This window comes from Rhincodon typus, chromosome 12, assembly GCF_021869965.1.
Source record: "Rhincodon typus isolate 14 chromosome 12, sRhiTyp1.1, whole genome shotgun sequence".
Classification (NCBI taxonomy): Eukaryota; Metazoa; Chordata; class Chondrichthyes; order Orectolobiformes; family Rhincodontidae; genus Rhincodon; species Rhincodon typus.
In genome coordinates, this window is record NC_063343.1 from 25,765,812 (window position 1) to 25,837,900 (window position 72,089).

At 38.4% G+C, this 72,089-nt stretch overlaps 1 protein-coding gene across 1 annotated transcript; it reads right to left on the reverse strand.

The window, feature by feature from the left end:
• Positions 1-3,950: 3,950 nt before the first annotated feature.
• Positions 3,951-58,172, reverse strand: neurl1b (neuralized E3 ubiquitin protein ligase 1B). Its single transcript, XM_020510128.2, has 5 exons — positions 57,634-58,172; positions 37,366-37,926; positions 20,008-20,715; positions 14,280-14,405; positions 3,951-7,062 (listed from the first exon to the last, which is right to left on the reverse strand). Exons 1-5 carry the CDS (start codon positions 57,662-57,664, stop codon positions 6,818-6,820), a joined length of 1,671 nt encoding a protein of 556 aa, XP_020365717.1. The 5' UTR covers positions 57,665-58,172; the 3' UTR covers positions 3,951-6,817.
• Positions 58,173-72,089: the final 13,917 nt, after the last annotated feature.

Consider the following 72,089-nt stretch of genomic DNA (forward strand, 5'->3'; position numbering starts at 1 on the left):
TAACACGACAAAGATAACACTTACTATAACAATACATCAATTAGGGGTGATCTGTTTGCTGCCCCATCCCCCACCAAAACAAAGGCACTAGCTCATTACCTATGATTTCTGACTGTATCACTCAATATTTTAAATCTAATTCATCAGTTATCCAAAGGAAGAGTTTCAAGTAAAATCTTACAAACCAGGTTTCCCTCAATTTTGTTTTAAACCATGTTTATGAAAAAGCAATGAATTAAAATGTGTAGCTTTTCTAAGTATTAATTTATTGAGGGGTAAAAAAAAGCTTCCAGTAATAGTAAGTTTTATAGGCAAGGAAGATTCCAGGTGGATCCCTGAAATGTACTGACAGGACAGCAATAGCAATGCTAGAATTAATCTCAGTATTCAAAGTAAGGAGCTAAACTGGAGACCTGATGCCCAAACCTAATTGCTCTCTGGAATACACAAATGTATAGATTTGGGGAGAAATCAGGATTGGGATTGTTGTAATACATTAATGATCGTACGGCCTGGAACTCATTAGGCTCATAGTCTGTGACAGACTTTTGAGTGATGTACTGGTGGACGGTGTTAATAATGGAACAGTAAACTAGCACAAGTCAATAATTTCACTAATAAAAGAAATTGCAGTCAAGGGCAAGGGTGGCCACAGGCTTTTACAGGTGAAATCTACAGGAAAGCAAATGTTAAATGCAAGAGGCTTAAATAATAGGCTAAAATTTTACTACTTCCTGCAGAAAAATGGCATTTGGGAGATTCTTGCAAATTTGGACCATTCTTAGCGCCTACTCATATAGAATCCCCACAGTGTGGGAGTAGGCCATTCAGCCCATCAAGTCCACATCATCCCACCCAGATCCACCCTACCCCTGTGAACCCTGCATTTCCCATGGCCAATTCACCAAATCTGCACATCTTTGGACTGTGGAAGGAAACCAGAGCATACAGAGGAAACCCATAGAGACAATGTGCAAACTCAACACAGACAGTCACCCAAGGGTAGATTCGAACCCAGGTCCCTGCTGCAGTGAGGTAGTAGTACCACTGAGTAACCATCCCGCCCTACTGGTATGGATAGAGGATTGGCTGACTAGCAGAAGGCAGAGAATGGGGATAAAGGGGTCTTTTTCACAATAGTAGTTGGTGACTAGTGGAGTTCCTCAGAGGTCAGTGTGGGGATCACAATTATTTATATCATACATTAACGATCTGGATAAAGGAACTGAGGGGTAATGTTGCTAAGTTTGCAGATGGCACAGAGATAGGTGGAGGGACATGTATTGCTGAAGAGGTAGGGAGGCTGCAGAAGGACTTGGACAAGCTAGGAGAGTGGGTAAGAAGTGGCAGATGGAATACAATGTGGGAGGTTATGGACTTTGGTACCAAGAACAGAGGTATAGACTATTTTCTAAATGGAGAACGGCTTTCAGATATCTGAAGCATAAAAGGACTAAGGAGTCCTGGTTCAGGATTCTCTTAAGATTAACATGCAGTTCCAGCTGACAGTTAAGAAGGCAAATGCAATGTTGGCATTCATTTCAAGAGGGCTAGAACACAAAGCAGAGCTGTACTGCTGAGGTTGTATAAGGCTGTGGTCAGAGTGGATTTGGAATATTATAAGCAGTCTTGGGCCCCGTGTCTAAGGAAGGAAGTACTGAGAGAACTTGATAGAGTGGACATGGAGAAGATGTTTCCACTTGCGGGAGAGACTAGGACCTGACGGCACAGCCTCAGAGTGAAGGGGTGACCCTTTAGAACTGAGATGAGGAGGAATTTCTTCAGCCAGAGGGTGGTGAATCTGTAGAATTTATTGCCACAGAAGACTGGAAGCCAAGTAATTGAGTGTATTTAAGACTGGATTCTTGATTAGTAAGGGGATCGAAGGTTACAGGGAGAAGGCAGGTGAGTGGGTTGAGAAACATAACAACCATGATTCAATGGCAGAGCAGACTCGATAGGCTGAAAGGCCTAATTTTGCTTCTATGTCTTATGATCTTATGGACACAGCCACTACAATTTTGCCAAGGAGGAGTGAAGCAATAAATTTGCCCTTGGGTCACAAAGTGTTCTCCTCCCACTGACATTGGGATTTTACCTGCACCAGGAGAGGCCAATGCCTCACACCAGGCTTCCAAGTAAAACCTGACAAGATTTGTTGCCGGGCTGGTGGTTGGGTTGAGGGAGTTGGTGCCTTTGATGGACATCCAATGACAAATGGCGGGCACACCTTAAGGTGCGGCCATTCCTTTCCAATGACACATGTCTCCCCAAGCCCCTCATTGGGGTCTGATCCTACTTCTGATGCTAAAGGCCTTCCTCTCATTCTTCTGTTTTCAGAGCTGTGTTCCACCATTAATGGGACATGAAATCTGCCATCCCTGCTGTTAGCTGGCAGCTCTCTGAGACAGGACCTGGTTTTGGGGAATAATGAAGGATCCTGCCTTGGACTTTCAATTGCAATGGGGTGAGCCCAACAAGTCTCACCATTTTATGGTGAACCACCACCAGAATTACATTCAGTCCATAATATAGATCAATCCTTCAGTACAGTAATGTTGGAGTGCTACTTTTCAGATGACTTATTAAACCAATGTCCAATCTTTCCTTTCAGATGAATGAAAAACACCCCAGGGCACTATTGGAAGAAGAGCAAGGGATTTCTTCTGGTACCCTGGCCAATATTTATTCCTTAGCCAATACCATCAAAGACATGGTATCTGGTTTTATCCCATTGTCTGCAAAACCTTTCACTACACAAATTAACATATTTCCTACATTACAACTATTACTACATTTCAAAAGACTTCATAGGATGCCCAAACTGATTCACAGTTTGAGGTTATGACAGGGCTATTCAAAAACATTTTCTGTCCTTAATTCTTTAAAATCTGGTAAAAACAATGAACACGTTCTTCATATTGGTATTGAGTCACTGCAATATTCCCTGTCTCTTTGCTTTCTGTACACTAAACCCAAAATACTGGGGCAAGGTTTTATCTCATTTCTCAGAGTGCCAACACCTCAATGTGATACATCTCATTATCTACCTCTCTGGTACATGCTTTTAGGCAGATGCTTTCTACACACTGTTTAAAGACCTCCCCATGCATTGAGGTAAAGTTTGATTTATTTTTGATATATTGATATTATATTTGGTCTAACTCACCAAGCCCTCTTTGACAACATCTTCCAAACCCATAACCTCTACCACCTAGAAGGACTTAGTTAACACAATCAGCTGCAAATTTCTCTCTAAATCACATTCCTTTCTGATTTGGAACTATATCGCTGTTCCTTCACTGTCATTAGATCACAAACCTGGAACTTCCTTCCTAACGGTTTGTGTACAAACACTCAATGGACTGTAGTCGTTCAAGAAGGCAGCTCACCATGACCTCTCCATGGCAATTACTGGGGAGGCTCACAACCTATGAACATCCTATATTAAAGGAAGGTCTCCTTCGTTTATTTCTAAGCAGTGACAAGCTAAAACTATGAGAATATGGGGCAGGACTTTGTGCCCTCTGCTATGACAGGTTTGGTAGCAATGGATAATTTCATTCTATCCTCTCAGCTTCACTCTAGTTACATCTATACATGGGCCATTCTGCCCCATTGTCGCCATTCTGCCCCATTGTCGCATTACTGCATCATGGAGAGGCAATGGCCTAGTGGTATTATCGCTGGATTGTTAATCCAGAGACCCAGATAATGTTCTGGGGACCTGGGTTCAAATTCTGCCATGGCAGATATGGAATTTGAATTCAATGAATATCTGGAATTCCAAATCTAAAGATGACCATGAACCCATTGTCGATTGTCGGGAAAAACCCATCTGGTTCACTAATACCCTTTAGGGAAGGAAACTGCCATCCTTACCTGGTCTGGCCTACTTGTGGCTCCAGACCCACAGCAATGTGGTTGACTCTTAACTGCCCTCTGGGCAATTAGGGATGGGCAATAAATGCTGCCTAGCTAGCGACACTTCACAACCCGTGAATGAATAAAGAAAAAAAAATTGCTGATATTAACCAAGCAGCTAGTGGTAGTGTTGTGAGGGAGTGGGAGATGGGATTGCTGTGTTAGGAGTATGACAAATAAGCCCAGGCACGTTTGTTTGACTGCAGACTCACCATTATTCACTTCATTCAAAGGTGCCCAATGGCTGATTGGGATATGTGACATCAGTAAGTAGGGAGCCTCTTCCCTGCATTTGATGCTGACTCCCCCAATCCCAAACTATCCCCACAAGCCCATCACTTGCCATCACTCACATCTACTCAGAGGTCCAGCGACAATCCTTGGGTGGTTGTACTAGACAGCAGAGTTCAATAGGATTGCTGGAATCTGATTGGCCAGTAGCTCTTGGCAAGCAGGCCATCCACCCCTGTGGTCTTTGATCTCAGGGAAAAGCCTGGCCCTGCTCTGTTAAGTGCCAGACTGGATGGTTTTCCTGAAAAGAGAAGACAGAGAAATCCTAGCCATTCTCCAGTCTGCAGATGAAAACCTCGTCGCTTCCACAAGATTTTGTCTGTAGAAACCTTTAACAGGTCAAGGGCAGAATCAGGTGCTCTACAAATTCAATAGTCTATGGACACATATAAATAAGCCGAGACTATAATGGAAAGATATATTGAACTTGAACGGTCAAAAAGATAATTACAAAGTTGAGAGTAATATTGGATGGATAAAGGGTGTTGGGATGGAACAGAAGAAATAAAAATTGAGTAGAAAACAAAAGCAAATGAAGAGTAAAAGACAATTAAATTATATAGTGAAATCTTAATTTGAGTTTGATAAACTATTCAAAGATTTATTGGACACTTGTTCATATCTCCTTAAAAGAATGTGTTACCAAATCTTGTTATGAACTATTTAAAGAGACGTTCTGCCAGTTCTGATTGTCAATCCTGTTAGGCCTTGGTGAAAGGTACACTCAAACCTTTAATTTCAAATTTGCATCTCATTTCCTCTTTTGTAACTCATCTATTAATCTTTTCAGTCACAGTGCAAGTACACGCACACAGACACTCAAATCCTGGACAACAAAAAACATTTAAGTGCAAAAAAAATTATAATGTTTACACTATATATTGCGAGCAAAGTTTGTACAAAGTGTCTGTTGACATTTGTAGTATGAGCCATCATCTTCAATATTGAAACAATACTCTAACGAAACTATATACTATTTTTGTACAAAGTCAGCAAATTAGGCAAGATATTAAATATATTTGTGTTAGATACCATTTTCACTCCATTATCAAAAGGAAAATATTTTTTGTGGTTGTCACGTGAGTCCTATAAAACTACTTTGCCATTAGTCAGTGAATCTATAATAGTGGCAGTCAAAGTTCACGGGGAATCAGAAAGTGCATCACCTTCCTATGTAAGGCACCTGTAGCATTGAATCACCACAGAAAAATATCCAGCATAAAACTTCTACTTGTTAAAGCCATTTTAAAGTTGCAATATCTCTTTGATGGCATGTTAGCCAAGACTCTGAAACATATGAATCAATTAAAAATTTGATTACTGGAGCCAACCTTCTCTTGGGCCTTCCTCTCCTCATCCTCACTCTTTTCTGTTTTTTCAAATTCATGGAATGGACTACTATGTCCTGACTCATGGATTACAGGGAAGCAGATCTCAATCAAAAATGACAAGTTGAGACTCTTAAGCTGTTTTTACAGAGGAGTATGACCAAAACGGCTGGTAATGAACCAAAAACTTGTGAGATGACCCAATCAGCAGATGAACAAAAAAGGACCAATTTTTAAACAAGTAATAAAACAAGATTTTTTTTGAATAAAAGGTCCTGTTTACAGTCACTGTTATGCGTTTACATTTTATTGTTATTGAATTTGTGCCAAAAAGGGATACTACAACTTCCAGTCACTATATTGAACCCGTCAAGCTCCCCAATTCCTTCAGCAAAGTCACTGCTTGATGTTTTAGAAAACTTAAACAAAATAGCTCTCAATTTGGGGATCCTTCACCAGCTATCAATTTTGGCATGCACGTCGCATCCACAACACAACAGCAATTAGACATGAACTAATCTGTTAGAAATATGTACATTATCTTCAGATTAAATTTAAAATGTACTTTAAAGGCAACTATGATGTCTTAATTGAATGTGGCAATTGAGATCTCTCTAAATAACTTCACAGGCTGTTGTGCATGAAGCAGATGCAATAATATCAGTCTTTGTGGAGAATATGTGGAGAGAATTCCATTACTGACCCCTGCAGACCAATAGATAACTGCCTGTGGAAAATAACCTGCCAATAGTAAGTCATTAGAAATATTGTCATAGATGTGATCTTGAGATATCCTTACAGAATATCTTTCTTTCTCAAATTATTTGGTCTTTGTTGATGACTAGTATTTTTCTTGAAGCAATGACAGAACAGCAAAAGAAATCAGAAGAATATTGCTCTTCAACTGAACAGCTTAATTTTAGCTAGATTAATTAACCTGTATTCAGCCTGGCTACGAGATGGTCTCCAAATTTCTCTGCTTGAGAAATACTTGTTAATTATCAAGTGGCTCTGTTTCTACAGGTGGAACTGTGTGCAGCCATCCCAGTTTCCTGCCAGCAAATATCTGCAGACAGCAGGAACAGAGACAGAAAGGGGGAAGACAAATAAAGAGATAGTGAAACTAAGTTAAATGACAAAGAATACAGCCACACTTTGTGTATATAACTGAAATTAAAGTGAGCAATAGAAGCTTTCCATATCCATAAAAACTCTACTTTTTTTTAAAAACTATAGTGTGGATTGAGAAACAGTCCTTATAGGAGCCAAATATCTCATGGACGGTATATCTTAATGACATCCTTTATAACTCGCCTACAGATGGGACAGCAGGCATTGATCTGCTTCTTCAACTTAAGACCACAGTCGTAGCAGAGACACATATGTCCACAGGTGTAAATAACAGTATCAACTTCACTGTCGAAGCATACGGCACATTCTCCATTTTTGCTACTTGGTGGTTCAGGCGGAGAGAAACTTGGGGAGAACTGAGGGCTCAGGGGAGAGCTGGGTGCAGTCACTGTGGAAAACAGGAAAAGCATCAATTGACATCCCAAAACAGACAACAAAACAACACTGAATAGCATGTATCCTTAGTATATGGTGTACATTGCCGACCAAAAAGGCAGTTTGCAAAAGTTGAACAGACAAAAGAAATTACACTCTCATTGATATTACAAATAAAAGAAAGATTTAACTTGAAAGTCTTCTATTTTATAAATTGTAACATCTATTACATTTCTAAATGGCAAAAATATTGTGAATTAATACTGCAAACAAATGGTCATATTGGTCACGCTGTTTCAAACCTGTGTAATTTCTTAATATAAAAATTCATGTATATGTGACCATTAAGTGAGTTAAATTGTTTTATTCTGTTGAATTTAAATGTTGTAAAATTCTGAAATGTGCACCTGACTTAAGATATTTCGTGACTGTCACCTCATCTTATGATTATGGTTATGACTCTTGTTCCTTTTTTTGTTTCTGGGCTGTGCATGGTTCCATTTTGAGAATGCTCATACACATTTTTTTGACAACACTGTGTAGTGCTGCCAAATATCATTCCTTATCCAAGAATGATGCAAATATTTATGAAAAATAATGTACACTATTGGTTACTAAGAATTAAAGGAAGAAATCAACAAAAGCTAGTTAATCCAAGAACCTACCTTGTATGTTTAAGTCAACATACAGCACCCATTCATAATGCATTTTCTTACATTACAGTAATAGGTTGAAGTAAGCGTTTTACAGTGTGCATTTTTTAATTGCCTATAACTAATTATTGTGAGCTAACTTCTAGTACTGTAGAATTCAGTTAGTGGGGTTAACGGGACTAAAGCACAAAGAAGATTGAAAAAAAATAAGACCGAATAATTTGTAACTTATCACAGAGTGGCTACAGCACAGAAGGCAGACATTCATTGCATAATTACTGTGCTGGGTTTCTGAAGGAGCAATTTACCCTGGTTTACTTCTCTGCACGTTCTTACAATTCACTTCAGATAATACTCCAATTTCCTCTTAGATGCCTTGGTTTAATTTACCTCGTCTAACCTCTCAAGCATTGGCATTCCAGATCCCAATCACATTCTGCATGACACAGCATGTTTTCTCATGTCACCATTGCTTCTCTTGCCAATTACCTTAAATCTGTTCCCTCTTATTTTTGATTTTTTCACCAATAGGAATAGTTTTTTTTGAATACTCTCCTCAGACCTCTCATAGCTTTGTAAATCTCCATCAACTCTCCTCTAAACTTTCTCCTTCCAAGAAAAGCAATCCCACCTTACCATGTAGAACTGATGCTTAATGTAATGCTTGGAACATGCAGATCGTCTATATTTTAATTTGTATATGATTACTAAAAGTTGTCCTAAAACCTCCTGTAGCTATTACATAAGGTAAACTAAACATCTTCTTTGAGAATGTGAATTGTAGAAGGATAGTAAGAAATTGTTGGGATTGTTTAGCAACAAAAAAAGGAGATTTCTGCATGGCAGCGGTGAACATGATTGAGGTACCAAATGAATACTTTACATTCACTTTTACCTAGGAGGAAAAACGCTGCCAAAGTTATTGTGGTGGAAGTGTTATTTCAGATACTGGATGGTCTACAAATTGTTAAAGAGGACATACTAGAAAGGCTAATTATATTTAAAGTTAATGACTCAATGCTACTGAATGGGATTCATCCATGAAATCTAAGGAAAGTTACAGGCATCTCTTCCAATACTGTGCCAGGGAACAGGAGAATTGCAAATCAGGGACAAAAATTAACAGTAACTTGGAAAACTGTAGATTTGTTAAGGGAAATCAGCACAAATTTGTTAAAGAGAAACCACATGCCCCTAATTTGATTGCATTTTCTGATGCTATATCAATGAGGGCTGATGAAGTTAATGTAGCTGATGTGAATATGGGCTACCAAAAGATGTTTAATAAAATGCCATACAATAGGCTTTCAACATTGAAAGTAATGGAATAAAAAGGGATAGTTGCTGCATGGATACAGAATTGGAATGATTATTTCTTGGTTGTAGGAAGGTATACACCACACTGCTATTCCCGAGGTGGTGTCTGTACTAGGACTATTACAATTTCTTGATATATATTAATTGCCTGGATGTGCAGGACACAATTCAAAATTTGCAGATGACAATATTTGGAAGTATAGTGAGCAGTAAGTGAATACTGCTAGTCTTCAAAAGGACAATGCAAACCACAGTAGGGATTACCTTCTTGTAATAATTAAACAATATGTATCTATGTTAATTCAGTAAAATAGAGATTTCTTAAAATAAGTAGGAATAAAGGCTGAGATGACAACAAACAAAACTCATTGCAGACTGTCCTTTAGATGGCACTCATGCATCTCCCCTTCATCATTGAATGAACTCCTTTTAACCTGCTATCGTTCAGGAAATTCACTTTGGCGTTATTATAATCTGTTATAAAATTCCCATGACATCGAGCATGTCCTTTGGCCTTGGTGTCTATTTCTGTCTAAATAACAAGCCATCAATGAGCATTTTAAATGACACCCTAACATACAGCAGGATTCTCTAGTAGTACAAATATAGGTTTCCTTTCTTTGCTTAATCAGGACAGAAGAATCATGCTTCTGCACAATTTTAATTTTGTTGGCAATGTCAATTGCTGATAATAATTGTTGTTAAAATCAGCAGCTGCTTTTTTAAGTATTTTCAGTTACAAATGGGAGATTTCCTGTGACTTGTGGTTCTTTTTCTGCTAACCTGCACTTGGGCACTTTTGTTAAAGCCGGTTTACAGTAGAAGCAGACAGACATGTGCAAGATTTACAATTTATGTTATGGTTTCACCACATAAAACATATAGAACTTTGGTCAGAAACATAAGATTTTGTTGGCTGAGTGTTTTGCAATGTGCATGAGAATTTTGAAAGGGAATCAATCAGACATATAAAAAGAGGTGTAATTGAATGTAACATGTACTGTTGTACTAACAATTTATTATTTAGATTCTGAAACTGAGTGAATTAAGTCAATGTTACGAACAGAACTTGTTTCCTTATTGTCCATTATCAAAGTATTTTGTATATGGGTCTATGCTTTCTTCCCCTCAGAGTGATTTATCCCAATTTAAATAAATTGAGCAACATATTTCTGTGAGTTTAAAAATAACGAAGGTTATTTATTATCCAACAATTTCCCTGGATGTTTAAAGATGCAAATTAACTGTCAAACACAAAACCACTCACACAAAGTTTACATACACACGAAAAGGAAAAAAAAATACAATTACAACTTGGGTTTATTTGTGTCTCTTTCATAGCAAGCCTGTAGTTTTTAGATGAGCTAATACTTTGGTTGGAGGACAGGACTTGAAAAGCTGTGAGTTCTCAGTAAGAAAGTTATTTTCCTCAGGTGAATTTGAGGTTAACCAGTTTAGGGAGAATCTTATTCCTGAGTTCATGGTATTACTGTTTATTTACTGTGGTTGCTTTGTTGACTGCAGCTGATTCGATGGCTTTCAGATTGTATCTCTGCTTCCACAACAACTTCTTTCCATCCTCAAAGCAGGCAACAAATGTGGCTGTCACATCCATATGATCATGTTACAAGGTCAGCAACCCTTTTCAAATAAGCGGTATATTAGGATGATAAACATCCTGTCTTATGGCATTTCACACCTTGAGAGTTTCAAGCAGCCAAGGACTTTGTTAGATTTCTTTATTCATTCATTAGCTGGACCACATTTATTTCCCATCCTTAGCTGCTCTTGGGAATGTGCTGGTGAACTGCCTTCTTGAGCCACTGCAATGCATTCGGTCTAGGTAGATGCATAATGCTATTAGGTAGGGGGTTCCAGGATTTTGACTAAGTGGCACTGAAGGAGCAACGCTATGTTTCCAAGTCAGAATGGTGAGTGGCTTGGATGGGAACTACAGTTGGTGGTATCCCATGTATCTGCTGCCCGTGTCCTTCGAGATGGTAGTGGTCATGGGATTGGAAGGTACCTTCTAAGGAACCTTGGTGAATTTAATGTACCTTGTAGATGGTACACATGCTGCAACTGAGCGTTGGTGATGAGAAGTTTGAAAGTGTGGATGTGGTGCTAATCAAGTGGGCCACTCAGATGATGTCAAGTAATTTCTAATTACTCCAGTTTTCCTAGTGCTCTTTGATACCACACTCTGTCAAATGTGGCCTTGATGTCAAAAACAGACATTCTCACCTCAACGCTGGATTTCAGATCTCTCGTCCATGTTTGAACTAAGGCAGTCATAAGGTCACAAATTGAGTGGCTCTGGTGATTTCCAAAATGAGCATCAAAGAGCAGATTATTGTCAAGCATGAGCTGCCTGATAGCACTGTTGACAACACCTTCCATTATTTTTCTGATGATCCAGAGTGGACTAAGGGGGCAGTAATTAGTCGTATCGTGTTTGCATAACTGGGCAATTTTCCACATTGTTGGGTAGAAACCAGTGTAGCTATACTGGAGCAACTTAGCTAGGCGTGGAGCAATTTCTGAAACTTAAGTCTTCAGGACTGTTACAGAAATGTTGTCAGACCCATACTCTTTGCAATATCCAATGTCTCCAACTGTTTCTTGATATTATTTGCAGTGAATCGAATTGACTAAAGACTAGCATCTGTGATGCTGAGGTTTTCCAGAGGAGGGTCATAATGCAGGCCATCACAATATCATGAAAGGTGAAAGGGATCCACTACACAGCTAGCTAATACCTATTGAATTTCAACATATCTTTGTCAATTAAGAAACAGAAAGTCAAGTCGCTCAGAATGTTATACTTCCTTTTTGTTGCTGATCCATCCTTAAACAGTAGGAAATGTGCAGTTCACAGGTGACTGATAAGTTCTTTCACTCAGGTCCATACTTAACAGGTACAGGCAACAGAATCTACTGTCTACTGCTTAAATGCAAAAAGTGAAAGTGTAGCCATCTTGAGAGCTTTTGTGTTCACATTTCAAAATAAAGTGTAAAAATTTGCAACATCTTCATATCCATACTGGGGTGATGTCAGTTACATAATAAGTAGGTGCATTAGAATCAAACCCATTTGGCCAAAAAATGGAAAATCTGAAAACATTTTTATACTGCTTTGGCCAAATGCAATTTTTTGCAGGCAATATAAAGGATTGAACCTCAGTTTGGGTCGGACATGCCACTCTACTTGTTAACTGCGGCCAGTTATGAGATGAAACTGAACCTTTTGTGCTGATTCAAAGTGGTATAGCACATACATCAATCATGTGTATGACATGTGCAATGACATTTTGAGTTTAATGCTTGGTGTGAGCAAAGTATCAGGTGTGTAAATGCCCCATGTTGAAGCTCATTCTAATTAGCGTAAGAACAAAAACATTTGTCAACAAGATCCTCTCAATGAGGTAAGAATATTACAGTACAATTGGAGGTCAGCTTTGGATCTTGAGAGGACCTGTTGTCTCCAATTTTCGAGTGTTGGCTATCCTGTTCAATATCAATATGCAACAGTAATACACGTTACTGTTCTTCAGTTAATACTTAATAGTATTTCATACACGTGTACAGGTTGTGAGGTACTTATCTAATGACATTTCATCAAAACTGAGAAAATTTGAGAGGCAATAGATTTTGAGCAAGTGAAAGAGGAAGTGAGAAAAGGAGAAAAAAGGTCAGTGGTAAGGCAGAGGTCAGGAGGGATTATAAGAAAAATGTTTTGTGGTGCAAGTCAAAGGTAAAGAGACAAGAATGGTGCATCCATAGATTGGAGCCGGCATAGCTAGACAGAATGCAAGATTCCTAACCCATTTTTTGAGGGGTGTTTACATTCTGGGGACATTTTCTGCAATGCCAGGTAATCAAGGGCGCAGCGACCCTATTTCTATTTTACCACTGTCTTTTCTGCAGGAATACTGGTGTGGGTTGTTAGAAAGCTCCTATCATAAAAGCCAAATCCAGGATATTGGATGCAGGCCCAGTTCTGAATGCAGATCTACAGCACGTGCCCATGGTACCTCATTGTGCATAGATGCAGCTACCCACTGCCAGCAGTGAAAATCATGTGAGTCTGTACATCTCAGGTAGAACTTGCATCTCTTGAAAACAAGGCATGTAATTCTACCTCCCTTTGGAAAAATACAATGTTGTTCCTTGCATTTGTTCCCTCATTATTAATTCACCAATCAGTGGAAACAACCTCTTAGTTATCTTATCATCCTGGGAACCTCTGTCAGATCACCACTTTAAAGTGTTAATGATAAAAACACTACCTTGTCATAATGTGGAGATGCTGGGGTTGGAAGTCACTTCATCTGACGAAGGAACAGCGCTATGAAAGCTTGTGATTTTAAATAAACCTATTGGACTATAACCTGGAGTCGTGACACTTCTGATACTAACTTCTCAATGTAATTTAGAAGATAAACTCCCACTCCTGAGGCAGGTACTTTATTCACAGTCACTTCTGCGAGGTGGCCATCAGCTTCACTTCAGCACTAGCTATTGATGGTGTGGATAAGATTAGAAGGCTGCTTGAAATTGTAGGTAAACAGTCACACTCTCCAAAGCGTAGTGGTTTAGAAGTTTGCCAAGTCACAAATTAATTAACTAAGTTATTGTGTTCATCATAATGATAGGATTTCCGTACTGGGATATGGGGCATATTTTCACAGTTCATTTTACCAACCACCAACCAACCTGAACTTCCCTCCACTCAATTCCAATAATGTGTTTAACCTTAACCCTGAAAGAGTTCCTTCTAGTTCAAAGTGTGATTTTTTCCTTTTCTTCCAGCAACGATCTTTCTGTTATTTGAGTGTTGCAGCTCAAGCGTATAGAATGACATATGGTGCTATGGAACTGTGCTCGTTAGGAAATGAATTGAGACCAACCAAAATTATTTTGAATAGGACCTTACAACTGGTGCATAATAAGGTTTCTTCCATCTGTCAGGGCTGAAATTGAAACCTGTCCAAGTATGAAATAACACACACATGTTCAATCTGTTCCCAATACGACATAATTAATTCAAACAGCTACAGCAAAATCTCATGTTTCTCAATCACAGAAAACTTGGCTTAAGTAAAGCAAAATGATGAAGAGTCAACAGACATGAAACATTAACTCTGTTTTCTTCTCACAGATGCTGCCAGACCTGCTGAATTTCTCCAGCAATTTCTGTTTTTGCTTCAGAAAACTTGGCTTAGTGTTTTCATGCAAACAGTCTAATGTATTTCCTTACCAAGTGATGATTCAGATGCAGAGGAGGATCTATTAACGCTGAATGCCATGTCAGAGTCACTGTCATAATGGGAACCACCCGGAGAACCTGAAGGAGATACATCTACAGGACTGGACTGAGACGTACCTGCAGATGGAATATTAAAGCCTGTTAACTCCACAGAGCACACTCCATTTCAGTGCACATTATTGTTGTTGTTTTCAACATGCACAAGAGCATTGCCATGATATAAACTCCAATGCCAATGCACATATTAAGTGTTTATTTTCCTGTATTGTGACATAATTGTAACGTAATTTCATAAAGCAGAGGTAAACAGAAATTTATATTGATCCTAAAGCAATTCAAACTATATTTAGTACTCATTGCTAACATAAGCTGAGGGTATGAAAATATATCCATTCTATTTATCCTTAATTATTGATCATAAATGTATTGGAAATAAAGGTTTACTTTGAAATTGGTGGGAAGGCAAGTGGTGAGGATGACACAGAGTCTGCAGTGGGATACAAACAGTTTGAGTGGGCAAAAACTTGGCAGATGGAATATAATGTGAGAAAATGTGAGGTTATGAGCTTTGGCAGGAAGAATAGATGAGCTGATTATTATTTAAATGAAGAAAGACTTCAGAAAGCTATGAAACAGAGATTTGGGAGTCCTCATCCATGAAACACAAAACGCTACCATCCAAGTTCAGCAAATAATAGGGAAGGCAAATGCAATGTTGGTCTTCATTTCAAAGGAATGGAGTATAATTTTAGGGAGGTCTTGCTAAAACTATACAATGTACTAGTCAGATCACAGCTGGAATACTATGGAAAGATATACTGGCATTGGAGGCTGTCCAGCGAAGATTCACCACACTGACACTGGGTATGGAGGGATTGTCTTATGAGAAGAGATTGAGTAGATTGGGCCTGTACTCGTTGGAGTTTAGAAGAATGAGAAGTAACCTTATCAAAACATAACATTCTTAGGGAACTTGACAGAGTGAATGTGAAAAGGTTGTTTTCCCTTGTGGGAGAGTCTAGGACCAGAAGGCATAATCGAATAATAAAGGGTTGCACATTTAAAACAGAGGTGAGTAGGAATTTCTTCTTTCAGGTGGTTGTGAATCTGTGGAATTCCATACTGCAGAGGGCTGTTGAGGCTGGGTGATTAAGCATATTCAAGGATGAGATAGACAGACTTTTGAACTGTAAGGGAATCAATGTTTACGGGGAAGTGACAGTAAAGTTGAGGATTTTCAGATAAGCTACAATCTCATTAATGGCTGAGTAGACTTATTGGGCTGAATGGCTTTTGCTGCTGAGTCTTAGGTCACCAATCCAAGACCAAATACAGAATGGCCAGATGAAGACTGAGATGCTCTTTACTATGTTCAAGTGAATATGCCTTCACATTAATCTCAGGGAAAAACCCCAATGTATCAGTTAACATCTATCCTAAACCCCCTCAAATCATATTTTGTATCTATCATTAAACAGAAGTGAAATCTGTGACAGCACTAAAAGGCAAACTCTATAACATTATATTCCTTTTGTTTGTCACACATATATTTGGTTTTAGCATCCGCTATTTAATTAACTTGATCAATAGGTCTTTCATTATACAAACTGACTTAATTTTTTTCAACTATATAATTCTTCACTTCCACAAGTCTGGCAATGTTGGAGGTCCCCTTATTATGATTACATTAAAACCGATGTCCTGTCTCTCTGTTTCCTTATGGAAGGATGTAGAGCCTATTTATTAAATTATTTACAAGAAACGTTTGTGGCTTCACAAGTGTCGAATCTCTTTAATCTGTCATTAGTATCAACCATGTTTTTGTGGCAGCACTTCCACGTTTGAATCATAAAGTTGAGTTTAAGTTACAGTTCAGTGACTTCAGCACAGAATTTAGGCTGTACCTCCACTGTAATACTGAAGGAGTACTACACTGTTGAAGGAGACATATTTTGGATGAAACATTAAACTGAGGTCCCTCCTACCCTCTTAGGTGGACTGGAAAGATTCCATTAGACTATTTTGAACAGTAGGAAAGATCTCCCCAGTACAGTAGTCAATATTTGTTTTTCAATGAACACTGAAAACGTGCATAGAAAATTGAAGCTTAGATCTTCAGTTAATTTTAAATTACATTTTCAAATTGCTGGATTGGAAAACCATGATATTTTGAACAATTTTTTCCAAGTCTCGTTCATAGAAGACTGATATCTTAAATGACACTAATTAATATTGAAGTGCACTGTATGCTTTTGTGTATAACTCAGATAACTTATTGGAAATTCACTACCAAAATGTCTTTAGTAATTTATGCTGTTGCTGAGAATTTCTTCAATATCAATTGACTTTACAGCAATGGACACAGAGACAGAATGTTCTTCAAAATAATTTACAGTACAATTTTAAGTTTCAAAGGACTGGTCTCAAGTCATCTAAAACCTGATGAGTTGTCTAACCACTAATTTCCAACTTTCCTCTGTTTGTTGGAAGAGCAGATAGGTAAATAAAATGGTCTGTGTACAAAGCAACAGAAAACAGATAAAGAGAAAACTTCAAGGTGACCTAACTGATGTTTCCAAGATCAGAAAAGGAAAATGGTTATACTCAGAGTGGTAAGTAGCTCATGGTTTGAAAAACTGATAATCAAAATAGAGAAATGGCATTTTGTGTAAAGTACAATATTCATGAAATAATTTATCAAGCAAGGCCATTGAAGGAAATAGTATAAAATACATCAAGGAGCAATTGTGTACTTTTCTACAGAGAGGAAAAAAACAGAATTTGCATGCAATGAGATCAACCTGGATTTAATTAGTTACTCCTATTCTTGAAACCTTTGGGGGTAGAAAATGATGGTGACATAGAGAAAATGAGCTAAAATCATGAAGAATAAAAAAAATTCTACAGAAATAATATAAGTAAGAAGATATACAAGGCAGGAGTAGACCCAATAAGAGTTTGTAGTAAAGCATGAAGCTTGTAGTTGAATGCGAGATAATGACAGAGATTGAATAAGTAGTCTGCCTCAGTGAAGATTATTATTCAAAAAGATAGTCATAAGAAGTTATCAAAGCTCACAGTAAGTAAATTACCAGGATCTGCTGGTTTACATTGAAGGATTTTGAGGGAAACTCTGGGTGAAATAGAGAAGGCTAATGATAGTTTTTCAAAATTCTTATGCAAAATAGTGTCAGAGGAATGGAAGATAACCGAAGCCAGCTAACTTTACTCCAGTTCTTGGTAAATTACTGAAGTTTATCACATATCAAAATTACTAAATTTCTCAAAGGCAGGTAATGCTTGATCAACCATAAAGAATTCCTGGAATAGATAACAGAGGGCACTTAGGAGTAATGAATGCGATCAATGAAGAATGTCAAAAAAAAACGATTCAGTACAATAAAAAATTTATGGAAAAATAATGGCACATTAAATGATTGAGGAATGTGGCTGATGAGATAGAAAGATGATTGAATGGCAGAAAATAAGCCTGCTCTAACATTCATTAAGATCACAGTTGCTTTTCCATCTCAACTCCAGCTTCCCTGTCTATCCTCATATCCCCCGAATCCGTTAACAATCCAAAACCTCAATCTTGAATATACCCAATGAATGAGCATCCATGGATCCCCAAGGTTGAGAATTTCAATTGTACAAAGCCCTTTAGGGTGAAGAAATTTCTCCTTATCTCAGTCCTAAATGGTGAGGCCATCAGCTGAAATGTCAATATCAAATACTGAGCAAACCTGCATGACAAGGACCAAATGAGAGGCATGTGGAACTGAAATTTCATGCTTGCCCTCTGATTCCTGACAACTGCCTTGGGAGTGGAAACATGGTAGGTAGTGACCCAACATGCTCTTAAAGTGCCGCTGGATTTGCTATTTAAATTCCTTCTCCAAATACAATTTTCCCTTGGGTTGCTATTTTTGTCAAGGTGGGCAGGTTTCTGAAGGTTGTGGTAAATCTGTCTGTAACCTGGGAAGCATACCATGGTATCAGGATTCCTTTGACAAGGAAGATTAACAACTCTTGAAAACTTCAAATGTTGTAATTAAATGTCGTTATTAAGGTATGCTATTATTGTAGGGATTGATCATTGGGCTCAATCATAACAAGATACTATTAAATTGATGTAAAAGGTTCAGATACCCTAATTTCTACAATGGCTAAAGTCATCTTCTGCATGTTACAGTATGGAGAACCAGTTAAGACTGTATGTTGGAGGCCCATTGGTTTGATTTTTACATTGATTCTATGACTTGATATTTGTTGAGCCTTTGAAGCACTTTTACAGTATCCACTACGAATAGAGTCAATGCACCATGTAATCAGAGTGCCAAGTCTTTTAAATCCTCATGGATAAGAAACAAATCATTCAAATTTTTCTTTGAAAAAATTTGACAAACACGACCAATGGGAAAAATAAACAAACTTTAATTGACACAACTTTGCTCAAATAAACTAATATGAATTTTAAAAGAGATTTCAAGGAAAGATAATAAGTTTATAAGCTTAAAACTGTCAATGAAACAAAACCAGCAGTCCCCTTTGCAGCTGTACAAACAGCAACCTGCAGAGCTGAATCCGTTAGTGTATCTTGGAGCTTAGCTAAGCATTGGCAATGTTGTGCTGTGGACAACAGAGGAGTGGTTCCCTGACCCACACAAAGTACCCCTGGACCACACCACTCCCAACTTACTTCTCCCTTGCAGCACCTGTAATGACTCAAACTTTCTTCTCCAGCAATAGCTATATGCAACTGGGCCATTCCCTTGGGCCCCCAGCTTCCTCTGGCTTTAAACTTGATTATCAATCACACTTGCATCTTTTGACATCTCTCCCACATACTGATGAGGCACCAACCATCAATTAGTTCAATTAAAATGGAACAGATGAGCTGCTTGAAGAAACAAGCCTACTGAAGGATATGGGGGATGGGACAAAACTAGGCAACGCATGTGCAGAATAGAACCAACACAAATCTAAAAAGCCAAATTTCCTGTTACTATGCAAGAATATTTGATAACTAATCTAAGTGATTCAGCGATTCTGATATTAAAACTGTGTGTTTATTCCACTGTTGTGCAGAGTCAAACTTCCTACATTTTGTTGATTACTTTCCCAAAAAATTTGGTGATCGAAGTCACAGCCATTACAACATCTGAAAAAAATTAAGTATACTAACACACACAAAATATATGCTGTACTGAAACAAAACATGTTGGTTGGCTTATTGAAATTTCTATATGGAATCCAATAAGAGCTGATTAAAGAGTCTTTAAGAATACTAATTCCAAACAATGGGTTACTCTTCTATGCAACTCATTTCAATATAGCCAGACAGTATGTTGTGAAATACAGTTTGAAAAGGACAGTACTTAGGAATGTTTCTCTGCTTTTGTCTTAATGGTATTGATTCTTGCAGTAACTGCTCAGGAGGAAGGTTTGTGTATGTGTACTATCTGTTAATCATTGAACTGATCAGCACTATTTCCTTGTCTAACAATCACACAATGGTACTTTCAAAAAAGGATCACTGAACAACAACGAGTAGAAGCCCAGGCAAAGTTTCCTATCCTTATCTGTTGGGTTTTTTCTCACGTTTATAGTTTAGAATACTTTAACAAATTCAACATATGTTTTATTCACCATTTTGTAACTATAATTCTAATAAGCATGACACGTGGGACAAATAAGCAAGTACCAGTTTACTTACCCAGAATCCTGAGCTGATTGACCACTCCATGTAAGCTGAAGAATACCCACAGTGACTGAGTGGTGTCCACAAAGACCAGCATCCCTATGTTTATTCCGTTAACACGATGATGGAGCTCACCATTTGGCAGAATAGTGAAACTGAAAATATCACCGCTGTTGGGCACTGAGAAACCTCTGTACACCACCCAATACTCCTTACGATCAAGCAGACAGTCTGGATCCGCTGGGAGCTCATTTGTTCGCAGAGTACTGGGGTCGCATGATGTCACACCGAAGAGCAGAGCACCATAATATGGCAACCCTAAATGCCCCACCTCCACATACAAGGTCTCCCCAGTATGTAAAGGTCGATCAGAGAACACCAGGGTCCTAGTACTCTCCTTCCAGTTTGTGCATGCGCCCATCCTGTCCTGAGAAAGAGTGACGTCAGGCCCTCGTATATGGTGAAAGTGAAGGTCAGTGTCGAGGAAGGACGGTAGGCCCCGTGAGCGAAGCTGTCTGTTGGTACAACACGGTAAATTATGATTGTCTGCTGCAAGGCTTTGAACTTCACCTACATTTAGGTTTGTGATTTTTGCTACTACAACACTGTTCTCCAGTTCATTATTATTGAAGTTGGCATTGTCATGACTCGTCTGAGGAAGGCAACTATTCAGTCGTGCTGTGTTGAGCCGTGCTGAAGTTATGGTTTCTGCAAACATACTCTCTGTAATAGACACAGAGGGAAAATATTACTGCTGTTACATCTTTGATCAGGAAACATTTCTTACCACAGATATTATGATACCAGACATGTATGACATTCATAAATATAAAGAAATGGTGAATTTGACCAGAATTCACTAACTCTAATCAGAATTACTAATGCATACATATTGTAACTGTGGATCTGTTTTTCTACATTTCATTCTGTCTGATTACTTTCCTGTTTCCCCTCACTTTGAAACAAATAAAGAAATATGTTCGTCAATACCTAGCACTTTAGTTTCATTAGCTCAGAATCTATTCGCTCCGTGGAAAATGTTGTTAACTTTTTTATTTCCTGTTTTGATGGTATTTTTCCAAATTGAAATTTCTCTTCCCTGTTTTAAAATCAATATGTAGAACTTGAAACAGCTGGAAGCCTATACAAATCTGTAGAACAACAACCGGGCACTGTGTTGCTGCCTTTTGTGCACCTGCTTGCCCTCACACAGCTATATTGTTTGTTAATCAAGGTGAACAATGAAATGGGAAATCAAGGCGTTAGTGCTGTGCATTTTTATGAAACAAAACATAATACACAGCTCCTTCAATTGATCCTCCCAACTCACAATATTGAAAGCAAGCCCCCAAACTTCATGCAAAGGCAACTTCCAATTATTACACGAGATTGCTGCCAAGCTTTTTACAGCAATTGTGTAGAAGCTGAGAGCACTTGCCCGCTGAGAACTGGATACAAGTCATTCATTGCATGACCTTCAATAACTGACACAAAAGAGTCTATCAAGTAAACTAGTCTATAATCAAATTCAGAGGTTAAAATCTGACATTCATGTCATGTTAGAACTACAGAGAGTCATAGAGCACAGAAACAGACCCTTCAGTCCAACTGGTCCATGCTGACCAAGTTTCCCAAACTAAACTAGACCCTTTCGCGTGTGTTTGGCCCATATCCCTCTAAACCTTTCCTATTCACGTACCTGTCTTTTAAATGTTGTAACTGTACCACTTCCTCTGGCAGTTCATTCCACATACGAACCACCTACTGCGTGAAAAGGTTGCCCCTCAGGTCCCTTTTAATTCTTTCTCCTTAAAATTATGCCCTCTAGTTATGAACTCCCCAACTCTGTGGAAGCAATCTTTGCTATTCACCTTATCTACGCCCCTCATGATTTTATAAACCTCTATAAGGTCACCCTTCAACCTCCTACCCTCCAGTGAAAAAGTTCCAGCTCATCCAGCCTCTTTTTATAACTCAAAACTTCCAGTCCCGGCAACATCCTGGTAAATCTTTTCTGCACCCTCTCCAATTTAATAATATCCTTCCTTTCAAAGGTGAGTAGTCCTGTTTGGTAGCTTCAGCAGGTTGACACATTTTTAGGTATACCTGGTGTTGCTCTTCGAGATTAAGGTGAAAGAGACAAATATGAAGGAGTACAGGCTGGGTTCAAAACTCCAAAAGGACATGAGACATGAATGATACTTGGCATTGTTTAGATTGGAGGATCCAGGAGAAAACTGCATGATTTATGTGCCATCGATTTTGGTTGGAAGTCCTCAGCATCATACTGAAAATCAACCAGTGAAAAAGTCTGTTCTTATGTGTGGGAGCTTTACCAGCAAGTGACACTAAAACTAATCATTAACTTTAACAGAAACTTGGCCCTACAATTATTCCAATGGTTCCGTGAGGATTGTTGAGCAAAAACATATTCCTACATCCTCGATTATTAAGGTTTTTCTTTGATTAGTGCTGCAGCCCACATTACTGAGTTACCATCATTAACAGTCAATTGTAGGGTGGTGTTCTCGAAAGGCTACTTAAGAACAGTAATTGAACCAAGAGTTTTTATGAGGAAACACTCATTAGTTTCACCATTACCATAATTTTAGTTGTCCATGAAACCTGATTTGACAGGTGTGGGTGGACTACAAAATCATGGTGTTTTTGAAGCACTATACTGACTAAAATGTTTAAGTTTTGTTGCAGCAACCATACAGAATATACTGCAACACGTTTGTTGTTAGAATTAGAATTTATGGCCCCAGTTGAGCTACCTGTATCAAGTCATCAATCCAAACTGACTTGAATTGATGAAGCTGCCTATGGAGCACACAACTTCATAGGTAGGCTTTTAGTCATTTAGTATACAAGGGCCATCACTGTTGTTCATCTACTGAGTGCTATATATGGCATTCCAGCAGACACTAAATCCATGCGGATTAAGCTCAATCCGACATCTATTTTCATTAACTAGAAACAATTGGGTGCTAAATTTGATAGCTTCTGAACACAGATGGGGAGATCATGGATATATTTGTCAAAATGATGCAGGCAACATGCCAACTTCATACTGCCTGCTGTGAGCAGCCAGCACTAGCAAGACTGTGCAGGTTTGCCTGCCTCAACAGGCCCCAAAATTCTGAAAGGTTAATATGAGGTAAGGCTAGCCAGCATCAGGTAAAGCCTGAATCTCTTAAAGAGAGGACGCATTATGGCTGGACCAGGTGCTGGAAGTTGTTGCATTGCTGCTTCTGACCTAACACAATACAGGACAAGAATAGGTGCCTGGTTTTCACAGTGGTGAAGGGAAAAAGAGATCCTGAATCCACGTGGGAATGAAGAACTATGCAGACACACAATCAGAAGGTAGAAGGAGCAAACAGCCATGCAGGCAAATGCTAGGAGTCCAACCCCGAGGATCTCGAAGCAGAAATGCAAGAAATTCAAAACAAGCTCAGACAGGTTGTTAAGGTCAGAGTATAGGTAGGGACTGGATCTTTGCTCCAGAGTTAGGAGCAGAAAGTTGGGAACAGTTCTAATTGCTAATCTGACTTGGCAGAGGAGTGGCAGGAGGTGCACGAGATGGTTTTAGGCCCGTCACACCCCCAGAAAGAATGCGGAGATAGTCATAGGGGCTATGTAAAACGCCCACCCCATCCACAATAGAAAAATCAAAAAAACAGCTCACTAAGCCCTTACTCTTATCACCCCCTCACACAGTTGCTATGTCCCATTCATGCCTTCTCATGCTCCTCTACCCACCCCACATGACTATGTATAACACCTATACCAACAGTCCCAATGCACGTCAAACCATCACACCCACCCGCTACCAGACTCACAGTAATGTAGTTGACTTTTAACTTCCCTCTGGGCAATTGGGAATGGGCACTCAATGCTGGCATAGCCAGTGACGACCTCAACAAGAAGAATTAAAAAAAACTCTATAATGATAACCTCATATTATGTCAATAACGACAACTGAAAGTGTTAGCAGCAGGCTGTTGCCTTTTTTCAATTTAAAAGAGTTTGGGAATTTAAATGTCTTGGCAGCTTGACAGCTCCAGTGAGTTTAACCCATTTTTACACATATTCATGCCTATTTTTAACAATCTCAAAGGCCACCTCAACTCTGCTAAAGGGCAAATGACTTCAGGGAGACCAAAAGACCTGCTCCCTCACCTCTCAAAAAGGAAGCCCTACCTCTCCAAAGGCTTCTGGCAACTTTAGACGTTTTTCTCAAATGCCTAAAGCTCCTGAGTCATGGTTTCACGTCCCACTACTGAAGAATTCAACTGTTTGACAATGTGCAGCTCTACATCAGCGAAAATTGTGGGTGCTGGGTTTGTGATATACAACAGAGAGTTTAGAATTATAGCATGAAAACAGGGAAGTGGAGCTTAGACCATGGTCTTACTGAATGATGCAGCAGGCTTCAACAGTCGAATAGCCTACTCCTAGGGGTACTATTTTCCTATGACTCAGGGTTCCAGTATCATTTTGGCTAAGTCAGGGACCCCTTCAATTTCCATGAAAATCCAGCCATATATCTTTAAATGTTTTACAGTACCAACAACACTAGACTCAGCCACTGTGCAGTTAACCAGCCTCCATCATTTAACTTCAAATAATCTCTACCAATCAGATTCAAAGCTAACATTCATATGCCCCATCATATCCTCACATAATTAGCATTGCTGCCAGTCTCATACCCACTGTTTGTGCACATTGCTAGTTATTCAACAACGACATCGCTTGCATACTTCTTTCTTTCCCACAGGGCAGGGTTGCACATGGCTGGAAGCAGGGGAAGCAAACTGGAGGGCAAGACATGCCTTTAAATGCTGATGCATAGAGAAATAGAGGCTGTCCATTCCTGAGGCATCCAGTGGGGAGGCCATGATGAGCAGAGATGCTACAATTGACCAAATCCTCACATCCAATTTTTCATTCCACATTATCCCTCCATTTATTCCACAAAGACTTATAATTTTCATGCCGCAGATGGTGTAGTCATGATCTTCTCAGTCTATACAACTTCCCAGATCACAAGCTTACTCTTGTGCTTATCTCCTTTCAATGCCTAAGAAGGGCAATCAGACATAGCAGTGCAGGAACACAGTGATGAAGTATTTTTTAGTAAACTCATGGGATGGGTATCCATTACCTGTCCTTAGTTGCCCTTCAACAGATGGTGGTAAGCTCCCTTCTTGAACTGTTACAGTCCATGAGCTGTAAATAGACCCACCATGTCATTGGAGAAAGAAATTCAAGGATCTTGACCCAGCAATAATGAAGGAACAATGATATATTTCCAATTCATGAAGTTGAGCAGGTTGAAGAAGAATTCGCAGGTGGTAATGTTCCCATGTATCTGCTGCCCTTGTCCTTCTCGATGGAAGTGCTTGTGGTTTGAAAGGTGCTGTCTAAGGAACTCTGGTGAATTTCTGCACCAATCAAGAAGGCTGGTTTGTCCTGGATGGTGTCAAGCTACTTGAGTGCTGTTGAAGCTGCACCCATCCAGGCAAGTGGGGAATATTCCATCATACTCCTGACTTATGACTTGTAGATGGTGAACAAGCTTTAGGAAGTCAAAGTGAGTTATTCACTGCAGTACTTCTAGCCTTTGACTTGCTCTTGGAGCCCCTGTATTAATATGGCTGGTCCAGTTCAGTTTCTGGTCAATGGTAAAATCTCAAATCTTAGTGGTGGAGGATTCAGTGATTATAATACCATTGAATATCAAAGGGCGATTGTTAGATTATATCTTATATGGTCATTCCCTGGCATTTGTGCAGTGCAAACGTTACTTTCCAACTATTCAACCAAAACTTGGATTCTGTCCAGGTCTTGCTGTATTTGGACATGGACTGCTTGAGGAGCTGGGGAGTCACAAATTGCTCTGAACATTGTGCAATCATTGACGAACATCTCCACTTCTGACTTTATAACGAAGTGAAGGTCATTGATATCCCGCAGAGATGTCCTGGAGCTGAGATGACTGATTTCCAAGAATTGCAACCACCTTCCATTATGCTAGAGCTGACTTATCTTGCAAGCTGTGACCTGCAGTTTCCTGTGTTGACCAAATAAGGGAGGTGTCATTGTGGTCTTCTAGACACACTGGCACCATAATTACCTTATATAGAGCATGGTATATGACTGCAACTTTGCATAAACATTTACAATGAAAGTTGCTACTCTTCAGCGCCATCCCGTCTCCACTGATGCCCTCACTATTATGAGTCCTTGATGGACTTCGCCAATGCAGATGCCACTGATGCCACTATGTACTGCACTGGCCCAAACTTGACTTCGCTGCCATGAGTCGGTTTTGGGCCTATCTCACCAATGCAGCTGCTATAGTGTCTCAAATTGGGCCCAAACTCACTTCTGCCACTGCTTCCATGAATCTGCGCTGGACGCAGATGCCGCTAGGAACCCAAACGCGCCTCCACCACAGCAGCCATGAGTCAGCACTAGGATCACCTCATCGAAGCAGAAACCACTGGGAACATAAAGACACCACCACAAGTCCGAACTAGGCCCAGTCGAGTAAGCGCTGGCCTCAGTCAGCACCGCTGATGCCATCACCATAACCAAACTCTTCAACTTCCTTCATTCTATTAGAGACCAAAACTCCACCTCCCTCAGCTTTTAACAGCTGAGTATTTGTAGCACAAACTGGAGGCTGGAAGAACACAGCAGGCCAGGCAGCATCTGGAGGAAAGGAGAAGTTAACGTTTCGGGCATTACCCTTCTTCAGGACTGGATGTGGGGGTAGGAGAAGTTGCAGATAAAGATGTGGTGGGGGGAATGGAGGGTAGCAGAATGGTGGTGATAGGTGGACAATGGTAGTAGGTACAACCTGGTTGGTCAATGGGAGGGATGAATCCTGTTGGTAACTGGAAGGGTCAGTAGGTGGAATGGAAGGGATTGTGTACCTTAGATTCCAGCATCTGCAGTTTTCTTGTCTCCAACCGAGTATTTGTTGCACTCTGGGGTAGAGACATACAAAGACACAATTGTCTGAATGAAGAAATTTCTCCTCTCCTCAGTCCTAAATGATTGTCCTTTTATGGCGAAACTAGTTATTAATATAGCCAAGCCCATTTGTGCTCATGACATCACACGAGTCAGAGCCTGCTAATCTGAAAACGAGTCTCATACTCTTACTGTTTCCTGTCCTTTAATCATGCCTCTGTCCATTGTGATACATAAACAAACCCCAACACGAAGAGCCCTTATGCTGCACACCAAACTTATCAAACATCTACTACAAATTTAAATATGCTACCTCCACCAGTTCCCATACCTGCTTCTTCCAACCTCAAATATAATTTCCCTTCTTATTAATTCATGTTGAAGCTGCCTAATTATATGATTGTTTTAGACTGCTATTACCACTTCCTTACTAATGGATTCCAGCAGTTTACAGATGATTGATTTCAAGCTGACTAGCGTGTGGTTTCCCCTTTTTCTTTCTTCCTATTTTCTACAATACTGGTTACATTTGCTCCCTTTCAATCCACTGGGACTGTTCCAGAATTCAGTAAGTATTGGAAATTGACAACCTGCAAGCCTAGTGAAATTGCATGCTCACTCTTCTTCCTTCTCTCCAAAAATATATTTAGCTTTCAAAAAAAAAGTGTCAGCATTCTTCCTTACACAACTATGCAAAGTAAACCGCGGCACATTGCAAACATACCCATCTCTAACCAGGAAGGAGCTAAATGCATAAAAGTGCAATGTTATGGTCACCTTCACAACTATAGATAATGGGGTCCTCCCCCTGCTTAGAGGTTGCAGTGTGGTTGCAATAGGTGACAGATATCAGTCAAGATATCCTTGTTGAAGCAGTCATGCAGCACTTTTTGTTCCATGCTGACATCTGGGTGCAGGAAGTGCTTCCTGAACATGCCTCTAATAGAGCCCTTCTCATCAGAAAGCACCAAATACTATCAGAATCATAGTAACAATCAACAGACCAACCAGCAACTAATAAGAAACTGGATAGGTAATCGTTTTAAATAGTATGAACACTGAATTCCTCTGCTACTGAATGAGTGCTCAGCCAAATATTATTAAAATAAAAAATGAAAGAACTGCGAATGCTGGAAATCACAACCAAAAACAGAAATTGCTGGAAAAGCTCAACAGGTCTGGGAGCATCTGTGGAGAGAAATCAGAGTTAACATTTCGGGTCCAGTGACCCTTCCTCAGAACCCTCAGATTCAAAACATTAACTGTGATTTCTCTCCACAATGCTCCCAGACCTGTTGAGCTTTACCAGCAATTTCTGTTTTTGTTATAAAGAGACACCATCAGCTTAAGTGTTGAGCTTCAAAGTGACAACATTGCTTCAAATGAGTATACAATAATGTGATCTGCCTACTCTGTATATTTGCAGCAGATATTTACTGTGTGCCTGTGACTCATATAGAAATGGTTGTGTGGGCCTCTGACACCACTCCTGATATCAAAAGGCACAAAAATGCACTTCTACATGAGTCCTCTGCCAAAGGCAGGTCCTGCCAACAATGCCAGGACCTCCAACATGAGACATGAAAGGAGCCTAAACCTAATTTCACTCCAGCTGAAATGAAGATTGACTCTGTACTTTTGGTAGCAATTTGATCCGAACTGAAAGTCCAGCCAAAGCAGCCAATTAGGCCTCCAAGGAGTGTGAGTTACTGTGGCAATGTACTTCGACATGCATGTTGCAGCCTGGATTGCAATGGTAGAAGCTCTGATTTCCTTCTATCACATGGCTGACCAGGAATCTCTTCCACTCTTACTGCCTATCATTGGTGCACATTAGAATGATTTACAATTGATATTCATTTGGTCACATTATGAACACATCATTCTTATCATCAAGTCTTGGAACAGTGCTTGAACGTGCAGCTCTGGATCTGAGGCAGGGACACTACTGACGACAGCACAGGTACCCCTCCTTACTACACTACTGACCTGATGGTGTCTGAAAGTTACTACTGCATTCATCAAATCATCAGCGCTGCGCTTGGAATTTTATTTACTCTTAATTTCTTACTGATTTTCTGATTTCATTTTATAAAATATGAATAGTCACAGATGCATTCAGCTACTGGTGGAAAGCCCATTAAAACACAGAATCAAAGAGTCACAAATGCCACAGCTAATTATCATTTTAATTTGTCCCCAAGGAGTTACATGCTGATATCCGGACGTGCAAATACATTGAGAATGATGTGCTATTTTGATTCCAGATGTTTCCTCCACATCATGAGGTGGGAAAAGGGAGGACTTTTTCCTGTATTCCTTAACTGCAGTGTTTTTCCTCTTGTTTTGAACAGTGCAAAATATGTACCGGTCATAGGCATTTGTAAAGGGATGTTTTTGCATTAAATAAAGCACCCCCCCGCCCACCCCTGCCCAGTCTTTCAACCTATATTGTGGCTCATAACGTTTCATTTAAGAATTATAGCACATCATGTAACAGATATAGTTTTTACGATATGTGTATTGTTAGGCTGGCTATAGTTAGAAACAGGGCAATCTATAATACTACCAGACACCATCAAACACTGCATTTTCAAATGATCTGAAAAAGATTGATAGGTCTTCTGACATTTCGGCAAAGACAGGCAGTACTTGCATATTTCAACTTTAGGTCCTGTTTTTCACATGGCAATGGATAGGGAATGGAATGGAATGTGAGAAGTAGTGAGTGGTTTTTGTTGGATGCAAGACTCTGCAGCTTCTGTATCTAATCACTGATCAGGCCTGAATGGATTCTGCTGGGAAATTTGTCAGGTCGAGAATACTGTGATTAAGGCATAAAGATTACAGGCTGTTTGGACACACTTTGAGTCCAAATGCCCTAATGGTAATGCAGAGCGGTGGCAGAGAAGGAAAGAAAAAGAAAAAGACACCACACTCCGGATCTCTGGGACGTCCTTCCTCATTGCCCAGAGATCCTCAGGTTGAGAATCAGCACGTTGAGTCACAAGGACCCACAGCAGAAATCAGCAATCCTGAGTAGGCAACATCCTCAAATGGAAGAATGCCCTCAAACCGTGACAGGCTGTGGTAGCCAATTAAACATGGATCTTTCCTGATGCATTTTACCTTTACTTTTTTTCCATTGAGTTAATGTTGATGATAACCACTCATATCATTCAATCAAACTAGGGACCCCATCCCCACAATCAGCAATTTACAACTTTGCAATGTTCTACTTCTGTATTTGCCAGTGTCTCGCTTACGTATAAAACCATTATCTTTATTCACTTTGTTATGCTTTAAAGATGAAGTGGCACTTAATTTATGTAGGAGAGTGTGTGCCTACTGTGTTACCTACTGTGTCTAATAATCACACAGCAAATACAGGTAATTGTCAAGCAGAATTTGATCCATATTTAAATTGTACGCTTGAAAATAAGAGTAATTTTTATAAAACAAGCTCTTCATTAAATATTCTTAGAAGAATGGTGTTTCATAAAGTCATCACCTCCAGGATATTCCAATATGTTAAATGACCCCTAGTTTTCAGGCATATTATTCATATGATTGTAACTATTGCAAACTTCTCTTGGAATTTACATACTGAAATCATTCCATTTATAGATTGCAACTTGTACAGAAGTTTAAGAGGAAATCTAAGCTGAGCTGTAAAATGTCTGGTGTGGGGTGAGTAGTGAGATAAACATCAATTTTGATGCCTATGTCTGTTAATGCTCCAACTACATGTGAGAAGGTGAAATTGAAAAAGATTTTTGGGTAAAAGGGAACAAGTCACAACAGTTAAACTGTTGTAATACACTATCTTCTACATCTTCCATAAACTGCTGCAAAATAATTACCACCTAATTTGTTGTTAGTTAACAAAGTACACTTTCAGACAGCAATTATAAAAAGTGATATCATTTGTTATGATTATATTTGAAATATGTTCTACTTCCAGCAATCAATACTTTGGTAAATTACCTGAATTTGGATCAATATTTTGGGAAAAGCTTCATTCTCTTATGTAATCCTTCCTTATAAATTAAATTCAAATTCAGTGGTTTCAATGTTTAGCAGCCATCAGCAATAGTCCCAACTGTTGTTTTTATTTGGCAGGCTCAAAACCATCCATGATTGTACCACACACATTATCCATTAAACAATTTTTCCGGGCAAGGACTGATAAATTTGGATACAGATTTCAGCAGAGGCAGTGTAGCATGATGAAATATACTATCTGTTTAAAATCCTACGTATGGCAGTAAATCACAACTTATTCCAGATAAATGTCATTAGCTATCTTACAAATAGGGACTATGCTTTAAAGTAGCCTCCAATCACCAATATATACAAGGTCAATTAAGTACAAGGGCACAGTAATTGGGATGTAAAGTCAGTTGACTCTTTACACTTTGAAGCTATTATTATGGAATAAATTCGAAGAGGAAAGGAGACATGGAGACATGCCAATCATAAGTGTAGTGTTCCTACTTCTGGGCCAGAAAACCTGTCTTCAAGTTCCAACTGCTCCAGCGGTGTGTCAGAACATGTCTGAACTGGTTGATGAGAAAGTATCAACACGCCAATCATTAAGAGTCCACCTATTTACTAATCTGTTGATAGTTCATAGGAAATGTCAGCTGTCTTCACTGTCATTAAAGATATTAGTATCTACTAGATACTTCTTGTTGACTGGGACTGAAGTAAGGGTACCTCAACATGTATCACTCCATGATAACAATAAAGAATAACCTGGAGTGCATCCATGGCAAAACAATGACAACTGTAACATTGAAGGGTTGCTATGGAGCTGTCCAGTCCTGGTAAAGCATGGAAAGGATTCAATTTCCAGAGTTCACCAGTTCCCAAGTACCCATCAGAGAAGTTGAAAGTTGAAACTTCTCAGTTTGCTAGTTCAAAAGGGAGTAAGATCCTACTCAAATTTCTGTGCCAGTGAGAATAATTTATTTTTAATTGAATGTTAAATGTATTAAGGGACGAATCGTTCAACTTCAATGCGGACTGTAAGACAAACAGAAGCAAATTAGCTGATTTACATTAAGTTGAATAATTTCTTTCAACTACTTCAAAGGGAATGGAAACAGAGTGGGATGTATCATGGGTGACAAATCCACATCTGACCAGCTTACACCTCTGCAGAAATTGAATATTCTAGGTTATTTAAAAAAAATCATTCAGTGGATTTGATCTTCACTGGTTGAGCCAGCATTTATTGCTTATCGCCAGTTGCCCTTGAGAATGTGATGGTAAGTTGCCTTCTTGATCTGCTGTAGTCCATTTAGTGCAGGAAGAACCACAATGCTGTCAGGGGGGGAGTTTCAGGATTTTGACCCAGTAACACTGAAGGAGCAACAAAATATATCCAAGTCATGTTGGTAAGTGGCTTTAAGAGTAATTTGCAGGTAGTGATGTTCCCATATGTTTACTATCCTTGTTCTTCTAGATAGTAGTGGTTGTGGGTTTGGAAGGAACCTTGGTGAATTTATGCAGTGCATCTTGTGGATGGTACACACGTATCAGTGACGGAGGAGTGCATGTTTGTGGATACAATGCCAATCAAATGGGCTGTTTTCTCCCGGATGACGTGGAGCTGTACTCGTGCAGGAAACTGGGGAGTATTCCATCACACTCTTGGTTTGTGTGTTTTAGATGGTGGACAAGCTTTGGGGAGTCAGGTGATTGATAACATGATAATTTTCTACAAATCTGACAAAATGTTATTTCTCTAGACTTTCCTTCCTTTCAAATGCATTATTAGGACAGAATCCAAGTAATGCTACAGTGTATGTCCTTGTGTTTATTTGATATAGAGTGATTGACAACTGCTGACAGAAGTGGGTCATTTCTGCTGGCTGATCAGTTACGTTTTGATTCAGCAAAAGTCCTTCAATTTAAAATATATCATTTTATGTCACTTACATTAATGCCTTGCAGACCAAATTGTATGCAAATAAGTTGGCATACAACAGCTTTTTACTTCCAACATAGTTTAAAACAAAATTAACATTTATGTTCTGTGCTCAGTGCAAACATCCTGACTCTTTACTCAAACTTTCATAAAAAGACAATAAGAAAACACATAAGGTACAGAAATTTTAGTCACTACTCTGCACAATTGATATCCTTAATATTATCAACACAACATTTCTTTAAAAAAATGTGATTTAAAGAGATGCGAAATTTGGTATTTGACAGAGATATAAAGCAGGCAATAATGATTGTTTTTCTTCCTAAGTATTTGTATATTGTTCAAAAAACAAAGAACTGCGGATGCTGGAAATCCCAATTCCATCACAACCAAAACAGAAATTACTGGAGCAAGTAAGCAGGTCTGGCAGCATCTGTGGAGAGAAACTGGAGTCAATGTTTTGGATTCAGTTCTGAAGAAGGGTCACTGGACCCATAACATTGACTCTGCTTTCTCTCCACAGAGGCTGTCAAATGTGCTGAGCTTCTCCTTGTATATGGTTAATGATTTTTACTCGTTAGAAAATGTACAGCATTTTGGGAAAAAAGATTGTGCCTGTATCCTACTGTTTGAAACAAAGTGTGTTTTTGGAGTGTAATTTGGTGGCTGCTTTATCAGCAACTGAAAGATTACTTCATTTACTGATGACATTGGAGTAGAAGAGATTCATAACGGCTTAAGAAATTAATTTGACCTCACATTAACCTTTGTTTTTTCCTTATGTGCTGGTAGGATTTGAATTTAATCTTACAGGGTGTAACAATGAAAAATATGAGCAGGCGCAGAAAGGAGAATTTTTATCCCACTAATTAAAGGGTTACAAATTATGAGGGAATAGAAAAACTACCAGTTAAATTTAAAGCTGCTGTAGAGGATACCTAGCAAAACTATACTTAAATACCTGGTTGTATTGAAGAGCAACATTTTCTTTATTTTGCAAATAACTATTTCATATTACAATTATCTTTGAAGCCATTGTAAAGCAGAACTGTTGAGATCCATACTTGCATGATTTGAAGGACGATGCCAAAATTGGAGGAATATTTTTCTCAGCAATATACCTCAAAGAAGTGATATTGACTTTTGGGTCATTTTTGGGCAGGTTTAGTTTAAGATATTCCTATTCCAAACACGTCATCTCACCATTGCTACATTGGTTCCAGGAAAAATTCATGTTGCAGTAAAATGTGATAAGTGATGCAGTTGTGATATTTTCATAATAAATTATTTTGAAATATATACAATATTTGACAGGCCACACAGCTTCATTGTTCTGATATCGCTGCACCCCTCAGTTTACACCAATTTTATGGGAATAATGTTGATTATTTAAACTGGCATCGCTAATGGCTGAATTGATAACAGTGGCCGGATTTTCCAATGGCTGGATAGTCACTGCTGCAACATTGATGGGAGTTGCAAAATGGAACCCTGAAGAGACCCCGACAGAGCAGACTCAGAGGAAACTGTCCGGGAAATTGAAATTGGTACCCTCCAAAAGCATCGATTTAAATCAGAGTTAACAGTTGCCCAGGGAAAGTAAGAAGATTAAAAACCTAATCTGGCTTGTGGTTGGCTATTAAACAGGCACCCCAACTGCACCTTCCCGCAGACTCTTTTCCACTCCTCAGTCCCTGATCCAACTGTTATTTTCCCTGTTCACTGCTGGATCTGCCACCTTTACATCAGTTGCAAAATTTCCAGCTGTGTGCAATCCCTTTACACATGCATCCTCCAATCAGGATGGCCTCAGGGCTCTCCACTTCTTCCTGGAAAGAAAGTCTGAACCGTCCCCAACCACCACCACCCTCCTCTGCCGGGCCGATGGGTCCTCAGTTTGAACAATTTCTCCTTTAACTCCTCTCACTTTCTTCAAGTCAAAGGGCTGGCCAAGGGTATCCAAATGGGCCCGAGTTATGCCTGTTTCTTTTTATGGTGTATATGGAACATCCCTAGCTCCTGTCTTAATCTGCACCCCCCCGCCAACCCACAACATTGATGATATCATTAGTGCTGCCTCCATCCTTCATCCAGAATTGGAAAAAAATGATCAATTTCGCTTCCAATTTCCAATGTGCCCTCCCTTCCCTTCCTCAACATCCCTGTTTCCATTTCTGGGATAGGCTGGCCACCAATATCCACCACAAACTTCATGACTCCCACAGTTACCTTGACTATACATCTTCACACCCTGCTTCCTGTTAAGACTATTTCATTCTCCCAGATTCTCCATCTCTATCACATCTGTTCTGACAATGCCACCTTCCTCAGGGGGGGCCTCCGAAAAGTCCACCTTTTCCTCAACAGGGTCCTTAACGATGTCTGACACATCTCTCACACTTCTGCCCTCACCGCTTCCCTTCCCTCCCACAATAAATAGGTTTCCCTTGGTCCTCATTTACCATCCCACCAGTCTCCACATCAGACAGATTGTAAGCATCATTTCCATCCCCGCAAACCGGATGCCACAACCAAACACATATTCCCCTCCCTTCCTTTAGCAGCATTCTGCAGAGTCCATTCCCTATTGGACACTCAGGTACACTCCTCGAAGCTTGAAGAACAACATCTAATTTTCCTCCTGGGGACCCTACAGCCTCTAGGGCTCAGCATCGAGTTCAATAACTTCAGAGCCTGATTGTATCCTTCCATGTTTTTTACTCACCCCACACTCGGCCGTGTTATGACACAGGTCGCTTTTAGCACAGTCACCCATTCCCACGTACTCTTAGGCCCACTATCATATTATACTGGGTAGTTTTCAGTCCAACTAACCCATTTTCCCACACTTAGCTCTTATTATCTCTTATTCAGCTTTTCTTCTGTGCTGGCCTGCTATCCATGATCTCCAGTTTACTTAAAACTTTCATATATTTTTCTCTCTGGACTCCATCTCCACCTATCCACTCATCTCGCCCCTTCCCCCTCCCCTACTTTGGCTTCAGCATAAATGCCAGATTTTCCTAGCTACTATCAGTTCTGAAGAAGGGTCACTGGCCTCAAAACGTTAACTCTGTTTATTTCCCACAGACACTGCCAAACCTGCTGAGTTTCTTCAGCAGTTTCTGCTTTTGTACTCATCTCCTGGACTTAACTTATGTACTTACCCTTTGACAGGACCTGGCAAAGTATCTGTCTGTGCTGCTGGACAAATAGATCATAGAATACGGCAACTACACCCATGAAAAAGGAGCCGCAATTTGATTACAAGCCACCAAACCCCTGATTTTCCTGCACATAAACAGCCCTGTTAAATTTAAGGTATGCTCCAAAAATCTGAAGGAGTCATAATCAGAATTTCTGGCTAGAAAAGAAGAGTCTTAAAGGAAAAAAGTGGGAGTGGAGTGGCAATGCAACTGTCAATCTGCTACTCCTTGGAAAATCCAGACCAATTGTGATTTGTAAAAGTCCGTCAACTAAATACATAATCTTAAATCACTTACAGTAATGTCTTGCAGAGTATATTGCATGCAAGTCAGTTGGGCAGACAATGACTTGATGCTTCCAATACCAGTTTCACCTTAGATTAACATTTAGGAATTGTGGTGAAAACAATTATGCTCCCAACACAGTTTCATTTGAATGTAACAATTACGTGCTATGCTCAAAGCAAAACATGCTGCTTATTTACGCAAACTTTTATATGATTTTAATAAGAAAGTACATAATATATGGAAATTTTAGACTACTTCCCCACTCATTGGGAACAAGGCAAGGCTACTAACCTGAAACTTATAAAAATTTAAAAATAATTGTTTCAATTGGTATGTGCTCAATGGCAGGACTAAAGCATGACAGAGGTTGCAAATACAGGGATGTGGCTTGAAATTCAGAGTTAAAGGCAAAGGAAAAGAAAACCTCAGAATGCTGTTCTAACTCTCAACATGTTTTACTGAATAAAATATCTGGTGTGATTCCTATGAGCTGAGACACCATATGATCTCAGATCCTTACAGAGACTCCAGACAAAAGCTCAAATAATGAAGTCCTAAACTTTGATCAGCTATTGCTGACTTTCCCAAAATCATATTGAATTGGATGGCTGAGAATGTTACACCATCACTGCCAATGGACCCTTTGCTAGAGGAAAGCAGACAGCTAAAAGAATAAAGGATGGTAATTTTACTAGTTGGAAACACAGAATGTTATTCGACAGAATTCTGACACTGATGTGGTACACTTGCAAGCAAGCTGCACCAATATTTCTTTTTTGTCTAGATTGTGGGTCATAAGTTAAAAGTCTTGGTCTCAGCTTTGACAAAGTGGGTGGGCTTAAGTAATCGGCTTGTAATACAGGCATGTTGGGTACAGGCACTTATTATACTAGACAACTCAAACCACCTCATCTTTCCAATTATTGGAGATGTTATTTTTATTGCTGGAATACTTACCAAGCATTTGGACCTCTTGTGTAATTCCATAAATGTCAATCAATGCCCAGAGTGGTCCTGAAACATTAATACCACACTGGAAAAGAACAGGGTCTTCATCGTTCACATTGTAAAATACTCGTCCATGCCTGTCCACCCAAAAAGCAAGGACGTTGTCTTTCAGAGCAAACCTTTCAGGTAATGCTTTGGCCCAGTAACCAGGCCTGGTTACCAAATCAGGGCAGGCATACTTTGGGATATCTGCAGAGCTCATCTGAGAGGGATCATGACTTGTAAAACCAAACCGTAAAGCACCACTCCATCCATGAAGTACCACTGATAACCGTAATCGCACTTTTTCATAAAGGTGAACTGGGCGGTTGCTGAACGTTACACCATTACAGAAACTGTTCTTCCGAGTGGCTTTTCTGAAATGTGAGTCCAGACGAACATTTTTCCCTTTGGCCTGCGAATGAAATCTAGGAGGTTCAGCAATGTTTGGATGTGCTCTCCGTTCATGACCATTAGTTGGAACGGTGTAGTACTGACGAGCAGATCCAGAGCGGGTCTGGTGAGCTGCATCTGTAAAGTTAAAATTGAATAGTGTTAAAAATGCTGTCAGATTTTACTTCAATGTAATGAATGTATTCTATCATGACAGTAAATTGTTTATCAATAGTAGTTTCTATGAAACTGAACATTGTAACTAGTTTGACAATGTTAATCCATTTCCAATTTGTTTTATCACTGTTGATTCTTAAATATTTGCTACCTGGTCTTTGATACCTTCACAAATCCTCTCCCAGCACAAGTGTAGGATGATGAATGTCTCCAAGTCTTCATTGAATATTGATGCTGTTCTACAACTACTCTGTGCGTACTACTATTCAAACTTGAAGTAGTAACATCATTTTCCATAAAAGTTATATAAGCTGGTCTGCTGTCATGCTTAAAAATTGCTTGGCCAATACAGGCAGGGAGTTCCTCTGAATATTTAACAGCTCTGGCACTCAAGCCCTTGATTAATAGCCAAACACCAGATCTTCAAGCTCACCTTACTGAATGGCTCATTTTAGAAAGAACTATTTTGCTGGTCAAATGTCTCATGTAAATTGCTCTTGGCTCAGAATGAAGGGATTTCTATCTAGTGCGACGACTGCAATGGATAAGTTAACAACATAAACAGGTCAGACTTGTGCTTAGAATTGTCAAGGTATCGAGCACCTGAATAAAACTAGGCACTGAACGTTAAATGTTGAAACATGTTTGCATCATATTTTTAAGGAAAAAGTGACAATCATTTTGTTTTACTTAGTTAACAGTTGCAATGACAATCATAACAAAGTGTTTAATATTTGTGTTTTCTGCCTTATCTATCAGATACTTGCAAAGTCAAACAACAGTAGAAAGATTTAAAAGTATGACATATTTAAGGAATTTAATAACAAGATTAGGAATTCTCACAAAGCACATGCCCAAACCTGGTTCAATTTGTAAAATGCCAAATGGGAGACAAGCTTCATTTTCTTACACATTCACAAACATCAATGACTTGTGCATTAAACAGACTGTTTACTGGAGAATCTCCAGAATTGTTAAAATACAAATTATAATTCTAAAATAGGCTACTATCATAGCATCCTCAGTGCTGATTTATTGCAATGCTTTAGATAATATTGGAAGTTCTACTCTCCTTGTTTTTGGCCCTTTATGGATTACTACAGACATCCAAAGTAGAGAGTCACCCTGAAAAACAACGCTTGAGACAGTCAGAAGGGATGGATTTCACTGTAAACGAATCATTATTTGGGTGATTTGAATATACCAAATAGACAATGGATAAAGGTACTTCAGATGCAAAATTAAATTTGAAATCATTACAAGACTGAGGGAGTCCGATTTGGGATGAGGAACAGAATGGCTAATCCTAATCTGAATCGACTTTATCATCAACCTCTAATATACCATGCACAAAAATAAATACACCTCATTTGCATAAGTGAGCTCTGTAGGGTAAAAAAAGTAAGAATTCATCAGCCAGACACCTATTGTAAAATAATTAAGGTATCAATCTTTACAGAACTTTCTTAACATTTTCAATCTGCCTTCTTCTAAATTCCACATGCAGTGAATCTTTAGAATTGTCTACCCTAATGGGCTGTGGAAGCTCAGACTAAGATTGATACATATTTGCGAAGCAGAAATATGGAATTTGGAGATTGTGCAGGAAATGGTGTTGAAGTGGAAGATCCACCATGATCCCCTTGAATAGCAGAGTGCACTCAAAAGTCTGAATAGCCTATTGCTGCTCCTCTTTACGTTCTTACGTATATTTTAGAAGTCAATAAAGTGTTGAGCAACATTAAAAATAATTCTTTATGCAACTTTCAGAAATCAAACTTTAGTGAACTGTTAAATGAAAAATCTAACTAGTACATGTTTAGAAATTTGAGAGCAACAATAAAGAATACAAAAAAAAATAGCATGTCAGCTTTCACTCAGCATTGAAGATCTAATATCTTTACTCTAGATTGGTCAGAAGCCTCAGCAAGTGACCAATTTGATGACTAATAATTCATGGGATTCCTTTCAGGCACTGACTGACTCATAAATAACATTATTTAAAACAGCACTCAGATAGAGGTGCTCAGATCTTTGGAACGTATGCACCAAATGGATTTGCTTGTGTGAAGCGAACCACCAAACAGGAATTTCCAAATTTAAGCATCTCACGTCCTATGAAGGAGAAGGCATGCAGCCTGGGGAAGCTTCTGTAACATATTGAGATAAATATCATATTGCTTGCACTTCCAACCTTCCTTCCTGCAGATTCCCGATTAAGGGAAAGATGATGAAGAGGAAGATAAAGGCAGGAAAGCTGAAACCACAGAGGCAGCAGTGCAAACAGATGAGTGTGGTTATGAGTTATTGTGGATTAGGTGATAAAGTTCCTTCATTGCTTCTTTGAAGAAGCAAATGCATCTTTGCACAAAGCTCCTCTGTAATATTCTCAATTGATCTGTTTGGCCGTAGAGTCAAAGGTTGGAGGTTGAGTATCTGGTGGACTGCATCCTCTTTAAATGCTGCCTGACTATCCTTTGCCCCATTCTGTACTTCTCCTGCTCCATGTTATTGCTCACAAGTGTATTCCCACCATACATCCTCAGGAGAAGCCCTTACCTGAGGTAGGAGGGTGGGTAAAACTGCCACAAACAAAAACAGAAATTGCTGGAAAAGCTCAGCAGATCTGGCAGCTTTTGTGAAGATAAATCAGAGTTAACATTTTGGGTCCAGTGACCCTCAGAACAGTTCTGCGAAAGGGTCACCAGACCCAAAACATTAACTCTGATTTCTCTTCGCAGATGCTGCCTGACCTGCTGTGTTTGGCCAGTAATTTCTGTTTTTGTTTATGATTTACAGCACCCGCAGTTTTTTTCGGTTTTTATTAGGTAAAATTGCCAGTTTGTTTTCATCCTTTCCGAAGCAGTAAGAAGGTCCAGGTGTGCATGGATAGATAGTTTTTGCTCCAGTTTTTTTAAAAAAATACCATTTTCAGGAATCACTAATTAAACTCTTCAGGCTTAGATGCTCCTCATTTCTATCTGCATCAGGAGATTCTGGTAAGACCTATGTCTTATAAATCTGAATTTAAGTTACAACAAATGCAGTACAAACATAATGCAGCCAAGATGGAGATGCAGCACTATTGACCATTTATTTCAATCTATTTGCTATGCTTTATGATTATGAGCAAAGGGAGCCTAAATAAACCATACATTCCCTTGAAGCATTCAATAAGATCTTGACTGATCTCATCTTGGCCACAACTCCACCTCCTGTCCAAATCCCATATCCCTCAACACCCCTGTAGATAAAAAAAACTGTCCAACTGTGATCCAGCCCAGTGCACTCTGAATCAATTTGCTTGCTGCACTGCATAATTCCTCTAAGACTGCCACATGTCAGTGCGTGCACGCATTTTAAGAGGAATTTTCCTTTGCATAGGCTATTTGCAGCTGATGCAACCTTTTCCCAATTGCCTCACATCCACACAGATTAGAAGGAATAATCTCAGATCTCGACTGATGATAAGGCAAGGCCCAAAAAATGCAAGTGATTTAAAGGTGGATAACTGGCAGAAACCACTTCTTGATTTCGCTGCCACCAATAACAATGGGGACCAAAAGGTGGAAGAATTCACCTTTGATATATTTATTTTTAGGAGAAAGGTTATTTTGCAATTCAACCCCAGGTAGCACTGCACCCAAGTATGACGTAATAACAAGTAAATACAGCAAAAAAAAGGACCCATTTATGGTGTCAGTTGTATTATGTTACAAATGCTTTGAAGAGAGTTTACATCTCCGCAAAACCTGTATCATTTTTCACATTCTGGGAAAGTTTATGAAGCTATTATAACTTATATATAACCATTATAACCTGCAGGATTTACAGACTGTGGAGCTGTCACATTGCTTAAAAAGTTATAAGTCACTGTCCTAGCCAGAGATTCTATAAAGTAAATTGCCCATTTATTGCATGTGGTACATTAGCTTATTGTATAGTGATAAACTGCTACTGTTATAATGTAATTTGGACCAAGGTGATTGCTGATAACAAATATCTGTTTGGAGTGTGCAGATGCTTATAACACCTTCTTTGACATTCATGAAGAAGCTCATTTGGTTATTAAAACTCCATATCACAAAAGCTTATACCAAAAATTTTTAAAAATAACTTAACATTGTTCATCTATTTTGCTAAAAGTATGTTCTTTGTAAGTTAACACAGACAAAACACACACATTCCAAAGTAATGGAAAATAAGGTGAGGAAAAATATGATTGAATGCAATTTTTTAAAAGGTTCTGGCACATGTCCAGGGAACATTTTGATTTGGAAATCAATCATTAATTGTGAACCAGATGCATAAAATACGAAAAGGATGTTAGCATTATAGTCAAGGTTTTCATCATCCCATAATTTAACTGCAGTACACCAGTGCATAATTTTCTACAACTTGTCTTTTTTTAAGCAAGTGTTAGGATTTCCTCAAAGTTACTGACATCCATTAGTTTAACAATAAAGCAGCTGACAAATGTATAGAATTATTTCTGGAATTGCAGGGAATTTGCGCACCTACTCATAAATAAATGGCCCTGTGAAATAGACACTTGACCATTTATTTTGTGCTAAAAACTATATTACATTACTTTGCTAGTTTTCTATTAGAAATAGATTAAAACTTTTTTTTTTAAACTTAAAAAAAGGGATTACCACAAAAGAAAACGTTGTTACGTATACTCAGCTTGTTCTTATAAATGACTGCAGATGTCAATAAAGAATTTGTTCCGTATTTTCCATCTAAAAAAAAGCTTTGACAATCATTTGCTTCCTTTATAAACTGCTGATATATTTACCAAGGTCATTGCAAACAAGTTATTCAATTCAATGAAATAATCCATTTCCAATAAGTTTTGAAGGCTTTTTGAGTATGGTATCTCTGCAATCCCATGGCTATATTAACCCAAACAGTGAACCATGTTGCTATGAACAGTTAGCAGCACGATAACATAGAATGTGCATTCACAGACTCCAACTGCGAATCGACAATATTTGACCAGAATTATCTTAGACTGATTAAAAGAATAGTTCAGTTCAAGTAGTAAACCACTGTATAGAACAGAAATACTTTGTAATTGGGTTGGGATGCTAACAGTATCACGATCAGACTCTTTACTCAAAGCAACTGTTCTTTATTTTGACTATTGTAAGTTCCATGTAATGTAAACAGATGGTGGCTCAAGTGCTCTACCTAAGAAGATTACAATTTAAAGGACATAACATGATTGTTAGTTTTCATTTGTTCATGTTCCACTGTACATTAAAATACACACAATATTCTTATGGGATGAACAGAGTGGATGGGGAGATAATTACTCTTGGTAATTACGCACTCATAATCCATGGAGATTACAGGGGCTTTTAAGAGTTTTCAGGATTTATTGACAATAGTCCTCCTGGGATTTCCGAAACAGAAAACATTTCTCAAATTCTTTTTAAAAATAACCTTCCATTTTTCATCTACAGTGATTACAAAAGTGACTCAATACTCCAGGCTCACCCACAACTGAAACCTTTTGATATTACACAACTCTATTGCTTTGTCTTTTATAACTCAACAAATAAAATCACTTTGTATTGCAGGGTTTATTTTCAGATAACCTTTCTATATTGAGCAGGTAAACTTTAACAACTACAGTAAAAGAGTAATTCCATTAAAGCACCAGATAATGGTAATGTATAAAACCAATATTGATATAGCTTCTCCTGGAAAAGGAACATGAAATATGAGTTAGTTTGGCCTGGACATCTTGAAACTGCATCGCTGCAGAAAGCATCAGAGCTGCACTTCCCTACTCACAGTTTCACTTGTTTTCTTGACAGCACATGGTATGATGACATATGTGCTACATTAAAACATCTGTCACTGCCTTTCATCTGGTACAATCTCTTCCTCAAAACTGACATAAATGTTAAAAATGAAATAATTGTTTGCTTGAAGATAATGCAAATCTTTTACAAATTAACACCGAGATTTTCTGCTCAGCACTCCTGACTATTGGAGAATATTGGAAAATTTCACATCACCAGCATATGATTTTCCAATTATGAGAACAGATGGTCGGAAAAGCATGGGCTGTGGATGCACATATTTTCATTATGCAAAGTCTGACAGGAGCATGGCGGTGAAAATCAAAGCCACTAATATATAATTTAAGAATACTGTTCTGCAAAAATAGACTGGAGCACTGTTGTTCCTGCCTGGGGCCTGCCATCCTGAAGCTGTACTCTTAGAGAACTAATTTGTAGATTAAATAAAAATGGTCGTGATTTTCACTTGATCATAAGAGAAGTCATTAGATTCTCTTTGTTTTATTGGAAAATCTGATTGAATTAGATAAAAGGTCTGTTGTTTACCACAGAAACATCTAAACTCTAAACTGTACACAGCAATCTTTGGATTATATAATTATGCATGGTATGGAACATTTAGAAAAATTTTCTTTTGCATCATAAATATTAGTAGAAAGATTAACATTTATGAAAAAGTATAATGGTAAAAATGAACAAAACTGAACAAATCACAGCACATGCATCATTTGAATGCAAAGATCCTGTAGATTGGTGAGTTGTCGTATGTGAAATACATTGGAAGGAATTTTTTTTGGTGGGGCTTTACCTTATTCTAGGTCTCCTTTCTAATTTTATATATCACTCTCTTTTCAGTAGGTTTCAAAATGGGAAACAGTAATCAGTCAGTCTGCCAGTAATAAGCCAATACCTCGTATTTAGAAATCAATTTTAAAAGTTACTTTGCTGGGTGGAATGGCATGAGTGAAATATTAACATATGTAGCTTGATAGCCACTAGAAACTTTTAGTTGTTGAGTTATTTGTGATCAGATGTAAAACACAAATATATGGAAAATATGTAAAAGGTACTAGGAACATTTCTTTAACTAATAAGGTTCAAACAATATTCATTCTTGGACTGTTACTCTGCTTCAAACAATAACTTGATTCATGTGGTATTTCTTGGATAAAATTGCAGTTTAGCTTATAGATTTAATTTTCGTTTCTCAAGGAGCATATGGGTGATATAATGCTGTAAAAGATCATAGATAAGTAAACAGGAATACATCCATTTTACTAAGTAGTACAAGAGTTACAAGAATACTTTGTTGAAAGTAATTCCTTGTGAACTTGGTCTAATTCTCTCCAAGTATTGGATTAAATCATGAGATAACAAGGTGTGGAGCTGGATGAACACAGCAGGCCAAGCAGCATCAGAGGAGCAGGAGGGTCTAGACCCGAAACATCAGCTTTCCTGCTCCTCCGATGCTGCTTGGCCTGCTGTGTTCATCCAGCTCTACACCTTGTTATCTCAGATTCTCCAGCATCGGCAGTTCCTACTATCTCTGTAACAGTCTTGGATTAAATCATATCTTGTTCACAGTGAGAAAATATGAACTATTTCATCTGCAAATTAACTTTGAGCAAATGGTTTCAGCTTGCACACAGTGGTCTACAGTGTGGTTATGATGTCTTTTGAGGCAGTAAGAGAAGGTTGTAACATCCGAGCAAGACAGCTAATACAATTTAAGTTAATTGTTAGAAGTGGGCTTTGCCCATGGCAGATGTTACAGTTTTCCGATATGTAATCAGAAATGTTACTATTTAGGGTGACTGTAGTCTAGACATGAACAGACAGTAGGGAAAAGCCCAAAATGAAACAAGGTATAATCATGGTTTTGGTTAGAATGCAAATTCATCAAGCTCCTTACCAAATTTCACTCAAATAACAAGTTGTTTGATGATCATTTTTGCGTCACATTAATCTCCTCAAACTGTACCATAATCAACCTCTCATTCGGTCACTTTTCAATAATTAACGAGGATGCCAGATTGTCAGGTCCCAGGATTTTCAGGGAATTCTCTGTTATTTATAGAAAGTGCACATGGGTGCTCCAAATGAGTTCTTCTTCCCATGAAAGAAAACTGCTTAAAACTGGCTAAAAAGGTTAAAACTGTAAATAACAATAACTTGTATTTATATGAGCAGCTCTAATGTAGTAAAACATTCCAAGGCTCTTCACAGAAGCATTATAATATAAAGTATGACACCAAACCGTAAAAGGAGATTTTCAGGCAAAAGATAGGCTTTAAAAGACCTCTTAAAGGTGGCAAGTGAAATTGAAAGTCTTTGGGAGGGAATTCCAGACGTTCGGGTCAGGCAGCTGAAGCAAGCTATGATACAGTGATTAAAATCCAGTAATCTCAAGAGACTGGAATTATAGGAGTGCAGAGATCACAGAGGACTTTAAGGCTGGGTGAGATCACAAAGACCAGGAGGGGCAAACTTTTGGGAGAGGGCAGTTGGGGTTTAAAACACGATTCAGAGTTTTAAGCTGACAAGCTATTTATCTAGTGTGGATAAGCAAGCATAGGGGTGGTGGGTGAGCAGTATTTAGTGTAAACCAGCACACGGGCAGCGGAGTTTTGGATGACCTCTAGTTTGTAATGAATTTGAGAGGTCAGCCAGAAGTGTGTTAAAATTGCAAGGTCTACATGTAATAAATAAAACATACTCCCGTCTTCATTTATAACTGGATTTCCCATAGGTCAACAAGCAGGATGCTTCAAAAGTTTACACTGGTACTGTGGCTTGTGAGCTCAAGTCCAGTAGTGCCTGGCATGTAAAGCTAATTGCCATGTGACCATTCAGTCTGGTAGCTCTTTTGAGAGTTGTAGAGGTTTCTAAACTGTTTGCTTTGTACGATGCAAGGAAGAAAGCATGAAAGAGCATTAAGCAATTAAGGAAAATGGAGAGAAGATCAAACAGAACAAAATAAAAGCCCTTCAGGGCAAGTGTCAGCACTGGAAGCTCAACAGTGGTGGGCTCAGCCTATGTTCACAAATATAAATTTCTATGGTTAAGGACGCCAAATATCACGGGAATTTCGGTTTCAATTCTCACATAAAGTTCTGTTAATATAGTCTGTTTTCACTAATCTTTTGTTGACATTAACAGCAATTACACTTTTTTAGATGTTGTGTTCAGGCTACTCAAAATACATCTAATGTAAACCTATCTTAATACACCTTTTATTTTTAATTCCCACTATTTCTTTCCTAAGTAGAAGCCTAAGTTATAACCTTCCTAAAAGGTAATAGCCAGCATTTCTCAAAATAAAACCACAAATGGCAATATTCCAGGAGCACATTTAAATTCCACAGCAGTTTCAAAATCAGTACCATAATCCATCTTCAAAAGAGAAGGAATGGAGTCACCTCTGGGTTATCAGAAATGCCCTGGTCACAGGAAATAATTAAGCTTCATACATTAAAAAGGAGATAGGAAACAAATATACTGTTCTGTACCATCTTTCTGAAAACAATTTTATACATCTGTGCATTTACCTCAGGTCTGCCATTCAAAATCTTGCATATTGGTTTGAATACGCTGTTAACATTTTTAAATAAAGTTTAGAATAGTCAGAGAAAGCAAAGTGCACAAGCCTTTCAGTTCTATCTGTAAGAGCTTTTGGCTAACAAAATGCCTGAGGAAAGATATCTTTATTCCAAACAAAGCAAAACTTCATTAAGCCTATAATTACCAATTATAAAACAACAGATTTTTTTTTAAAAGAATAACTTATTTTCTTCTGAGCGTGAAACCCATGATGAATTGTATTAATATTGGATTAGTGGTCTGTTAAAAATGATAATGTCATAAATCATGTTACAAGCCTACATTCATTAACTTTAGAATGGAAGTGATTCTTTGAATTGCTCATTTTGTCATTCTTGATTTCTAAAATAGCTTTTAAAGAATGAGGAAATTCATCCTACTATAATATTCAATATACTGTCTGACCTACTTATACTGGTTCCCCACATATTTTGATGGTATAATTTTACAGAAACAACCAGTTACATTCCAAAACAATACCTATTTTATTGCTCAATTTTGAAAAGAAAATTATACTGTGAGCATTTAATCTAAAATTTAGCAGAATATTATTGTTTTAAATTCTGCCCATACATAATGGATTAAATCAATTTCACCTACTGAAATGGCAGTCTAGAAATTTGACCAAGCCAGTTTACAACCTCCAAATAGGTGTTGGCCATGATCCTTGAACGTGATGATAGAAGCCCAGGAATTGATGGAAATTATTATTTGGGTTAAGACTAAATAATTGCGACAAGCAGCAGGCTTCCGTTGTACTTCACCAAGAAACTCGACAGATTGACAAATTGGATTTTGAAGATTTAGATTGTCCCATGAATGCAGTTGCCAACAGGTCTCAGGATTTGGGATTCTATAGAAGTTCTATAGAAGCAGGAGGAGCCCCCCCTTCCTTTTGGCTCCACCTTAAACTCTTAAAAATAACGGATGCGATTGGTATCCATGGGCCAGGCAGCACAATTACAAAACCTTGTGCACAGCATGTCTGATACTTTCTCAACTCAACCATGTTTCTGAGGACACATGCAAGTGGCTTAAAGTATGTTTCAGGGAACCATTCTGACTGTATGAAAATTGGTCTAACACCCATCTGAGATCAAAACTATTTTAGGCACCAGTAGTTTAAAACACCAAAACTGAATGTATTTAGAATAACCAAAAAGGGAAATTTCAAAATATAACAGTCATTTTTTTTCAGCAGAAAGTTGTATTTCAACAAACTGCAACACTATGTGCCACTGATCATTTAGATAACATGTTGGCTCGTATATTGTGTTTGGTTTCTCTGTTTCAGACTACTCTTATATTGTTTGAGAGTTCTGGCCCCTCTGTTCCAAAGTGTTCATTTGTCCTGATACTTTTGTTAATTTCCATGTTCGAAAAACAGAGAACCCACTTCACTATTTCTTTTACTGATCTTATCCTATTTATTCATGTAAAATTTGCTGTCTTCAGAAAGCAGTAGAGTAACCTACAGAAGATTAGTGGAAATGCTTTGTAGTAAAATTAATAGTACCCTACCATCTTAACTAATGATAATGACATAAAATAAATAAAGAAACAGTCTTTAAAAATATCAATAAATTGACTGAAATGCAAGGGGTTCATTTTTTTTTTAATACAATTGAAGGAAAATAAACTACTAAAATTGCAATTATCTTTGCAGAAAACAGCAATATTGCATCAATTATATTGGCTTTTCTTCATCACATAGATAGAAAGTCATAGAATCCCTACAGTGTGGAAACAGGCCCTTTGCCCCAACAAGTGCACACTGAACCTCAGAGCATCCCACCCAGACCCATCACCCTATAACCCACCTAATCTACACCTCCCTGAACACTATGGGTAATTTAGCATGGCCAATCCACCTAACCTGCACATCTTTGGACTGTGGGAGGAAACCCATGCAGACATGGGGAGAACGTGCAAACTCCATACAGATGGTTGCCTGAGGCTGGAATTGAACCTGGATCCCTGGCACTGTGAGGCAGCAGTGCTAACCACTGTGCCACTGTGCTGCCCCAATAATTGTATTAATTTGATAAATTTGTGCTGAATTACCAACAATCAAAAGCAGTGAATTATTATGGATAATTATTTCAAATAGGGTTTTTAATATAAATGTTAAGTTTGTTCTAGATATTTGTTTGATGTATTGGCAGTGGTCACTCTTAGTAGCAAATACTACCTTTGCTTACATGCAATTTTTCACTTGTACAGTCTGGTAGTTAGACAGTCTAGGTAACTATAGGGCCTACTTATTATCATGAATGTTACCATATTCATTGCAAGTGGCATAGCATGCAGGTCTCCAATTAAAGACAGATTGATTAACACTTTAATGATGCTAGGCCAGATTCTTATCTTACTTAAGATGCTTTAGTTTAAAGGTAGTAAGTAAGCCTACAGACAGAGTTGTATTAGGTCTCACTTACTGCAACATACTATCTGAATTGAAGGGTAATACCTAAAACATTGACTGCTCCTTTCCTCCAGATGCTACCTGGCCTGCTGTGTTCTTCCAGCCGTCTGTTTTTCTACCTTGGAAAAGATCTACCCTCATAAATAGGCTAAGTAGTCTTGCTTTTAGTCAGTGTCAGTATTGATTGAGACTCAGGCATTTATTGCACTTGGTCAGCTCAACTCAAGGTAAACTGTTTGAGCATCACTTGACTCTGTCTCTCAAGCTGGCCCTGAACATATGGCTCTGCTCTTTTGTTCCTTCTGTTCACTAATTGAAATGAGATTCCATCAGCTGTTATGGTGGGATTTGAACCTGTGACCCTCAGAACTGTAATCTAGGTCTCTAGTTCAGTGACATTATGACATTACCACTGCTTCCCCACTCCCTATTCCTCATGTTCGTAGAAAACAGAGGGAGAAGTTCCACATCTTTAATTATCTCGAGTCTGTCTGTGACCAAGGCTGTTCATTTTATTTGTCACAACCCTCTTAAAAGTGGATTCTTATGAGGCACCCAAACTGTGAATGCAAGAATAACACTTGTGAACAGCATATCAGAATTCTGAAGGAAATTACATATTATCAGAAATTGTTATGGATAGTAGCTTCAACAGCTATTTCATTAACATTAAAAATTTCTTCATTGTCTCAATAGGTCTACTATTGGTTAGCTCAGTTGGCAGGATAGCTTGTTTGCAATGCAGAACGATGCCAACATTATGGGTCTAATTTCCACACAGGCTGAGGTTACCATCAAGGATTCTCCTTTCTCCAACTCTCTTCTCACCTGAGGTGTGGTGACCTTCCTATCAAACACTTCCAGTCATTTCTCTCACTAATGAGAAAGCAGTCCTTTGTGAGAATGGTGATTTTACCTTTGCCTTTAGACTCATTATCACCTTTTGTTAAAAACAACAGAGTGACTGTATCTTTCACTCTAGATCTTGATTTAAAAACAGAAATATTTTATAACTCAAAGCAAAAGTCCCTCTAGGGCAAGAGAGCTGGAATAACTAATTCTGACAGAATTATTGGAAACATTCTACTTAATAATATTCAAAAAAAAGTTTGATTTTGTAAAAAGGAACTAAACTCACAAACATGAAGGTTAAGGCTGCCTGATAAGCTGTTCTTTGATATAAATGCTCTAATCAAACTCAGTAAAGTTCTGTAAAATTACTTTGTGTTGTTCAACATTTCACAAATTTGTTGGCAAATGATATTGTTCTTTAAAGTAATTTACACTCTTCTGCAAGCAAAGGCATGTTTCTGCTTGTGAATACAAGGTATTGTTGAGCTGTCCAGGCAGAAACAGCAAGCAAAGAATCTCAGCAAAGAATTATTTCGTGATTTTGTAGTCGACAGAGTTAATGCCAGAGGAGCAAGACAAAACAAAAGGTTACAACAGCGTTGAACAGGCAGGAGAATATAAAACATAACTTTATTCCACTATTAAAAAAGGATTGGTGTTAATAAATAAGCCATCCATTATATAATAGTGTAGGCATAAACAATACACTCACTGTTAAAATTTAACATAAAATCAAAAGCCTGACATTAAAAATCTACAGTTGTAATTTTGCAATTTCCAGAAAAAGCAAATGCTCCAGCTTACTACTTACATAAAACAATGGAAACTATTATTTACAGCTTATTTCAATCTAAACCATCCCTAATATTTAACTTCAAACAGATCTATAGTGAGCTAGAAACAAAGTGTGTGATGTTCATGTAACAACTGTACTAGTTACTATGAAGTGACTTCTGGACATTTTTATTATGCTTGTTTGAATTTTTTTTATTTCAATGTGACACAGTAAATTTGGCAAATTATATTTAAAAATGCATAAATATATCAGTTTGTAATATGGACTTGTTATTTCCTCACACTGATTTTAAAACTTGGACGTTTCGCAAATCTTTTTGTTTTTCAAGCTTGAATATAATGCTTCTGAGAGAATTCATGGAACATTGTTTGCCATTTTAATCAGTAGCTGAGCCATTCTCACCATGTTGTTTGATTCAGTACTCAAGTGTTGGCTGATCTCAGTTATAGAAGCTACAAGAAGGTTACGAATTAGCTCATCACTTTTAACCATGATGTATTTGATCCAAAACTAAGCTTTCAACTACACATCTGCATCAGCACTAAGACAACCAAGTTACACCTTTGTACATCATCCATCACCTCAGCTTGTCTGTAGCCAAAAATCACACTAAGCTTCTGTAACATCTAGACTTCACACTCCATAAATTTAGATTTGTCTAAAACTCTACTGCGTAACTTGCATAAAATCCCAGTCAACTCAGTACTCACCGACAGATATTGGCTCTCAATTAAGCAATACCAACATTTTAAAACACCCATCTTTTTTTCTAAAGCATTCCATGGCCTTGCCCCTCTCCATCTTTGAACTTTCCACCACTCCACAATGTTCCTTTAATTCTCGCCTCTTCATCATCACCATTTTGAATTATCTAATGACAGCCATGCCTTCCACTGACAAACATCTAAGCTCTGAAATTCCAACTTAAACCTCAGCACTTCTCTGACTTTCTTCCCTCCTTTATGATGTTCTCTCCATGGATACTGTCTGACACACTGTGATCTCCAGCACTGGTTGTTTTCAGTACAGATTCCAGTATCTGCAGTAATTTGTTCCTACTTCTTTAACCTAGTTCGTAGTTCATTTGCTCTAACATCTTATGTAGCTTGCTGTCAAATTTTTTTTGTTTGCTATTTGAATGATGTACTGCAGAATAGTCAGTGCCTTTAGAATTATATGAAGAGTTAACAACTTCAAAAGAGGAGTGTGAGGCAGAGTAAAACACATTAGCAAAATTCACAGAAAACAGTGAGACAAATAGTCTGCCCGCAGGATATGTTCCCTAACCCATGTAACTTTGAAAGGCTTACTGCTGCCCAAAACTAGTTCCCTCGTTGCTTTAGCTCTATCAGTCACTTGCATTCTAGGTGCATAGAATTTACAGCAAAGAAACTATTTACTGTTTAACAAGCCATTTGCCCTGGCCCCAAATGATCTATTTAGTTCTTATGCCATTTTGTTGCTATGCTAACCTATTCCCAGTCTGTTTCATCTAGTGCTACTTGCATGCCCTTCTCGTCCTTTCTGTCTCATGTATTTTGCCTCCCCTAAAGATACTCACCAGAACAAATCCATGCGGTAGCAATTTTCTACATTGTAACCATTCTCCAGGTAAAGACGTTTCTGTTGTTCCCTATTGGATTTATTTGTAACTATCTTATATTTGAGATCTCTAGTTTTGGATTCCCTTCAACTTAGAATCACGGAATTGTTATGGTGTAGAAGGAGGTCATCCAGCCCACAGTGCCTGCACTGATTCTATTACCTAGTGCAAATCTCCTGCCTTTTCTCCATATCCCTAAACACAATTTCTATCCAAATAATCATCCAATGCTAGCTTGAACGCTTCAATTCAACCTGCTTCCACTGCATTTCCAGGTAATACATTCTATACCCTAACTACTCATAATGTGAAAATGTTTTTTTCTCATGTCACCCTTTCTTTGTTTGCACGATGTTTTAAATCAATGTCTTCTCACCTTTTTCTGTCTTTTATGAACAGGAACAACTTCTCCCTATCTACTCCATCCAGCATATTCATCATTTTGAAAACTCATGTCATAAATTTAAAGATCTCTACTCAGTCTTCTTTTCTCCATGTAACAATGCATGTTAAGTGCACCTGCATTGATACAATCAACCAATGGTGTTCTTTTCTGTTCTCTGTTTTAAAAATATTCTCTAAGATCTCAGCTTGATATTCTAATCAGCTTTAAATAATGCATTTAAGCTAATGTATTTACCTTGATTTGCTTGCAATTAAATTCATCCATGAAATTAATGAGAATCTATTCAGAATCACACTTGACAGTCAAAATCTACCTGAAATACGCAAGCAAAATCAGACATACACACAATAATAACTGTTGAAAATGACACAGGAGATATAAAATGTAGCTTGCTAGATTTGTAATACTGTTGTCAGAGTATTGTACCCAACTTCAGCCTTACTTTAGAAAGGATGCCAAAACCATGGGAAGTGTACAAAAGAGAATCACTAAAATGAATTGAGCGGCTTTAAATAAAAGTAATTGGAAACATTGGGATCCTTGCCTTTAGAAGAAAAAAGGTTCCTTAGGCATCTTACAGGGATGTTCAACATGATGATGTATAAATGAGATTATTTGAAGAAAACTATTATCATTGGTTCACAGGCAATATCTACAGGACAAAAATTAATAACCAAATGAACAAGGAAGTAATATTGACCTTCTTACCAGTCATTTATACAACTGGAATAAGGCAGAAGAAATAAAATCAATTGAATAGGTCGTGTTTTATTCCCACATGTGGCCTACTGCTGCTATTTTCTAGTTGAAACAGACAGGAGCCTTGTTAGCCTCTGCAAATTGAGGTTCTACAGTAGCTAGCAACAGGAGCCAATACCGGAAACAACAACAACCTATAAAAAAAATCTGATAACCAATTCATATGCAACATTTGAGGCAGAACCTGCTTCTCACAGATAAGACTCTTCAGCCACCAGCTAAATTACCATGTATAAAACTGGCTCATTCTCAAGGATTTGACTTGCTGCACCTCCAACACTGTATGCAAATAGATCATGCTGATGTAGGTTGGACACCAACACATTTTAGATGTAGGTCTTGTCCAACCCTAACTGAAAAGCAGTCACAACATTATCCTTTAAAGGGATCACTGCAGTGAAAGATAAAGCGATCGTTTAGAGGGAGATTCTGTTAGCTTGCTAAGCATAAATTCCTGCACACTACTCTACCAAATTGGACTGGCTCTTCTCTTTAAATATTTAAATATCTTTTGGCAGTTTGATTCAGCTCTGTGGTTGGGCCATTGGATTTCTGCACTGACAGTAGATTATTTCACTTCAAATAATACCAACTATGACAAGTTTCTAGGCCTTTAACCCACCACCAAAGGTTTGTGCACCTCAAAATCCTCCCAACCGCATTGTCCCTCCACCTTCTGTTCAATCATTATCAAAATTCGAAGAGTCTTGGAAGAATGGACTTTTAAAAAATATATATATAATACACTGTATGCATGGAATATCTTAACAGACATGGGGCAAAAAGAAAATCTAAAATAGCATTTTTTAGAAAAGGACAAACATTTGACAGAAAAATATAACAGGGTGGTGGGGGGAATAATTAATCAATTGATCTGTCCATGAAAATCTACTAAGGATTAGATTTGGTAGTTCGAGACTAGTCAAAATAACTCTAATTTCTAATTAAAAAGAATGATTCTCTTCCCGTAGAAAGCTCTCGAGGCCGGGTGATTGACTTTATATGAGGCAGAGTTAGATTTTTGATGGATAAATGACTCAAAGGTTTTGATTGTCAGATAAGAAAGTGGAGCTGAAACCATAAGCAGTCATTAACTTATCGAATGGTGGAGCAGGTTCGAAGGGCTGAATGGCCTACACATGCTCTTAAAATGTGAAAAGAAGTCAAATCTTGTGTACCAACTCTTAAAAATCACAATTTCCGAAAACTTATTTAATGTAAAATATTTCATATGAATTTTATAACACTATAGTTACAGTATTATATTCACTTGCAGTACATTACTTTAGGGAGAATGTCAAAGCCATGGAAAGCATGCAGAAGGGTTTCACAATGATGGCTGAGAGTGAATAGAAAAACTAGAGCTCAATCTGAAGTGGCTAGATCTTTCTCAGTGCTGGCATAGGCATAATAGACTGAATGGCCTCCATCTGTACTGAAATATTCTGTGATGGTAGTTTAGATAATTCAGGCATGTACAATGAGGTTCACAAATGCATACCATTGTGATGTTCACTTAAATTACAGAAGTTATATTATGAATATACAGAAGAAAAGGAAGTAGAAGTGATCACTTCTTAACATAGATTATGTTGAAAATTTAAACTCCCCCACATGCTTTGGTTCCCTCTATTTTATATACAATTGTTTAAACCTCTTTTTTGTGATTCAAATCATTTTCTTGGTCTGCGCAAAGACAAACACTGGTATTACAAACTGAACGCACTTATTTTTCCGGATGTGCCATAATTTTAGTTAGAAAACACGTTGACTCCATCATCCCCTTAAACAGAAACAATATTAAATATCCTCCACTGCATACCCTCATCCTTTCAGAAGCAAATCCCAAAAGCCTTAATGAAAACACATAGGACATGTTCGCTGTTTATTTATATAACAACTAAATGCGGTGCTAATTTTTCCAAATATTATGAAAACATGTTGTGGTTTATGTGCAACGTCAAGACTGCACTGCACTCAATTAAATGTGAACATGAAATTTTGGGCAATATTGCTTCCTGGAGAGATATCCAGCACCACAGTTTTGCATTAATTAGTTCGGCTGTGAACCGTACTTTGCTGACAAAAAGACCCACTCCATTGACTGCTGTTCTAACCAGAGTGGCCCCTATTCAGGAGCAACTGTCACGTTGTCTCACCACCTGTTTGGAACTTTTGGAAGCACAAGGCAATGCAGTGCCCTCCAACTGAAACACACACCTCCCCTCGACAGCTGAAGACTGGAACCCCCACTCCACCCTCCCCGATGCAGCAGTTAGTTGTAACTAAAGATAGCTGGATTTTTAAACAGTCACAGGGACCTCAGTCCACATCCAGCGCAAAAGCTATTTATTTTCTCTCTCGCACTTGACAGCTATGGGGAATTGGTTTCCTGGCATCCTATTTCTTACAGCGGCCTCCGCCTTTTATACAAAAAAATACCTACCCTAATAAGCTCCCATACCTCTATATTTATAACTGCTAGTCACGAAAGGCCTTGCAGATCTATTTATAATGTCTTGAAGTGACTTGAGATCAGAGGTGATTGCCATAAAAAGAACTGAGTTGTTAATCTAACCTTAATTGATGTATTCCAGTTGACGAGGATAAATATTTTTTTTCAATATATCATTTGGCTCATATTCTGGGGCGGATTGGGGCCACACTTCCTCGTTCACAGCAACTTATATTTTTTTTCCCCCTGATCTAGTACCCCTGAACAGGCTTCTCTCTTTGTATGTTGATGACAATTGACTGGTTTTTTTAAAATTTAACCTATTTTTCCTTAATCAACCTGTTCAGAGATGCGATGACACACCTCGGGAGCAAGGTGGGACTTGAATCGGGGTCTCTCGGTCCGGGGTGGTGGGGTAGGAACATTACCACTGCACTAAAAACGGCTAGAAAGGGCACGGTTTGTCCCGAGCCTCCGCAGACACTCGGGCATGTGATGGTTGGAGCAACGGAGGTGGAGAGCTCGCAGTGGGTGAGACTTGGGGGCGCTGTCAGCAGCGGCTGCAGAGGCGGAGGGTTCGGCGCACAGATGCCGGGGTCGGGGGGGGGGGGGGGGGGGGGGGGGCGGCGGCACTGAAATCATCCAGGAAAACCGCTTTGGCAAAAATCACCGCACCCACCAGCCTAAAGAAGAAAAAAAACAACAAAAAAAAATCAGCGGAGGGCCTCAGTTTGTATAACATGTGCCTCCCTCAAGCACACACAACGAAAGATTTGCTTGTGAATTAGAATAATAGAAGATGGATCACACAACCAAAAACAAAGGTCGGACGCTCTATCCACGAGGAAAACCTGTTCAGAGCGAGAGCACTTTAGCCTTTCAAGGCTGTGGGAAGCTGTAAAATAAAGGTTTGTGGCTCCCGAAGCAGGAGATCGCGGCGGTGGGAGGAAGCTGCCTACCTGCATGTGTTTTCTGAGCACTGTTTCCCATCCCTTCCTTTCATTTAAAGCAAGGCAGAGCTGCTGGCGGTTTGTTTCATGTGGATCTCAGCAGTGCTGTAATTTCTGCTCCGGCTTCAGAACGACCATCTATCTACTCGTGGGAGCAGGTTGCTTCAATGAAACACACCGACAAGGAGATCTTCAGGTTCCAAAGTGATCTCAGTCTTGCCTTCGACACAAAGGATCCTGCTCCCCAGGATCGGTTGATTCGAGCCCCTTTCTTATCTGGGGAATCACGCAGGGAGTGTAATTGGCCAGGCTACCCCACACACACACACACAGAGTCGGCACTGGGAACGACCCCACCGGTCCCCCGGACTTAGGAAAAGTCAACTACTTCCGACTGCGATCTCTAATGATCCTGGCAACGGCGCTGCCTATCTCCCGTCACTGCATCCCACCGCTCATTCCCCCGGGCGAACCGAGAGCCCCACTCATTGAACCGCACAGCCTTCGACAGTCCTGCCACTGGATCACCCGCTGATTATCTGCGCCGACAGCACCAACATTTCTGTGATTTTTTTTCTCTCCGACAGCCTGATTCCCCCCGCCCCGCAACCCCCACCTCCCCACACACACAGTCCTCCAGCAATCAGAAAACTGATTCTTATTGTGTGACAGGCATAGTGTGAGAACGACATCACGCCTTAGGAATGCTTTATAGAAGCTAATGTACAGAATAACCCTGGTATAATCAGGTTGGATTTTAGAACCCCTGTGTTGGTATATCATTTCATATGGAAGTTTGTAAAAATGTACCAATCAAATGAATTGAATTTCTGCAGGGTTTCTCCCTTTCACCGCGAAAGCAGAATTTGCTCACATCTCCATCCTTTTTTTCTGATGTAAACATCGTAAGGTGGGAAATTCCAGCTTGCTTGAAAGACAATCAAACCAACTGCCTCATGATAACTGATTTTATATCCAAATTCCACTTTATGATGAAAGTGAGTTGAGGTTCTAACTGAATAAGACCACTCTTAAGCCACATAACTTGGCCAATCATGTATTGAGCATCAGAAGCACAAGAAGGTCCAATGCCTCTGATACAGTGCCAGCGCTCTGTTTTATCCATATCTTATGATTCACGCTAAACATAACAAGCATTGCATGATCTAGATAATAAAACAATAATATCAAACTAGGAATCGATGCCACATATTTTAGATGGCTTTCAGTACAAATTCGTGAGTTTTAAATCCCACAACAATAAAAGGTATTAACACAGAAGGCATTAACAATCTTCACAATTGTCCTCAACTTCATCAAACTCCTGGTGTTTCCTACAATAGGTAAGTCCATGTAAAGTCTATAGCCCTGCATATGACCCACAGATAAGCTACATCAGTCTATCATATGCCTCTAATAAATGTCACTATGCAAATATTCTCTTTCAAAGTCAAAATCGAAAAGTGGAAAGCAAAGAAAATCGAAGTAAACCCCAGCACATTATAAAGACAATCTGGGAATTCTTCCTGGCTAAAAATGTATTTAGCTTACAAAATGTGTCACCATAGCTTATTCAGATTGGTTGTGGGAAAATAAGTATGAACGTTTCGCTTGGGTGGCTATGGTGTTAATTGATTTTTTTTAATCCAGTAGTGTTAGTAGTCTTGCTTAGAGACATAGAATCCATGGTAGATTCATTCCAGGGTCGGTTTTAACTCTGAGCACTAGTGAAAAAATAGGAGATATCCAGTTGGCTAAAAACTGAGATGTGTATAACAAACTGCTGACTTGCTGTCTCCTATTTTGCATTATTACCCAAAGTTAAGACTACCCCCCTCCAACAAGACTTTAGAACTTAATTAAAGTTAACTCGATGATGCAGTCACTTGAAGTTTTGCTTTCTAAGGTATGATGTGCTTTGGATTAGATGTTAAACTAAAACCTCATTCCCATACTTAGATGGTTGATAAAATTTGAAGATGAACCAAAAGCATCCTGCAGTCAATATCATGAGAAAAATATTTTGCTGCTCATTCACCTTCTTGCTATTCATATGATTCGGTTGTGTTCAAAATGGCTGCTGAATTTGCCTACAGTTTGGTTCGATGTATGTGAAAAATTCAGAGATATAACAAGGGGTTGTTCACATGTAACTCTTTACAAATAGATAACAAAAAAAACTTAATTTTTATCCAGCAGTCTAAAAAATCAAATATCTGGGCCAAGTGATTTTGTGTTTTCAATGCCTGCATTTTAACACTATAACAAGCAGTAGCGATATAATAATGGTTATTCAAACATCAGGGTTTGCTGGATCACCAATATTAACTATAAATTATTCAAATACTGACATAAAATACATTTTGATGAAAAATTACATTTTTAAAACTTCACTCTGCTACCTTACTCTCCCATTTCATCTTTGTCTCCTCTTCTATTCTTGATCTCCTAAACTCTATTTTCATTTTTACCTTATTTATCCAAATTTATCAATTGACATTTGTCTAAATTTAAAGCCTCTTCCTAACTATACATTTTGAAAGTGGACACAAGTGAATGCTTGATTGTCATAATCTGAAAGCTAGTTTTAGAATTTGAATTTTCAGCCAATCAAAAATTGCAAGAGGAGAATAATCAAATTGGTGATTTGTCCCATTGTATTGTCATTGTTTCACGTGGCTTTGACATTATGGAGACTGTCAGCATTGTGGCAGTGGGGTAGTGGTGCTCCAAGGTAAACAGTGAGTGATTTACCACCCTGTTCCTCCAGACATGACATTTGGCTGTCCCTATCTTCCAAAGGGTGCAGTGCTGGGTGACAGCAGTACTTAAGTCAGGCAGTAGTCATTTTTCAGTTGTTAAGTGGCACCTAATAATATGCATAGGATTCAGTTTGGCTTTTGGGGAGAGCATTGAGTGGAGTGGCATCAAGCATACTTTGCACATTACTGAGTGGTGATCCAGCTGAAGAAGAGCCCAGAAAATAAGTTTTCATTTATTTTTGTGGGCATTGGAGGATCAACAGAGCTTAGTTCTGTTTCTCCTCTTCTGAGAGCAGATCTCCTCTGTGGACATATATCAATGGTCATTCTTTTTGCAAAATATATGTGAATAACATGCAACATTTTATTTTCTTACATTTAGGATTTGAATTTGAATTTGAATGAATTACTCTAATTGGTGGGAGGAGATTTGAAATTAGCTACTTACTGTATATTACTGTAGTCAGATGTAGGTCCCTTTCTGAATGAAATGTAATTGTATGCTCCCATGCCAGAGGATGAAGATTTTCCTATTTGAATCATCAAATACCATTATCTTCAAAGCACCAAGCTGTAGAACAGTTTAGGCTGGATTTCCTTTCTTTCAGGATGGGACTCACACTCGTGACTCCTAACCCACATGACCCTGACACAGTTTCCTGAGGTGGGCTGTTTCTCTTTGTAGTGCAGCAATTTGTTGAGATCCTTGGATCAAAAGGAAATCTGGCCACTATCAAAGAGCAAAATGAAGATGGGGCTGCAGCAGGACATCCACTGGAGTAGAATCATGACAGAGTGGCCAGCAGTGTTCCTTACATAGCATGGGTTCATCTTCTAGTTTGGGGTAGAGATTCATTCTGCTTGGTTGTTGTCATACTGTTATTTCTGATGTTATAAGGAATAATAAAAACTAAAATACTTTGATGTATTTCTAAAAATAGACACAGAACATCTCATATAGAACTTTTATTTCATTCAACACACTGATGCATTGGCAATTGATTGCTGAGTAAGATTCTATGAAATTGTTGCTAATCTTGCAGTTTGTAAATTCACCAATGTTGCCATTTCAACTCTGCAATTGAAAATTTGTCCAAACTCAAAAAAATGCCTGCAGATATTGAGTCTGTTATAGTTTTTGTTTTCTCAAGGTTATAAGAGACTAAGTTACACAAGAATACAAATGCTATACACAACGGTATGACATGCAGCTCACAGTGGCAATGCAAATCAGATTGTGAAATACTGAGGTCTAAATTTTCACTCATGGGTCAGGGTTGCAGAGTGGGAAAAATTTTCAGCTCCACAAAACTGACCTATGAGAAAATGTCTTGGATTCCTGATTTTGGTTCTGGAGTGGTTATCTATAAATGGGAGTTGGGCCACTGCCTCTAGACAGTAATTGGAGGCAGCTAGATTTGGGCTGTGTGGAAGGCCCACTCTCGGATCGAGGAATTTGTTGCAGCTTTCAAAAAGGCACTAAAATTAAAAGCAATCCTACAGCTCTCACAGCTCATTCATGTCAACCCAAGCCACCTCAAACTGTTTACATGCCATAGGTATGGCCCTTTATGCTCTCCATGTAAAACTATCTTGCTACCTATTCCCAGTTTGGGGCTAACATATGCCTACTTATATTTCACTCTTCATGTCAACTAGTGTTCACCACTGGGAGATCTTGAGACTCGTGTTGAGATGAAATAAGTTAAAATTCTAAGTGTCAACTGATGAATTTGTTTTGTTAAAATACTCTCATTGATTAAAAAACATTGACTACAATTAACATCTTTCAACTATTTAATTCTGAAAACAAACACTTGAATTCATACACCAATCTAAAGATTTTATGAGCACTTTGGGGAATGAGTGGCACAGTGGAGGAAGAGATGGTACACCTGGAGAGGGAATGGTGTACTGGTAACATCACTGGATCAGTAATTTAGAGCTTAAGGCTAATGTTGTGGGAACATGGGTTTAAATTCCACCATAGTGACCATGTAACCATTATTTATTGTCATAAAAGCATGGAAGATTCAGAAATGTGCTTTAGGGAAGAAAATCTAACAGACACTGAAAAGTAATAATTTCTTCTCACTTGAGTTTTCTTGCTTCCAGCTTTAATGCTAGTGTGTTTGATTTCAGGATTTTATTAGACTGTTAGAAAGTTTCTTTTTTCCAAACATGCTAAAATAACTCCGTGCTCTTGTCATAGAAGACTGTGCAAGCAAGCCATTCAGCCCATCAAGTCCACACCAACTCTCTGAAGGTAATCCCTCCGAGACCCATCCTATCTCTGTAACCCTACATTTACCATGGCTAATCCACCTAGCTTGCACATTCTTGGACACTGTGGGCAATTTAGCATGGCTAATCCACCTAACCTGCACATTGTGGGAGGAGAACAGAGCACCCACTGGAAACCCACACAGACATAGAACATGCAAACTCCGCACAGGCAGTCAACCAAGACAGGAATTGAACCTGGATCCCCGGCACTGTGAGGCAGCAGTGCTAACCACTGTGCTACCATTGTCTGGCTCTTGCAGACAGTACACAGTATGTACTGGGTGAGTGGCTATGAAGGATAAATTGTGGTAATGGAGCTAGAATGGGGTTTTTGAAGTGGCATGGCATGAGGGTGGGCATGTGAAATGGAATAGATTGGCTGGGCATTGGTGAAGGGCTGTTGTGGCATGGGTTGCCATGGGTGATCTGAAGGGCACTAGGTGGTATGAATGTTGGATGGGGATAGTGATGGGGAGGTTTGGGGACTTTTAAGCAATGTTGGGAGCTGGGATTCTGAATCAGAAAGCCAAGACTCACCTCCTAAAAGAGCTCTAATTTGCACTCACAATCCCCATGAACTCCGACATGGCTCTTCATTTGCACTGTGTACCTAATCTCTGGTGTGAAAAGACTGTAATCCCAGGCAGAGTCCCAAATGGCTTGGAGTATATTTCAAAAGGCACAAAAGTGCACAGGTCAAGTTCTCCTGAGCCCACAGGAAACTCTGACCCAATAAGTCTGAATTAATATATTGCTACTTTGAATGAATGATCAAATTGCAAATGTGCCTGATTTCCTGTTTCTGCAGTGAGAAGCTAGAGGAAATCACAAAAGCATAACATCGGTGCTTGCACCAGTAGAACAAAGATGTTTCATACACAAAAGGTTATTTTACAGCACTTATTGCACTTTTGCAGTTCTACTAAATCAACAGATGTTCTGCTTCATTAAATTATTCATAATGATTATAATAAATAATAGTGCTATTCTAATTTCCTGATGTTTGGCCTCAGTGTATGCTAGCCCTCACTGTTTATTCTTCAAACAACTGCCGTAAACTTAACTTTCATAAACAATACAAACTATTGCTATCATCAGCAGTTTAATTGTTTTAGTAGCATTTTGTGTGCATTAATTAGCATGTTTTGCAGGAAATCTGATGAATTAACTTAGGAGAACCCGATACAACATTGGTTTCAAAATGGCTGAATGCCATACAACATTCTTACACATAATAATCACAAAATGAATTCTTCTTGTTGACAGGAGGAGATGTGTATCTTACTATCTGACTTTAGTACAGAAGTCAGATGTGGGTGTAGTGAGAAAGTGTCTTAGGCTGTGAAAGAACATGTAAAATGTCTTGGATATCACATTGTAATGCATTTTTAAAGAACAGCTTTTAAACTACTGTGAAAGCTGTGTGACCACAGCAACGCATGTTAATATTTAAAAAATTCTTCCTTGAAAGGATCCGTTAGCCTCATGATCTTACAATGCGATATCTAAGTTATCATTTTTTAAAAATTGTTTTTGGTTGTGGGTCTTGCTAGCAAGGCCAGCATTTATTACCCATCTGTAATTACTCTAGAGTAACAATTCAATAAACTCCTTTTGTCCATTTAAATGATTAAAAATCAACATGTTCACAATGACAAAAATCCAACAGTACAATGGCTTTCAAAAACAATGACAGCGCCAGCATATGATGATACATTATTGATGATGAAAGCAGATAATTTAAGAAATAGGTTCAGACAGTATGACTCAGATCATTTATGACATATGGTAGGTCAGTTGTCACTTACCTACATTTATTTTTACTGAGTTGAATCTGATTTGGGTGTACTAAACTGGAGGCTAATAACAGATAATGCATCATATAGTCTTGCTACTTCCTCCGGTATATATTAATGTCCTTTTTATTCCAGTTGCTTCACAAACGTACTTGTTGCACTAGGGTGCTATTCCATTAATATCATTCAGGATAAAATCCACTTTAAAGATTTGCAGGATGTATGTTTCTCCATAACTAGGCATAGTTAAAAATAAAGTTGCTTCACTGACTCAAATTAATTTTAAAAGCTGAATAAATGTTTTGTAGTAAAACCACCATCTTTGACTAAATGTACTTGAATTTCTTTAAAATGTCTTCATCTTATTCATGAAAATAAAAATTAAATATTGAGCTGGTATGTTGGCAATTTCAGCATTTTATTTACTGGTGCTGAACTATTGAAATGGATAAGAGTATTGGCAGAACTGCAATATAGTTTGAGTACTGGGAAAGAAGGGGTGATGATGATAACAGATCCAAACAGCATAAATGAGAAACATGAGGGCACAATGTTGTAATGACTTTAGTACTTGAATTATCCTCATTACGAAATTTCATTACGTCAAGAGAAAGCTTTTTCTTAATATTATAATATTGTGATAGGTAATAAAGATGGTCGAGTAGTAAAAACATTTTTTCTGTTATATGCAGAACATTATAAACAAATGAGAATCAATAAAGTAATTAAAGTTGAACTGAATAATTTTGGTGCTTGTTCTTTCTTGCAAAAGAAACCAGATAAATTTGAAAGGTTCTTTAAAGTTTTTTTCCAAGATTCGTTTTATTAATTTGAATGAACCAGCTTCTAAATTAATTTTTAATGAGTTGGCCTCTTTCTAATGTCTAAAAAAATCGTGACCATAAATTTCAGGCAGTTCCTAAAACACAAATTCTGCTGCACAGAAAATTGGTAGTAATATGTGATCTATACTCTAGCAAGTAAACAGTGATGGGCTTTATTGAACAAAACTATATACAGAAGACGGTAAAAAAAGGGACATCTTATCTGGAACCATACAGACCCAGGCTTCCTGTCCGTGTGATCTGACCTCACTCTGATATATCTCTTTTTGCACATATTTTGTTGCTATCCTCTGAATAAGGTGTAATTCCCTGTACTCTACAGAAATGTCCACAATGTGGTAGGAAGTCCTGGCCAGTGATCATTTGAAACATTTGTAATGTTTGCCAAACGGTAATTCTGAATGTATTTAAAACACACAACAAATAAAATGGAACAAATAATTAAAATATAAAGAAAGCTTTTCTAATCCTGTAGTTAATTTTGAGTCTTAAGTACGGAAATGCTCATCAAGTCAAATGTATCATCAGACAGTATGACAATTCCACAGAAGTAAAACAAACTCAATCTATCTGTCCTGTCTGATGAGTATTGAGCATGTAATATTGACAGTGAAGTAATTCAAAAGATACGGATTTATGTGCAGTTTCAAATTTTGTCACGGAGGCTCTGAGTTCAAATGACAGCTCCAAGTTGCATTGAGAACTTGACTCCCACATTGTGCCAGTTTTATCAGTTTGTAATTCAACCACAAGGTGGGGTGCTTTGCAGCAGAGCAATGGGCCACCCTATTGAGGGCCAACTGATGGCACTATTTTGAATCTCACCTCTGGTGAGCCATTCCTAAAACATTCTCTTGGAGGAATCATGGCATCAATAAATTCTGTCATGACCTATGAGGAAGTGCAATATACACCATGGTGTAAAAAGAAATCATAATTCATTCATTCAGCTTCTCACCCAAATTTAACTATTCATCTTAAAAAGTTCATCAGACTTCCTCCAAACCCATCTCAGAGATATTTCCAAATTAAGAATAACTGAGTGTCAAAAGAGAAAAATGTAAAGCACATCATCTTAGATTTACAGAACATGATTTGGGATAATGATAGATTAGTAGGGATTCACAATTACCCCTTCACCTAATCATTTGTAAAATGACCAACAAACACTATTTGAATGGAAATTGTACTAATGTGCTTTCTGGCATGTGTAGTAATGTGATCTCTGCTATGAAACACTCACTGCAAGCAGCTTTTTTACCATCAGTTCAATAAAGACATAGCACAAACAAAACCGATGTCTGGTGAGCTCATAACAAATACTTCCTAGAGGATAGTCCGGGAAACCTGTTCACTAACCACTGCCATTCACATATGGCCTAGTTCCCATTCCAGACATTCAACTTGGTATGTTGACATTTCCAACTTGGTAATGTTCTTGTCAAGTCAATCAGAACTACAGTGTAGCCCTCCATTTGGTTAAATCAAGCACTGCAGGTATCAGAGGCTAGATTTTACAGCTGTTAATGGACAGGGTTGGTGCTACTGAAATGAGTAATTTGTTTTCCACTTAACAGTAGCACCAAGAATGGGTTATAGCAAATTTTCCAATTTTGAATTTCCTACTAAACGGCAGTACCCCAAGGGCCTATTTACTGAACCTCAGGGAAGAAAGCTGATTAGGTGGCTGTAAAAGTGCTGAATCTTATCTATTTGTTACCATTTCTGTTGTCAACAGATTAAGACTGATTATAATATTCTCCTCCCAGAGTAGTCATCACCAGATACACATGGTGTCTTTGTTAGAGGATGGCACATGTCAGATGTGATGTCTGAGGATGCAGGGCGCATGGAGTGTGGTCCTGAGATATTGGTGACAGGCGTCCAGGAATCTTACCACGATGCTCGGAGCTTGCTTAAAAGATGCAGCGAGTTGGTCCTGACATTGAGATATGCCTCACTGGACCTTTTGCACAATACTGCCACGTTCTCACTGTAACCCACAATATTTAGACCCCACTCAGACTTTGCCCTCTAAAAGAGGTGGTGCTGCAGGAAATATTCCAGAATTCAATGAGGCCTGAGCAACTTTGTAAACTTTGAGAACCTAGTATGTGAATTATCTGGTGAATTTGTCAGAGGATGGGCGTGCATATTTATAAGTTACTGATTAAATTACTAGCGTTCACAACATTGCAGGAAGATATTCATAGTTATTATCCTTTACAAAAAAATGTATCAACAATAATTGAGCATACACTTCACAGAAGCACTTCTGGAAAAACTGTGAATTCACCAGATAATTCACATACTAGGTTCTCAGAGTTTACAAAGTTGCTCAGGCCTCATTGAATTCTGGAATATTTCCTGCAGCATCACCTCTTTTAGAGGGCAAATTCTGAGTGGGGTCTAAACATTGTGGGCTACAGTGAGAACGTGGCAGTAGTGTGCGAAAAGCCCAGTGAGGCATATCCAAATGTCAGGACCAACTTGCTGCATCTTTTAAGCAAGCTCCGAGCATCGCGGTGAGATTCCTGGACACCAATATCTCAGGACCACACTACATGCGCCCTGCATCCTCAGACATCAGCATCTGACATCTGCTAGCCTCTGAGGAGCCTCATGGCACATCTCCAATCCGCTTATTGTATGCTTCTGAATTTCAAAACCGCACCTCAACATGCAATGGCAATATAATTGTAATGCTGCAGTGACGACACCTTATGCTCAGGAACATACACCCGACTTGGTTGTTTTCAACAGGCAGAGCACAGACCATACTCAGCCAGTCTGCACTTGCAAAACCTAAACCAAAACATCGATTGTTTGATGATTTTGTGATTACACTTGCTGTAAGTTCTTGAGTGCACTAATAACTACACAAACTGCCAATTGAAAATAATTAGCTGAACTTGTAGCATGGCTCATTTATACTTGCAAAAAGTGACATTCGTTCATACGTGGGGCCCATTCTCTGCAAACAAAAGGATTTTGTTCAAGCTTTGCACTTGTTTTTTGAATTACCTGGGAATTTGGGGTGCCTATAGTTTCTCATCACTTTCTCCATGCTAATGCCTCAGTTACTCAGAGTTGACTGGCAAACTAATCAATACCTGTTTCTCCTGAAGTATAAGTTGTTGTGATCATTCGCAATTTAGCATTCTTACATTTGTCCTGTTATGGGAAAGCCAGAAAGCTTTGGCAAGAGTCTTTCTTTATTTCAATATTCAAATTCTGCACTACCAAGTGAGTACTGCAATGAGAGTAGATGAGTGTGCTGTTTCTAGTGTTGCAGTCATGCAAAGGCCCAAAGATGATGAGGAGAGTACTATCCCTACAAACCACTCTTTAACAAAACTGAGTGTTTGAAATGTGGGACAAAGCGAAATGGGATTCGAAATCAGGAATGGTGCTTTACTAAATTACATCAATGTGCTGAGTCACTATGCTGCCCACCTTGCAAATCTCTAAAAATTAAAACAGAAAGATTTTTTTCCCCATTCTTCTCTATTGAAAAAACCAATCACCTTTCAGACCTCAGTCAAATGACCAATATTCATTTGTAAGCCCTGACATTCACTGTCAGTACAGTATTTTAATATGGTGACATTACAGTCAATTTCACTGTGTCTCTGACACGGCATTAAGGAGTTCACACTTGAAGAAACTTACTAAGTTACTGATGTTCAGAAGTAGCCATTTTACTTGATCTTCCATTTCTTAGTTCAGGCTATTTTATCACTGATCTTGGCTGAGGAAAGCTACATTGATTTTTAAAAATATCAGGATAATGCCTGATAATAGACAAATGTTGCCTTATAACACCCTTTAACCACACTTGTGACATGGGTTCCATGATACTTCATAACAAAATAAAGGTTATTTTTAAAAGTAAAAAAAGGGTCATCTATACTAATCTAGTTTCCAGTTCTGAAAATTCATTCAGTTGATCTCACCAATGCAAGGTTATGAAACTAATGAGTTGAATCTTCTAAAGGTGGTGTCTGATACCCTGAATTCAAACTTAGATGTTACTCTGTGGAGATCAGGTCCTTGGCAGATTTACCTCTTTTTGATAATGTAATACCCGCAGTGGAACCAATACCTTGAAGTACAGCCTAATGGACTGTCATTCTTTATTCAGCCAGATCCAGAAAACAAGTGGTGACTTGTACTGGGAATGACATGGGTGATTACAATTTATTGATGTCATGTAGAAACAACTGCTTGAAGTGCTGCAGCTGGAAATGCCCTTCTAATGGAATATTGCTCGAATGCTCTGAATTCTGTGTTATTCCAATTTCCAAAGACAATCATATTTGAATTAAAATTAAAAGCCCAATTTGGAAATTCACATGGACTGGAATTTGAGCATCAATTTCACTACAAAATGTATATGAGGCTGAATAAAATCCTGAAGCCAGCATTTGGGCATTGTGAATAATGACACGATGATGGATAACTTTTAGCTTACAACTATACTGAAGAAAATTTTTGACTGGGGACACAAATAATTTACGAATAAAATCTTTTGGTTATATGTGATGTGAGAAGGAATCAGATGACAATGTATTGCATGTTGGATGTCATCGATGTTCTTTATATTTTAAACACATTAAGACCGTTGTGAGTGTATCTTCAGCTGTGCAAGGTTAAAGTTAATAGTCATATTTTTGTACAAGGTAGTTACTCAAAAGCAGCAAACAGCAGAATAAATGATTGGCAGCGGCTCAAAAACATAGCAAACAATAATGCTTGAATCAGCCCAGAAGAATGTAATATTTATGTCAGAATGTCATTCTTATATGATGTAAAAATATCCTCTTTGATGGAATGAGCATTGTTGACTTTCTGGTTGCAGTGTCTGTACATGGGTGAGGGGCAAAACTCAGGTCCAGAGTTTTGAGAGATGATTACAGAAACTGAAATGGTAATTTAGTGACATGTTAAATCAAATTCTAAACTGGAACACTCCTGAGGAGATTAGTATTTCTATGTTTTTATGCAAACAAGCTTTTCAAGTTTATGTTGTTAGAATCAATGGGCAATGCCTGCACTTACAAGGGTTGAAGGAAGGTAAGGGGCAGTGGCAGATTCAAAATTAATTAGCAGAAATGACAGTATAGTCATTAAGAGGTCAATCAGTAGAGCAAGCTCAACGTTATGAAGCAGATGGAATAAGTTCATTCACTACTCATATCTTTCACAAATAAAATAAATGGGTAGAGTAATTAGCAATAATTTAAAGGCAAACATTTCCTAACTGCCTTTTAAAAAACAACCTGGTTTACTAATATCCTTAAGGGAAGGAAATAGCCATTCTTACCTGGTATGACCAACATGTGACTCCAAACCCACAGCAATGTGGTTGACTCTGGCATGCCCTCTGAAATGGGCTAGTAAGCTACTCACTTCAAAGCCAACAAATACTGGCCTTATCAGTGATACCCACATCCTGGATAAAACAGTCAACTACATTTTAATTGGAGAAAGTAATAAAACCGCGTTAAAAAGAAGGTTGTGGCCATCTAGGAGGTTGAAAAAGGAAGCTGATCTACCTCTCCTTACATGGTCATAACAATACAGATCACAATATTGTTAAGAAAAATCATCGTGGAGAAACAACTCATTTAAATATGGCTGTGCCAGGAGAATGTTGTGTCTTAGCTACTGCTCTTATTCAAAGATTTGAAACAACCTTCCAAATGACACAGCTAACAATGGTAAATTCTCATTCGCAGTACACTGCCTAAAATTCATATGAAGTTATATGTTAAATATATATATTACAGTTTATTTTCATTGTTTACTAAGACAACTGCAAGCTCTCATCTTAGAAATAACATTGTTTCACAAATGGTGATAGCAGAAATGTTAAAATGAAACAACTGAAAATGATAAGGGTATGAATAAAATTTGATAGGATGTTTACAAAGAAAGCAGCAGATTTGACAGCTTGTAATGGAAAAAGAGTTTGGACTAAACAGACAGACGTGAGGAACATAAGGAATAGGGGCAGGGAGAGGCCATTCAGCCTCTCAAACCTGCCCTGCCATGCAGTAAGATCATGGCTGATCTGACCTGGACCTCAACTCTTCTTTTGTGCCAGCTCAACATAGTCCTCAACACCCTAATATTTCAAAAAAATTGTCTATCATGTCTTAAATACTTTCAGTAATCTAACCTTCACAACTTTCTGAAGTAGAAAATTCTAAACATTCATTAACTTTTGGGATAAAAATTCCTACGTATCTCAGTTTTAAAACATCTCCTTGTTCTGTAACTGTGTCCCCTAGCCCAAAACTCCCCACTTGTGGAAACAGCTTTTAATGAACAGCTGTCAGCCTTGCTGTGGAATGAAAGAAATGTTTATCTTTTCTTGTGGGGGTCCTCAGGTAATCTAAACCTCTGTTTCACCCAGTTGCCCTCAGTCCTTACCTTCCTGACCCTCTGTTGAAATGCCTGCTCGTTCAGCAGTCCCTAGCTTGGCCAAGCTCATCCTCTGTCCACTATGGCACCTGTTTTCACAAACAGTGTTGGAATTAGCCATGCTGTTGAGGGGCAGGTTCAGGGCATGGAACTCATCTGGGTTTTGCATCCCTAATGTCACTTAAAATATTTGGTACATAATGAATATTCAAGCATGTGGATTAGAATTACTCTGGATGTAAATGTGCACAGGGCTGTCCTATCTGTCCACTGTGACATTGATTAAACAAGTACAGAAATTGTGGAACAGTAGCATAGGCATCACCTATGCCATTTTTCTCAAATTG

Bases quoted from the DNA above. Each gene is read 5' to 3' on its own strand.
- neurl1b (XM_020510128.2), bottom strand. From the start codon at position 57,664: ATGGGAAACAGTGCTCAGAAAACACATGCAG. The intron at 20,716-37,365 runs GTAAGTATTCCA...TGTCTATTACAG, and splicing joins ACAAGAGGTCCAAATGCTTG to AGAGTATGTTTGCAGAAACC. The intron at 7,063-14,279 runs GTAAGGAAATAC...TGTTTTCCACAG, and splicing joins TGCATCTGAATCATCACTTG to TGACTGCACCCAGCTCTCCC.